General features: G+C 45.9%; 1 protein-coding gene across 1 annotated transcript; it reads right to left on the reverse strand.

Moving 5' to 3' along the window:
* Window positions 1-6238: 6238 nt before the first annotated feature.
* On the reverse strand, window positions 6239-38009 carry LOC140469431 (inactive phospholipid phosphatase 7). Its single transcript, XM_072565946.1, has 2 exons — window positions 37298-38009; window positions 6239-11853 (listed from the first exon to the last, which is right to left on the reverse strand). The coding sequence occupies exons 1-2, from the start codon at window positions 37890-37892 to the stop codon at window positions 11483-11485; spliced, it is 966 nt and encodes a 321-aa protein (XP_072422047.1). The 5' UTR covers window positions 37893-38009; the 3' UTR covers window positions 6239-11482.
* Between the last annotated feature and the right edge of the window lie 28335 nt (window positions 38010-66344).

The raw sequence follows: 66344 nt of genomic DNA on the forward strand, positions 1-66344 counted from the left end.
TGGCCAGAGACCTCTCCTCCTGTTAACGTGAGGGTCAGTGAGGCTGGGCTGCCAACTGTTGTATCAGTCCTGTTTTTACCACAAAGTAAATGCAGAGGGAATATTCCAGTGACAATTCTCATGGGGCACGAAGGAAAAATAACCTCACGGATAAATAATGATGACAGAGACGGAAATAAAATCCTTTGGCTGAACTTACTGTTTCATCATTTCCCCAACTTAAGAGGTGATCAGACTCCCTCTGAGTAACAGCAGCAACAATTCAGCATCTCCCACAGTCCAGGCTGAGGGGGACTCGGACCCCGCCAACTCGGAGCAGGTTCATGGATCATGGCTCCAGTCGTAACAAAAGTGTAACAATACAGGAAAAAATCTCAGCACCCTTTCCAACAATTCCACACACTCTCCCTTCCACACGACCTTTGATCGTCAAGAATGTATCTATCTCAGCCTTTGCTCCATTGCTGTCTGGGGAAGACAGTTCCACAGCCTCATGACCCTCTGCAGGAATAGAATTCTCCCTCATCTCAGTTTTAAACCCCTTATTTTTTAACTGTGTCCCCTCATTCCAGCCATTCCCACAATATCCTTTCAGCATTTTTCCTCATCTCGCCCCGAGACTCCTTAAACGTCTCAGTGAGATCACTTCCCCTCTTCCAAACTGAACAATACAGGCCCCAGTCTAACCTTTCCACACTGGATCAATTCTTGACCCCCAGCGGAATGGGGAGATGGTCAAAGGTTACTGGGAGCATGTGCAGTTTGTTGGAAAGTGGATTTGACACCACTATCAGGTCAGCCATAACCTCACTGAATGGTGCACTAGTCAATGGGCTGAATGGCTTACTCTGTGTTTGTGCCTGGGCTTCTGACATGTTGCGATGACAATAAGTTCCAACCCAAGTGATGGGGTTGCTAGACCTCCAGGAATTAAAGATTGATTTTCTGGGTAATGCTGTGAATCTCGTTAATTGTTTCTGTGAAATGCCTTTGGGCATTTTAGCCTCTGAACAGCGTTTACATCCTTTCTTAAACCAGCCCAGCAAACCTACGTGTGGAGTACTCCAGATGTGGCCACACCAATGTTCCAATCAGCTTTAGCAGCACCTTTGAGATGTGACACATTTTTATGGCTGTGTTAATGTTGCTGCTAACATTTCAAAGTGAAGTTAATCCTTCTTCACATGTCAATCAGTTTCACCTTCTTAAGTGGAATTACCACATGAATGACCACGAGTCAGAACCTGCCAATTTGTTGGGGGCGATTGTCACAGCACAGCGTTCGTTATTTACCAGACTCATTGCTAACTTTGACCTTTTGAGGTCAGTGCTGAACCAGCCTGGGCGATGACATGTACTGACCCTGAAACGGTGATGACAGACATGAGTGTGCTGCTCAGCCCTCTCTCCAAAGCAGGACCACAAAGACCCCTCTGGCCTGGCCTCCTCACACCGCTCTCTCTGGAGGGAGGGAGGGAGCTGGCTCATTGCTCCTGGAGGTCTTCACACAGGGTCTAAAGCGAGACACGGTTTAGCTGTGGAAGCCACGTGGTCACTATGTTCAAGTGACAGCCCAGGCCCGGGTGGATCAAGTAGGCTGATTGAGCTGTCCATTCAAACTAATCAGGAGTTTGTCTCACACTGGTACAACCTGTACCAGGTCTCTCAGCACATTGCTGTAGGGGAGATAGCATGGTGCCCAGTACCCCCAGAACTGGGAAGCACTGAACTCTCTCTGAATTTGATCTCCAATCTCATTCAAGCCCCAGCAGATCCTCACTGCTCTGCTTGTCATTGGCCGGTTCAACAAAGTTTCCATACTTTGACCTCCGGGTGGGGAAAGGGAACATGCCAAAAACCAGGGAGATAGTTTAATAATGAAGAGCTTCCTACTGAAGATGGGCATGAGGAGATTGGCTTCCTCAGACAGCCCCGAGTCTGTGGGACTCTCATCCCCAGGGAGCAGCTGTGGCTGGCTCAAGGAGACAGACTCCTGACCAACAGGGAGGTGAAAGGTTCCTCAGGGGTCGATGGGAATTTGAGGCGCCCCTCCTCCATCTGACCAGCCATGATCTTACAGAATGGTAGTGCAGGCTGGAGGGGCCTATTTGATATTCTTGTGTATGAGACGGAGTATTCATGGGGAGTTTGCAGCCAAGGAGAAAAATCATGGAATGCAACAGAAGGTCACTCAGCCCACTGCCTCCTGTGTCAGCTCTGTGGGACCATCTGCTTCATCTCTATCCCCACCTCCATCCTTGCCCCATATGTCCTGAAAACAATTTCAAGTGTGTACCTGCATTCTCAGGGCGCTTGTGGCACAGTGGCAATATCCCTTCCTCTGGATGAGGAGGCCTGGATTCAACATCCACCTGCACCAGAAGTGTGTAGCAACATCTTTGAACTAGTCAGTTAGAGAGTATCTGTTTCCCAGTGGTCACCTGAACTCACTTTCAGGAATGCCCTTTGCCAGTCAGAAACAGGATGCGGTTTTAATGATTAAAGTGCCTTTTGCCTACAGTTGACTGTAGATGACAGACTGGGAGGAGGATGAGCCAAGCCTAAAGGCAGCTGCTGAGCTCCCTCCACTTCCCCACCCACCCCCGCCCAGCTGGGTGTAGCCTCGCTAACAGGGCCTTGTGGTCAATGTATTGACCCCAGAGTTACTCACAGAACACAGCATACTGTCCAACTTTCAGCCAAATCTCTTCTCAACTCCGAGAGTGACACCCTTACAGCATTTTCACCAGAAGGCGAGATGTTGCTGAGCTCAGGCAGAACAGTTGCCCAGGAGCGAATAGAATTCTGTATAAGCTAAGATCTGGGCAACAGAGTGTGAGATGAGTGACAATTGAGAGAGGGCTGATAGATGCTCAAAAGAAATTTTATAAGACGCCAGCAGGCTGTGTTGAAGAGTCAATCCAGTGTTTGATTAAACAGTTTTTATTTTCTGTCCAGTGCATTCTCATGTAATGAAGGTTGTAATTTAGTGATGGGTAATTAACATCTTTGAAAATAGTTTGTTTTGCGGCACAGTGGTAGTGTCCCTATGTCGGAGCCAGGAGGTACAGGTTCAAGCACCACCTGCTGCGTAGTAACATCTTGGAACAGGTAGCTTGGAAAAATAAGCAAAAACAGTAAGTGCTGGAGAAACTCAGCCGGTCTGTGGACAGCAAAAGAGAGTTTCTGAGGAAGCATTATGGACCCAAAACATTAACTCTGATTTCTCTCCACAGATGCTGCCAGACCAGCTGAGCTTTTCCAGCAACTCCTGTTTGTTTCTGATTTCCAACATCTGCAGTCCTTTCAGTTTTTATTGAGGAACAGTGTCAATGTTGAGTCTGATATGACTCTTCTGTGGGAACTTGTGCTGCGTGCCCTTTAAATCTTTGGTTCTATGAATGATGGACTCACACAGCACAGAAACAGACCCTTCGAACAAACTCATTCACACTGACCAGACATCCCAATCTGATTTAGTCCCTTGATTAGTCAGTACAGTATTTTTATACACCATGACCATGAAGACCCACATTCCAAGATTCAAGAGAAATATTTCTGGAATGGGGTGCTTATTCTTATACATTCTCAGAATGTGGGCATTGTGATGATACTGTGACTTTAGGAGGTGGTTTTTGTCCTAGTTTCTTTTAAAGAGAGACTGGGGAGGTAGGGGAAACAGGTGACGAACAGTCTATGAGAAGATAAACAGCTTTGAGTTAAAATAATAGAAGCAGCCTTAATGGGTGTGGTCCAACTCTCACAGAACAAGGACCTTTAGTTAGCTTTCAGCAATTGCTGTTGTGGGCTTGAAGAAGTGGAAGCTATTTCTCCACTCCCTTAGTAACAGCCAAATGCTAGGGTTCTCTCCCTGGGTTGCTAGGTCCTGCAAAGTGATACAAAATCTCTTTTCTGAATTTGCCTTTTTGCCAATGCTGTTAGTTAGATGGTAGTAGCCAAGAATTGTCTTTCGGTTCTTGCATCTAAGATGTTGCCATAAGAAGACACATTGTAAAAGCTTTTCTCTGCACTCCTACAATGGAGCACACATGACAATAAAAGGATATTGTATACTGTAAAATATATTGGAACAGTTAATAAGTAAATTTCTGTTTGCAATTTTTGAGATTTGTAGTTCATGTTGAGGTTCAGGTTGTAAGTTTGCTCATTGAGCTGGAAGGTTTATTTTCAGACGTTTCATCACCATACTAGGTAACATCATTAGTGAGCCTCTAGTGCAGCACTGGTGTTATGTCCTGCATTCTATTTATGTGTCCAAGTTTCTTAAGGTGGGTGGTAATATTTCCAGTTCTTTTTCTCAGAGATTGGTAAATGAAGTCTAAATCGATGTGTTTATTGATACAGTTCCAGTTTGAATTCCAGACCTCTAGGAATTCCCGTGCAGAATTCCCAAATTCTGTTTAGCCTGTCCTAGGATGAATGTGTTGTCCCAGTCAAAGCAATGTCCTTCCTTGTCTGAATGTAAGGATACTAGTGATGGTGGGTCATGTCTTTTGGTGGCTAGTTGGTGTTCATGTATCCTGGTTACCAAAAAGGACATCTCTGAAATGACCTCCAGACTACTCAGTACTCTTGGCATCATGGTAGCCCACAAAACAACCAACAGCGGCTAATAAACCTAAAGGACCCTACACATACAACCAACAAAATGAATGTAATTTACAAAATACCGTTTAAGGACTGTAACAAACACTACATTGGACAAGCAGGCAGAAAAGTAGTCACCAGGCAACACGAACACCAACTAGCCATCAAAAGACAAGACCCACTCTTACTAGTATCCTTATATGCACACCGAGGCAGGACACCACTTTGACTGGGACAACACATCCATCCTAGGACAAGCTAAACAGACACACGCATGCAAATTCCTTGAGGCCTGGTATTCGAGCCAGAACTCCCAACAATAAAAACATTGATTTGGCCCCCATCTACCATCCTCTGAGAAAAAGAACTGGAAATTATATCACCCACCCTAAGAGACCAAAGCACATAATTAGAATGCGGGACATAACACCAGTGCTGCACTAGAGGCTCACTGATGACGTTACCTAGTATGGTGACGAAACATCTGAAAACAAACCTTCCAGCTCAGCAAACTCACAACCTAAAATAATTACTGTATCTATTAATGTGTAAAGTTTTCCAATTCCAATTAAGAAATTCTAAGTTCTTCTTTCTTTTGTTGCATTTTAACTATGGTGTTTGAATAAGTTATGTTCTCACAGAAATCATAGAACCCCTACAGTGTGGAAACAGGCCATTTGGCCCAACAAGTCCACACTGACCCACCCAAACTCATTCCCCTACAACTCTACATTTACCCAAGTAATGCACCTAACCTACACATCCCTGAACACTATGGGAAATTCAGTATGGCCAATTAACCTAACCTGCACATCTTTGGACTGTGATAGGAAACCAGAGCACCCTGAGGGAACCCACGCAGACATGGGAAGAATGTACAAATCGCACACAGTCACCCGAGGCTGGAATCGAACCTGGGTCCTGGTGCTGTGAAGCAGCAGTGCTAACCACTGAGCCACTCTGTCACCTTTGTTTAGCTTAATGTCAAGTAGTTTGACCAATTGGGATGGTGGTGGTGAGCTGCAGTCTCTGAGTTATAGTTCACCCCCAAGCCGTTAGAGATGATAAAGGAACGAAGATGCGTTTCCAAGTCAGGATGGTATGTGGCTGTAAGGGTAACCTGCAGCTGGTGGTTTATCTGCTGCTCTGTCCTTCTGGCTGTGAGTTTGGAGACTTGGCTACAGATGAGAATCAGTTCCGGCCCAATCCGTCCTGCCAGATAAAAGACCCCAACAGTGTGCTGAATTGAAGAGAGAGGGTTATTCTTCTTGTCCTGAAGATTTATTTATCTCTGAACCATCTCCTTGAAATGGATTATCTTGTTGACATTTATGGCATCCTACCTTATAGCAATGAACGCCCTTCAAAAACAAAAGGGTCTCTACAGCCACAATGGACACACCCCGAGGTTGTGATGGGCGCCATGTAAATGCAAACTTTCTTTCAAGAACGGGGAATTCTGCCAAATTACCCGAATTGTGCCAATGGCCGGTCGACAAGATAACTCTTGTGTCCAACAGTTCTGGAGGGTCACTCAAAGGTGTAATACAAATGCAGGAGTCTTTTCCTGTCTAATTCCCTGCTGCATTCCTTAGCAGCATGGTCATAGAATAAGCTGTGCAATATCATGTTAGAATAGGAAAGGATTTATTAAATGAAAATGTTATAAACAAAGGAAACCCATGCTGATCCGAAGTTCTACACATTTCCAACCTTTCCACAAATGTTCCTTTAGCTCTGTTCCTCACACACTTCCACCGTAAAGGGAACCCTGTGCATTCATACATCCCTTCAGTATCAAGTTTGTTTGCAATTGTCTTTGGGATATGGGTGCCATTGACTGGGTCAGCATTTACTACAGATCCCTAATTGCCCTTTGAGAATGTGGTGGTGAGCTGCCCTCTTGAACCCCTGCTGACCGTGTGCACAAGATACCAAAATGCTGTTAGAGAGTGGGTTCCAGGATTTTGACCCAGTGACAATGAAGGATCAGCAATATATTTCCAAATATAGCGTTTCACAGGAGGCCTCAAAGCACTGAAGATGTCACCCAGACAGGGGATGTAACATCTGCAAATCAACTTCCCAGCTCAGCGAACATACCCACAACCACAACAACCAGCACCCGGGCTACAAATCTTTACACAAACTTTCAATTTATTTCCAAGTCAGAATGGTGAGGGGAACTTGCAGGAGGTGGTGCTCCCTTATATCTCCTGCCTTTGTTTTTCGGGATGGAAATGGGTTTGGAAGGTGCTGCCAGAGGAGCTCTGGTGTGTTGTTACAGTGTGTCTGGTAGATGGTGCACACTGATGTGACTGAGCTGTAATGGTGGAGGGAGTGACTGGGGTGAAGTAGTAGACAGGCTATTGATTAAGCAGGTTGCTTTGTCCTGGATGGTGTCGAGCTTCTTGAGTGTTATTGGAGCTGCATCTATCCAGGCAAGTGGGGAGTATTCCATCACACTCCTGACTTATAAACAAATATGAGCTGTGACGCAATCTGTCCAAGTGATCCCTGTGAGGTTTGGAGTTCAAATCCTGTTGTCAGGCTTGAGAACAACAAGAAATAAAGATTTTTGGAGGTGTTGGTTCAGACTGGACATTACATTGAGGCCCTCATCTGCCTTTGTGAAGAGCCTGTGGTGTTATTCCTGGCAGGGAGTCAGTGGTTAAGTTGGAATGGGCACTGGCTGAGTAATCCAGAGACCCAGACAAAGTCCCTGAGGAGGTGGGTTCGATCCCACGTACCACCTGGTAAAGCATAAACTCAGTTAGAATCAGGAATTGAAAGACTGGTTGGATTTAAAGAAAAAACAAACTGGCTCACGAATCTTTGGTTCTGGATTACTGGCCCAGTGATACCATTGTTGTCTGGTGTCCTGTGTAGGTCAGACTGGGGAAAGACGGTGAAGGCTGTCACCATTCTTACTATCACCCTCACAGCCAGACTGATGAAAACAAGGATAATGTGGTTTCTGCCTCTTGCTGGTTTTTTCCCCCATCTGCCACATGCTTAGTCTGGCAGCTACGTCCTTCAGAACACAACCAACTTGACCAAGAGAGAATCCGTACAGTATGGGAGCAGGCCATTCAGCCCATCGAGCCCACATTGACCCTCAAACAGCATCCCATCCCCTCTATCCTCTTCGTAACCCCGCATTTCCCATGGCTAACCCGGCTCATCCTTGGACACTATGGGACAACTTAGACTGGCTCATCCATGTTACCTCCACATCTTTGGTCTGTGGGAGGAAACCGGAGCACCTGGAGGAAACTCATGCAGACACAGGGAGAATGTGAGGCAATAGTGCTAACCATTAGTGCTGTTCTTGGACGTTAGAGACTCATCCAGAACACATTCTGAGCCTTTGCACCCTCAGGGCGATTTGTAGCTGATGCTCAAACTGGACAGCACTGTTTATCAGCTGCAGTTCAGTGACAACCCCAGTAGGAGGCGCTCATGTCCAGGTTTGTACAAATGCCAATCGCCTTCACTTGGGTCAATATTGAGGACTCCCAGGATAAGTCCCTCTGGTTTATGACTGAATGCCCGATCTCTGCAGAGTCTGTCCTGCTGGTGGGGTTGGACATTTGTACGGTTTGATTCCGTGAGTATGGCTATGCCAGGCTGTCAATTGACTAGTCTGAGAGAGAGACCCGTCTGCCCCCTGCCCCAATTCCCCAGGTTTGGAGCTAGCCTCTAGATGTTAGTAAGAAGGACTAAGCAGGACAGGTTGGGGTGGGGTGGGGGGGGTCCAGTGCCTATGGTCAATCTAGTTTTCATCTTTTGTTTGTAGCATTTTAGACTCATAGTCATAGAGGTTAGATTAGATTACTTACAGTGTGGAAACAGGCCCTTTGGCCCAACAAGTCCACACCGACCCTCCGAAGAGTAACCCACCCAGACCCATTCCCCTTCAGCTAACACTACGGGCAATTTAGCATGGCCAACTCACCTAATCTGCACATTTTTGGAGTGTGGGAGGAAACTGAAGCAGCCGGAGGAAACCCACGCAGACACAGGGAGAACGTGCAAACTCCACACAGTTGCCTGAGGCAGGAATTGAACCTGGGTCTCTGGCACGGCAAGGCAGCAGTGCCGCCCACAGCACGATGTACAGCACAGAAACAGATCATTCAGTCCAACCTGTCCATGCCAAGCAGATATCCTCACCCAATCTAATCTCATTTGCCAGCACCTGGCCCATATCCCTCTAAATCCTTCCTAATCATATACCCATCCATACCTTTTAAAGGCTGTAACTGTACCAGCCTCCACCACTTTCTCTGGCAGCTCATTTCATACATACGCCACCCTCTGTGTGAAAAAGTTGCCCCTTAGATCCCATTTACATCTTTCCCCTCTCACCCTAAATCTACGCTCTCTAGTTCTGGATTCTTCCACTCCAGGGAAAAAGACCTTGTCTATTTATCCTATCCATGCCCCTCGTGATTTTATAAGCTTCTATAAGATCATTCCTCAGCTTCTAACGCTTCACGGAAAACAGCTCCCTATTCAATCTCTCCCTATAGCTCAAATCCTCCAACCCTGGCAACATCCTTGAAAGGATTCAGAAAAGATTTACAAGTTTCACAACACCCTTCTGCTAAGAAGGAGAACCAGAATTGACGCAACATTCCAACAGTGGCCAAACCAAAGTCCTGTACAGCTGCAACATGATCTTCCAACTCCTGTACTCAATGCTGTGACCAATAAAGGAAAGCATACCAAACGCCTTCTTCACTATCCTATCTACCTGCGACTCTACTTTCAAGGAGCTATGAACTTGCACTCCAAGGTGTCTTTGTTCAGCAACACTCCCATTAAGTGTAGAAGTCCTGCTAAGATGTGCTTTCCCAAAATGCATTTATCTAAATTAAACCCCATCTGCCACTCCTCAGCCCACTGGTCCATCTGATCAAGATCCCATTGTACTGAGGTAATCTTTTTCGCTGTCCACTACACCTCCAATTTTGCTGTCAACTGCAAACTTACTAACTATACCTCCTCTGCTCACATCCAAATCATTTATATAAATGACAAAAAGTAGTGAACCCAGAAACGATCCTTTTGGAACTCCACTGGTCACAGGCCTTCAGTCTCCACCATCACCCTTTATCTTCTACCTCAGAGCAAGATTTGTCTCCAAACGGCTACTTCTCCCTTTATTCCATGAGATCTAACTAGTCACCTATGAGGAACCTTGTCAAAAGCCTTACTGAAGTCCATATAGATCACACTTACTGCTCTGCCCTCATCAATCCTCTTTGTTACTTCTTCAAAAAACTCAATCAAGTTAGTAAGACATGATTTCCCACACACAAAGCTATGCTGACTATCCCTACTCAGTTCTTGCCTTTCTAAATACATGTAAGTCGTATCCCTCAGGAGTTCCGCCAACAACTTGCCCACCAGCAGTGTCAGGCTGATCGGTCTATAGTTCCCGGGCTTTTCCTTACCATCTTTTTAAAATAGTGGCACCAGGTTAGCCAACCTTCAGTCTTCCAGCACCTCACCTGTGACTATCGATGAAACAAATATCTCAGCAAGGGACCCAGCAATCATTTCCCTAGCTTTCCACCTGATCAGGTCCTGGGGATTTATCCACTTTTATGTGTTTCAAGACATCCAGCATTTCCTCCTCTATAATTATGGACATTCTTCATGATGTCACCATCTATTGCCCCACATTATGTGTCTTCCATGTCATTCTCTACAGTAAATACTGATGAAAAATACTCATTCAGTATCTCCCCCATCTCCTGCAGCTCCACACATAGGCTGCCTTGCTGATCTTTAAGGGGCCCTGTTCTCTCCCTAATTAGCCTTCTGTCCTTTTGATATCAGTGAGTATCTTGCTTGGCCATTCAGAGAGTAGTTAAGACTCAACCGCATTGTTGGGGTAGGGGTTAGAGTCACATGTGGCCAGATCAGTTAAGTACAATGGACTTCATTCCTTAAAGGCCATTAGCAAACTAGATTTAAAAAAACCTCAAAATCCAGTTGCTCATGATCACCGCAACTAATACAAATTCCAGATTGTATTCAATGGCTTTTCATCTTTAAGCCATCAGTGCCTTATTGTGGTTCATAGGCTAGTCAAACACATCTGTTAAAAGCCTATGAGCTAGGACCAGATCTGTTGGGCTGACCAATGGAATCTTTCCAGATCTGTTGGACAGTCCAGTGGAGTCATTCCAGATCAATGGGCTGACCAATGGACTGATACCAGGTCTAGCCAATGGGTTCTCACAAGACCCTTGGGCTGACCAATGAACTAGCACCAGGTGTACAGCTGGCTTTGCCTCATTGGATCAGATTCTGAGAGCTCGATGGTTTTGATTTCTGTCGATGGGCCTGTGAGAGTTGCAGGGCAGTGACACACCTTGTAGATAGGACAACTTCAAAATAAAGCAAGGAACGGTGAGGATAAAGACATACTGCTACATTCTGGTGGCACTGGAAAACTATCGTATCCCTTTACGATTCCTGCAAGTTGATGTTTCTGTTATAACCATGACCACGAATGAGTTTCCTTTTCGGAAGGTTCTTCACAAATTACTAATGCATCCATGGGCAGACAACACAAAACCCCAACCCCGACCCACCCGCAGCTAACCTTCTCTCCAACAAAATGCAAGCAAATCTTCTGAACTTTCACAATGCCCTGTCAAGAAACACAATTTTCTAAAGTATCCACACAGCAGAGCAGAAATGTCTTTGCCTTTCTCTGAAAAATGGGTTGCCAGCCACAGAAAGTCTGAAGCTTTGAGATCTTCTTACCTTTAACAGGGGTGTCCCAATATTCCCCTGCTCCCCATCCCCCCCACCCAAGCCCCCAGTCAGCTTTCCAGCTTCTCCAGGTGTCCTATCAGATTGAGATGACTGAGATGAGGTGCTGACAGGTACCAGATGGTATCCATAGGAGCTCCACCAAATTGAACTGCAAGTACCCAATGAAAAATCCACAGAAGACGTCCGTCAGGTAATGCCGACCAATCATGACACGGGAGATGCCGATGACTCCAGCCCAGATCACCAAGAGGATCCGCAGGGGCACAGCTAGGACCAGATGGCTGAAGAAGAATCGAGTCACCATGACAGCTCTGCTGGCTTGTCCAGCTGGGAAGGCGAAGACGTCCATGACGACATAATCCAGCAGGCTGGGACTCACCTCCGAAGGAGCCTTCCTCTTCACCATCTTCTGCACTGCTGCCACCACTAGCAGGTCAAGGATCAAGGCTGGAAAGGTGAAAGGTCAGAACGTCAACAAGCATTCGACTCAAACATTTTGGCAGAGCACGGGGAACAATGGCCATGCACCAGCAAGCAATTTAACAAGTTTTAATAAATCTCGAATAAATAGCAGTCAAATTATATCAATTACAAAAATCAAAAACTATCGAGCTCTCAGACTCGGACCTAATGAGGCAAAGCCAGCTTTACACCTGGTCAGCACAAGGCATCTGCTGAGAGCCCATTGGTCAGACCTAGTACCAGCCCATTGGTCAGCCCAAGGAACATGGTAATAGCCTATTTGTCAGCTCAAAACACCTGGTGAAAGCCCATTGGTTAGACCAACACATTTGGTGCCATCCATTGGTCAGCCCAACAGATATTAGTCCAGTGACATCACCATATTGCCACCATGTATAATGATTCTAGAATCCCAGGGTATGGATCATGGATCTTGGGTTCAAATCTCAGCAGAACAGATACTGAAAATGAATTGAATCAAATTCTGGAATGAAAAGCTACCCCATGGCAGCTACTGTTCATTGTTGTTATAAACCCATCTGATTCATTTATGTCCTTTAGGTAAGGAAATCCACTGTCCTTACCTGGTCTGACCTACATGTGACTGCAGATCCATAGCAATGTGGTTGACTTTTAACTGCCCTCTAGGCAACTGGAGATGGGCAATAAATGCTGCCTAGACAGTGATGCCCTCATCCTGAGATCATTTTTTTTTTAAAAAAGCACCTTTAATATACTGGATACCCACAAAGAGGTTGACAGGAACTTTTTAAAACAAAGTACATTCTATTAAGCCTGGTGATAACAAGCCAGACATGTAAAAGCTTGGTCCTAGGGGTGACTTTAAGGTGGACAGGGTGGAGAGAGAGAGAGAAAGAAAGAAAGAGAGAAAGAAAGAAAGAGAGAATGAGAGAGCGCGAGAAAATGAGAGAGCGCGAGAAAATGAGAGAGCGCGAGAGAATGAGAGAGCGCGAGAGAATGAGAGAGCGCGAGAGAATGAGAGAGCGCGAGAGAATGAGAGAGCGCGAGAGAATGAGAGAGCGCGAGAGAATGAGAGAGCGCGAGAGAATGAGAGAGCGCGAGAGAATGAGAGAGCGCGAGAGAATGAGAGAGCGCGAGAGAATGAGAGAGCGCGAGAGAGAATGAGAGAGCGCGAGAGAATGAGAGAGCGCGAGAGAGAATGAGAGAGCGAGAGAGAGAATGAGAGAGAGAGAATGAAAGAGAGAGAGAATGAGAGAGAGAAAGAAAGAGAGAGAGAGAGAGAAAGAGAGAGAGAGAAAGAGAGAGAGAGAAAGAGAGAGAATGAGAGAGAGAATGAGAGAGAGAATGAGAGAGAGAATGAGAGAGAGAGAGAATGAGAAAGAGAATGAGAGAGAGAGAGAGAATGAGAAAGAGAGAATGAGAGAGAGAGAGAATGAGAGAGAGAGAGAATGAGAGAGAGTGTGAGAGTGAGAGAGAGAGTGAGAGAGCGAGCGAGAATGAGAGAGCGAGCGAGAATGAGAGAGCGAGAATGAGAGCGAGAGCGAGAGCGAGAGAATGAGAGAGCGAGAGAGAGCGTGAGAGAGAGCGAGAGAGCGCGAGAGAGAGCGAGAATGTGTGTGTGAGAGAGAGAGAGAGAGAGAGAGAGAGAGAGAGAGAGAATGTGAGAGAGAGCGAGAGCAAGAGCGAGAGAGCGAGAGAGATTTTCAGAGCTTAGGCCCCAGGCACCTCTAAGATGAACAGTCAGAATTGGGAACACACGAGGTAAGAATTGGAGGAGGATCAATATCCCAGAGAGTTGAGTTGTTTGAGGGATTACAGAGATAGGGAGGGTAAAGCCACGTAGGGTTAGGGAATCACAGACAAGAATTCTAAGACCAAGATATTTCTTGATCGGAAATCAATATTGATCAGTGAGCACAGGGGTTAGACCGAAACACATTTATAAGGAATAGAATGTGGATGGTAATAGGATTGCAGGACTGTTGCATGAGGAGAGATTGGTTCGACTGGGCCTATATTCAGGAGATGAGAAGGGGATCGGATTGAAACATAAGACACTAACCAGGCTGGACAGACTGGATTCAGGGAGGCTGATCCTCCTGGTAGGGAGTCCAGATCCAGGATGGAGGGGTAGACCATAGAGGACTGAGATGAGGAGATATGTCTTCACCCTGAGGGTAATGAACCTACAGAATTCTCTGCCACAGAGAAGGTTATAGAGGTAAAGTCCCTCAATATAATCAAGAGCAAGCTAGATGACTTTTTTTTTCATTTTACAGACATTAAGGATCATGGGAGAAAGGGGAACATGGTATTGAGATGGAGAACCAGCCAGAGTCAGACTGAACAGTCCAGCAGGCTCAATGGGCTGAATGGCCTACTCCTGCCCCCAATTTCACAAGAGTCTAGCCACACGTGTGTTTATTGTAACTGATGGGGCAGGAGGTGGTTCTGTCAACAGCTGGGAGGGATGGGGCGTGTCAGGAATGTGGAAACAGACCCCTCAATGGTCTTATTTATCTTATGGTCTTTTATTCTTTCTGTGTAAGTATCTGCGAGAGATGGTGTGAACTTGCCTTCATTGGGGTGTTCTCAAACTGGCAATACTTATGTTCTCTCCTGACACAGGAAACTGGGAGTGGATATTGTGGTATTGAAAAATCCAACTGATAGTGTTTTCAATTATTTATTATCGACAGACATTACATTTCTCAGGTACTTAAGTGTCTGGGCTAAAATGAAGCTATTAGTTTACATCAGAGTGTCATGTTTCAAGTGGTCTGAGCTAGGATGAAGATTGAGACCTTTAGACCTCCAGTGACATGCTATGAATCAATGGTGATATCATCTCTCAAAAACATACAGATCATTAGACAATAAGAGTGTGTGTGTATGTGAGATAGAGCATGGAAGTCAGAGAGAGAGGGTACATTGTGTGAGGAAATAAATTATGTCAATGAGTGTGTGAGAGAGTGAGGATGTCCAGCATTAGCCTTTTCAAAGTCCCAAGCTCCCTGGTTTTATGAAGGAACTAGCGCTGTGACAGCGTTGGTGATTACACAGTCTCCCTCACTGCTATTTTCTCTGTAGCTCAGTAACTGATCCGAAAAATCAGGACTAGCAGCTGACGCTGCTATCAATCAAAAAACTGCACATCACCCAATCTGAATCTGTCCAGCTGACCTACATATATCAGTAACTAAATTCTCTCCCTCATTCCTGGATGGAACGTGGGTAAGTACAGGGGGAAGCAGAAACCTCAAACACTAATCAACGAAATTCTACAGAATTCCTTAATTTCACTTACTACTCTCCAATTCAATCAATATTTCAATGCAGTCAAACATGTGACTAACGAACACTTGGAAACAGTCATGAAATCTTGAAAGGTTGATGAATTCCTGTCTTTGCAGCTAGTGTGTGTGTGCCTGAAGGTACAGAAAGTAATAGATACATTGTAGTAATTCTAGGAATAGGAGGAGTCCATTTGGCTCTTTGAGTCTGATCTATCATGGAGTTAGATCAGTGCTGATCTGTATCCTACCTCCATTTCCTCACCATAGTTAGAGTCATACAGCATGGAAACAGACACTTTGGTCCAATCAGCCCATGCTGAACATTATCCCAAACTAGTCTAATCCACCTGCTCCTGGCCCCTATCCCTCCAAATCTTTTCCTATTTATCCAAACGGTTTTTAAATGTTGCAATTGTATCCACATCCATCACTTCCTCAGGAAGTTCATTCCACACACAAACCACTCTCTATGTAAAATATTTGCCCCTCATGTCTTTTTAAAATCTCTCTCCTCTCACCTTAAAAATGTGCTCCTTCATCTTGAAATCCCCTACCCTAGGGAAAAGACAAATATCATTAACTCTATCTACATCTCTCACTATTTTATAAACGTCCCTACAGTAATCGTTCAGAGTCTTCCCAAACAGGTATATCCAACTCATTTTCAAAACTTATCACCCACATTCTCAACAATGTTTTGTCTCTAGGGGTGGAGGGTGTGGAGCAAGTGTTCCAGATTCATTCTGAGTGAGGAAACATTTCCCAATATCACCCCTGAACAGCCTGACTAAGATTTTAAGAAGTTAACCCTTGGCTTGAGACCCCCCTCCCATGCCATGTCTGAACAGCACTAGGAGAAATGGGTTCCCTCTCGCTCTCCTCTTAAAACATCTACTCTCCAAAAGCACCTCGATTAAAACACGCTGTAAGCTTCATATATTTGACAGAATTTTTAATCTGACTAAGGTCACTCATGAGCTGGGCAGCGAAGATAGAGAGAACTGCTCCCATTTACATAAGGATCAAGAACGAGAAGTTGTGGATTTAAAATTATGAGCAAATTAAGCAAGGGAAATGTGAGGTAACCAAAAGACCTGCTGGGTGCTGGAAATAAGAAACAAAAAACAGAAATTGCTGGAAAAGCTCAGCAAGTCTGGCAGCATCCATGCAGAGAAATCAGAGTTAACTTTTTGGGTCCGGTCACCCTTCCTCAGAATGTTTTGGGTCCAGAGACCCTTCCACAGATGCTGCCAGATCTGCTGAGCTTTTCTACCAATTTCTGTTTTTTATAGGATAGAATATCCTTTATTGTCACTTGTACTCCAGTACAGGAGTACAATGGCTGCCTTTTACTGGTGCCATCTTAGGTGTGAGTATCTAGTTACAAATCTGAGTTTTGTGTTGGAAATGTAAGGAAAAGTCTTTTCAATCAGTGAGAAGTTAGGGTGTGGAATGCACTGCCTGCAGGTTCAACTGAGGCATACAGAGGAAATCAGATGGTTATTAGGATAGAAATGGTATGCGGGGAAATGGAGAAAAGGCAGGAGATTGGCATAACCCAATAGAACTGGTACAGGCTTAATGGTCTGAACTGCCTCCTTCTGCATCATGACAATGCTGTGATTCTGAATACAAGCCTGGTGCATGTGACCTGTTACTATATTGTAACCCTGTTAGTGTCCCACAATGGTCCCAGGATGTCTGGGGGTGGAGATCATTTGACCTGAGGGTGCACAGACACAGGGCACATTTAGCAACCTCCACTAAAATCTTGATTAAATGGTTGTTAAGTCTGTTTCCTTTCAGTCTGAAATAGGTCTTTACTTCACCCAACTCCAAATGTTAAATTAAGCAGGAAAAGACTCAGATTTTACGGAGGGCTTTATTGGAAGTTTAGCACAAAAATCAGTTTCCACCTTTCCCATCTGGATCCCTTCCCTGTCCAGAAACCAGCCCCCATTGGGCAAGAATTCAGCATATGTTTATAAGACTGACTAATACGGGGCATTGTAATTTCAATCAAAATTGCAAAGAAAACTGTGGCAACTAAATATGGAAACTGGTGGGGGATAATAACGTATCCATATGTCCCTGTAGTGCCCACTGTTCATGAAAAGGTGCAAGTGCCAGTGGAGGCTGCATACTCCCTCTTCATGGAGCCCGGGCTCCCAACTTTCCCACAAAGGAGGGCCAGGCAGTTGGGGAATAAATAAAGCAACATCTTAAATAAATAAACACAATCACCCAATATCAAACACTGTCATAGAATCCCTATAGTATGGAGGCACACCGTTTGGCCCATTAAGTCCACACCAGCACTCCGAACAGCATCCCACCCAGACCCATCCCATGAAGTTACATTTTGCATGGCAAATCCACTCTAACCTGCACATCTTTGGGACTGTGGGAGAAAACCCATGCAAACGCAGGGAGAATGTGCAAACTTCACACAGACAGTTGCCCGAGGGTGGAATCGAATCAAGGGTCCCTGGCGCTGTGAGGCAGCAGTGCTAACCACTGAGCCAATAGGGCCAAAGTGGCAAAATCCAAAGGAAACAAAAAAGATCAAACAATTAAAGACAGGAAAGCAAGGGCAGGGGGTTGCTAAATCAGAATGGTGTTTGAATGGGAGATAATGTAATCCAGGCCCCACACTGCCCATCTGTCCCATATAGCTTCAAGGTACCAGTGGACATTATGTGCTCTTTCTCTAAGAAGAGTACATATGGATGTAGCTGTAAAAGTGAGGTGGGGGTTGGGGGGAAAGAGGGTGATAGAGGGGTTAAGATGCTACTTTAGCCAAATCCACATGCCATCGGCACCAGGTGCCCAAAGATCACAGGGGTGAGGCTTTTTCAATAAGTTGAGTTTACAAAATAACTCAATGATATTTTCGAATCAACCAGTTCAGAGATGTTATAACACACCTTTGGAAAAGGTGGGACTTGAACCCAGGCCTCCTGACTCAGAGATAGGGACACTACCACTGCACCACAAAGGTCCCCCTGGAAGCTTGCAGTAAAGTCCAAAGGGAGTATTGCCTGCTCTCAAATAATTTTGGAGTTGTTCCCCTTCAGCTGTAAAGGGACCTGCATTTCTAACACATTGACAGAAAGGCTCAGAGAGAATGCAGATGAGAATAGCTCTAAGGACAAGAGGTTTTAGTGATGTGGATGGATTGGAGAGCAAAGAGGGAGAAACTATTCACATTGGTGGAAAGATCAAGAAATAGATGGCCCAGAGGTAAGATCATTAATGAAGGAAGTGATGACAATACAATGGAAACCTTTCTCGCCCAGCAAGTGGCCAAGGTTCTGGAATGTGCTGTCAGGGTGTGTGACAGAGGCCCATTTAATTGAGTCCTTCAACAGGAAAACTGTCATTATCTACAAAGAAAGGAAAACTGTGCCAGGTTACGGTCAGGGATTGGCTCAAGGTGAAGTGCTCATTTGTTGAGCTGGTGCTAGTACTTAGCAAGGGGCTGAATGGTCTCCTTCTGTAGTGTAACTCCTCCGTGTGTTAATAAGCACTGGTGACGATGAATGTGGTTTGAAATGCACCTGAAAGATGGAAAGGTTTAGTACAGACAGACATAAATATAACAATAGGCTCCAGAATCACTTCACATCAGCCCAATGGTAATAAACTCTTTGATGTATCGATGGTAATTACAAATCTGCTTTTCTGATCAGCTTACTCATTTCCCTTTGCACTGTCTCAAAACAGTGAACATTCGAGACTATCAGAAGATCAAAGCCTAGACACCCACAAAAGGTTACACACACTGCTCCACTTACAGGATGTATAAAGAGGTGGAACATTCCAGACCTTTCTTAACATTCAATGGTATCAAGACAGAACAAGTCTCATAGCCTGAGCCTATTATCTTAATAAACACTTGTTTCAAAAATCAGAACGGCGTTTGAATATTTAAATCCCACATAATTATTATTCTGGCAACCCCGCCGAAACAGAGTGTGAACAGCAATTGTCACAGTTGCTATCGAGATTGGGAGAGCGCGCTCCTGGCCAATATTTATCCTGGGTTGACGTTAATGTGGCAGGTTACCTGCTGGTTATTGCTTTGCCACAAATTGGATGCCACATCCAGTCGACTGCCACACTTCCAAACTACTGCATTAATTGTAAAGCAGTGTGAGTAGTCCCCAGGTGGTGGAAGCAGATATATTAATGCAAGTTGTTAAATGGGTCATCAGATGAGGCATTGGTTTTGATGGTCACACCATCTCACTGTTGTACTGTGTCAGCATCGTACTAACAGCAAGATGCAGGTAGATTGGCAACAACGCCGGCCCAGCCAGCAATGCCCACATCTTGGGAGTATATTTTTTTAAAAACATTTGCCTTTTCAGAATTTTTCTTCTCAGAATTGATAAATTATTGATAAATGATTGACTAGCCGGTGTTTCTGATAATGACTCCCTGTAAGGTCTTTGCACAGTGACAAGAGGTTATTAACCAGCCATCCTGTTTCAGCATTCAAACTTCGAAGCAGCACGTAGAGGCCATTCAGTCCATCAAGGCCATACAATCTGTAAGCTATAGGAACAGCATTAGACCATTCAGCCTAATGGTCTGCTCCATCATTTGAACATTGGTTGATGTTTCTCAACCCCATTCTCCTGCCTTCTCCCTGTAATACTTTGATCCCCATACTAATCCAGGGTTATAAATAAATCTAATGCTAAATTAGTTGCTGATATATGAATCCAGACCCGAATACTTCTTCTACAGAACGCAGCTTGGCCTATACCTGCTCCCAAACTACTAACCCAGCAACAAAGCTGTCCCCCTTTATAAGTGATCTGAATACCATCTAAGTGCGTACTGCTGTACTGCAGCAACTCACTGAGGCCATGTCCCAAGTGCTATAAAATGGGACCGGAGTAGATATGAAGGTGATGATTGGCACAGACACTAGGGGCCAAAGGGCCTCTTTCTATGCTGTAAAATCCAAGACTCTACAGTTCCTTTGACAGCATTTTCCAAACCAAGTCTCATCCACTGACTAGGTACATGTCAAGAATACTCCCCCACTGATCTGGATGGATGCAGCTCCAACAACATTCCAGACAACATCCAGGACAGTCCAGTCCTTTTAATTGGCACCCCATGTACTGCGTTCATCGCTTAATCCCTCCATCACTCAGGCTCTCTAGCAACAGCGTGTACCATCTACATGACACGCTGTGGAAATTCCCCAAACAGGAAGGGCTAGGATGGAAAGGTCAACAGTGAAGACTCAATTAACCAAAATTACATTAGATTCCCTACAGTGTGGAAACCAGGCCCTTCGGCCCAACAAGTCCACACTGACCCTCCGAAGAACAACCCACCCAGACCATTCCCCTACATTTACCCCTGACTAATGCACCTAACACCACGGGCAATTTACCATGGGCAATTCACCTAACCTGCACATCTTTGGACTGTGGGAGGAAATCCACACAGACACAGGGAGGATGTATAAACTCCACACAGACAGTCACCCGAGGCTGGAATCGAACCTGGGACCCTAGTGCTGTAAGGCAGCAGTACTAACCACTGAGCCACCGTGCCGCTCCAAATGTTAGGGAACAGAAACCAGATCATGTGTGGGGGGGGGGGGGGGGGGTAACAAACAGGTTGGCGGTGAGGGCCCTCAGACGATCTGTATTCTGTAACAGACTGTAACAGTGCCACACTCCTAATCTCTCCCCCACTGTCCCTGATTGTCACATTGCCATGACTCATTTTCCACTTGGAGACCCTGCAACCTTCAGGACTCAATATCGAGTTCAATAATTTTAAGGCCTGAGCACAATCTCCCATGTTGTTATCTCAACCCCACATACCAGGCCTTGTCATCACATGGGCTGCTACCACACACAACCCACTGTCATCGCCCCATTAATAGCTACTGATTCCCTCAGGCTAACCTCTACTCATTCCTTTATGTGCCCAACTATTGTTCTCTCTCTGGGCTCCATCACCACCTATATTGGCATCCCCTACACAGAGTCAATGGCCTAGTAGTATTATGACTGGACTGTTGACCCAGATAATGCTCTGGGGACAGGGTTCGAATCCCGTCATGCAGAAGACGGAATCTGAATTCAATAAACATCTGGAAATAAGAATCTAATGATGTCCATGATGGGAAAAGCCCTTCTTGTCCACCGATGCCATTTATGGATGAATCTACCAACTTTACCTGGTCTGGCCCACATGTGACTCAGCAATATAGTTGACTGTTAACTGTCCTCTGGGCAATTAGGAATGGGCAATAGATGTTCTCATCCTGTGAATGAAATAAAAACCTTTCCCATAGCCACGTTCAATCGAGGCTTTCAAAAGGGGAATTGGATTGTTATCTGGAAAGTAAAATTAAAATGTCAGGTAAGGGATATGGTGTGGGAATTGCAGAAAGCCAGCACAGGCATGATGGATTGAATGGTCTCTTTCTGGGCCATAACCATTCTAGCATTGGCTGAACTCAATGCAGCTGCAGCCACCACAGGAAGAGATTGCCATGTCGACTAAGTTGCAGCCCCACAGAATCTTCACAAACAGACCACGATGGAAACTATTAGACAGCTAACTCTGACACATCTGATGCTTTTTGAGGGAAAGTTGAGGGGGCGGCAGATCTTAATGTTCTTCAACTACGATGAATCACAGATATATTGTTTTTCATCTCTCTGCAGCTTGCTCGTGGTTGTATCTTTCCAGTTATTAATCATTTCCTGTTTCCTTTCTGTGTTTGTCAGGCACTCTGCTCTTCCTCAGCTTGTTGGTATCTGTCTTGTTTAAGGGTTTTGCAGGAAGGCGTTCTACAGATACAACAGCCGTGACCCTGTACCCCTATTGAACAGGCTTCTCAATAGGAACCTGATAGCAGGAGTTTGTGGAAAGAGTCAAGTTATCAGCAAGCAAACAGTACGACAAGACGTGGGCAGCAATTCTGTTTTAAAGATGACAGTGTGTAGGTGCTGTTTGCTGTTAATTCGCACAAGCCAGTTAGCAATGTGTAGTAAAGGAGAGGTGGAACTACCACAGGTTGCTGTTCAATTCATATCATTCTACCACCGGCTTCAGTAAAAGGCCAGTGCTCACTTACTGGTCCCATGCATTTTGAGAAGTTGTTGGTTTGTGTCTTTGCTTGCTCAGAGTCTCACTCTGGTGCACATTAATACTGAAGTCAAAAATCACACAACACCAGGTTATAGTCCAACAGCTGCCCCTTCATTAGGTGAAGTCAGGAGAATGTTGCTGCAAAAGCTTGTGATTTCAAACGAACCTGTTGGACTATAACCTGGTGTCATGTGATTTTTGACTTTGTCCACCCTAGTCCAACACCAGCACCTCCACATCTCTAATACTGAAAAGTTAGGGAACCACTTGGTCAATGAAGCAAACAATTTCAAGGCACACCCAACTTTTTCAGCTGAATCGATTGCTCATAAACATCACTGACTCTCAGCACACACACAGTCTGGAGTCTACATGCACGCGTGGTCTATACATACAGGTGTTATCGGAGATCCAAGTATATGTGCTACCAGAAGTCTACACACCACGTATTAGTGGACGTCTGTCTACATGCAGTATCAGAAGTCTACACACGTATGTTCTTGGAAATGTCTTTGAAGAATATCGGGCATCTCTGAGCCCACAATATCAGAAGTGTACACATAGTCAACAAACCTCTATATACACGTGGTATTCAAGTCTGGAAATGCTTATCAGGTCTGGCAGCATCTGTGAAGAGAAATCAGAGTTAACGCTTCGTGTCCGGTGACCCTTCCTCAGAATTCGTAGCTGGGAAAGGCTTGGTATAAATGCTGAAGGTGGGGTGGGGAAAGTGGGGAGGGGTAAATGATAGGTGGTGATAGAGCCCAGAGAAAGTGAAACAGTTGGGCAGACAAAGATGGGTAAAAGGTCATCCTAGGAAAGTGGATCACTGCTAATGGGGGCCATTAGCTGTTTGTGAGAGCAGCCCATGTGATAACAAGGCTTGGTGTGTGGGGTTAGGGTAAGGACATGGTAGAAGATCTCACAAGCCCTAAAATTGTTGAAGTCGATATTGAGTCCAGAGCCAGCAGAGTTCCAAAGCAGAAAATGAGGTGCTGTTTTTCCAGTTTGTGCTGAGCTTCACCAGAGCACTGGAGCAAGCCTGAGACACCGAGATGTTGGCTGGGAACAGGGTGTTGTGTTAAAGTGGCAGGCAACTGGAAGCTCAGTGTCATTTTTATGGGCAGAACGTAGGTGTTCAGTGAAGTAATCACCCAGTCTATGCTTTGTTTCCCCAAAGTAGAGGAGACCACATTGTGGTAAGCAAGTGCAGTAGACTAGATTGTGAGAAGTGCAGGTAAAGTGCTCCTTCACCTGGAAGGTATGTTTGGGTCCTTGGATATTGAGGAGGTAAATGGACAAGTATAATACCTTCAGTGGTTGCAGGAGAAGGTGCGGAAGTGAAGGAAGAATGGACCAGGATGTTTCGGATGGACTAACCCCTGCGGAAGGTGAACAAGGGAGGGGAAGGGAATGTGTATCATCACATGGGCTGCTACCATTAACCAACCCATTGTCAGCTACTAATGATCCCCATTAACAGCAATCCATTCCCTCAGGCTGACCTTTACTCAGGCCTCTGTCTGCCCAAGTGTATTTCTCTCTCTCTCTCTCTGGGCTCTGTCTCCACCTTTCATTTACCCCTCCCCACCTCCCCCATCCCATCTTCATCACATATACCAACCTTTTGTTAGCTACCATCATTTCTAAAAAAGGGTCACTGGACTTCAAAATGTTAACTCTGTTTCTCTCTCTGCAGATGCTGCCAGATCTGCTGAGTTTCTCCAGCAATTTCTCTTTTTATTTCTGATTGCCAGTTACCACAGTTCTTTGTGTTTTTTGTATCAGAAATCTACACACACACAGAGTGTCAGAAGAGTATGCACACACAGTATCCGAGGTCTATGTATGGGCATTGCTGGTGGTTTGCTTCCAGTTGGTAGCGGTGCCTGGTGTCAGCAGATACTGCCTTCAATAACAGACACTGTGGCTCCAGAGAACCTCAGAAACACAGACTCAGCCTCGATGCTCAGGTGAAACAGTGCAGATTTTACAACACACTTTTCCCCGTGTCACCAAATACCACTAGCTGACATCCACTGAGCTCCTATGCCACCTCTGATCCTCTCTTGATGTGAAAACCACCTTGTTTTCAAATCCCTCTATCCTGCCATGTCATTTCCCATTCTGTAATCTCCAGCCCCACAACCCTCTGCCCACCCACATTTCTCCAATTCTAGCCTCTTGAGGAATTTTTGGTTTTCATCAATCCACCATTCATAACTATAATTGGGTGCATTTAGGGACAAGCACTGAATTTTCATCCAGAGATCTGTCTACTTTGCTTTCATCTTTTAAGATAATTGTTAAAACTTCTCTTATGTTTCTAATCCCTCATTTTGGCTCCTGTTTTATTATGTTCCTGTGAAGGGCCTTGGAAAATTTTAGGTTGAGATACCTGCTCAGCAAGGATGAGTTGACTGAAGGGTCTGTTTCCGTGTTGTACCTCTCTATGATTCTAAAGGCACTATATAAATGCAAGCTGTTGTGAATTAATTGGCCATTAAACCCTCCAGAAAAAAAGTTAATTTCCACAGTTAACAACAGAAGTGTCTAACTAATGACACGATATTTGTTAATAAAAGCATTAAAGCCAGAATTTTCCAGCTCCTATTAGTTCCAAAGAAGAGTCACGTAAACTCAAAACGTTAACTCTGTTTCTCTCTCCACGGATGCTAAGTTTCTCCTACAATCGCTGTTTTTATTATTGATAACTGTTAAAGTTCATTGATCAATCTTTCACGCCGAGAAAGTGAATAATTAAACATGTGTGGTTCCATTCCATCTTGTAGCAAATTGTTGCTGGAAATATCAATATTTAAACGTCCTTCTAGATTTTCTTCTATTTATCATTCCCTTCTTTCTTTCCCTCATATTTGTTGTTGTTTCTGTACATGAATTCACTCTAATTCACCCATGTTAATACATATTCCTCCTCAGTTTTTGTCTTGTTTCGTTCTAAATCATTTAATCTCAGTATTTCATGAGATAGTGGAGCCCCTCATTCATTGATACACTCACCCACAGTTCCATCAGCTCACACACCCAACAAAGAAAAGGGTGATCAATGTTTTAAAACCTAACCATTGTGAGCAGGCCGCTTGACATTATAATGAACAAATAAAACAGCAGCAAAAGTAGGCCTGCTTCACCGTTGTTGGAGATGTACCACTCAGACACAGACCCTTTGGTCCAACTCATCCATGCTGACCAGATATCCTAACTTAATCTAGTCCTATTTGCCAGCATTTGGCCCATATCCCTCTTAACCCTTCCCATTCATATACCCATCCAGATGCCTTTTAAGTTTTGTAATTGTACCAGCCTCCATCACTTCCCTGGAAGCTCATTCCATACACATACCTTCCTCTGAGTGAAAAAAAATGCCCCTTAGGTCCCTTTTAAATCTTTCCCTTCTCAGTTTAAATCCATGCCCTTTAGTTCTGGACTTACCCACCCTGGGTCTATTTCCCCTATCCATGCCCCTCATGATTTTATAAACCTCTATAAGGTCACCCCTCAGTCTGGGGACTGGCTCTGAGCTGACTGGTCACAGCCAGCATAAAGGGTGACGTGATGACAGGATACTAGCCTCTGTGCAGTTATTTCACACTGTAATGTTGAATTTCTAACTTTATTTCTTTACTTTTCTGCTGCAATCTAAGAAAGACTTTAATGTTGAACTTTTAACTGTATTTCCTTATTTTTCTCCTTTGTACCTGAGATTTTGTATCTAGGTACCTTTGTACCTAAGATGGCAGCAGGAATGGCGACATTGTACACTTTTCACTGTCCTCCTATATCCCTGTACCTGAGTACTTGTGACAATAAAATCTTAATCTAATTCCAAAATTTAATCCCAAAATCTAATTCGGAGGGGAAACATATTCAGCATACTCGGCTCTGGGCCAAAGTGCTGGAAACTGGGAATAAAATATATAAGCCAGCACAGCCTCAATGGACCAAAGAACTCTGTGCAGACCTCCATGATTCTCTGACCTCATCAAGACCATTCAGGATCTTACACACTTCAATTATCCCTCACTCTCTAAACTCCAGTGGCAATAAACTCAGTATATCCAGCCTTTCCTCAAAACAACCCACTCATTCCAGCTCTCAATGTGTAAACCTCCCTCCGAACCCTCTGAAGAGCTACCCAGCTTCACCCCCCCCCCCCCCCCTTCCCCCCGGATACTATGGGGGAATTTAGCATGATTAGAGACAACAAAACTGCAGATGCTGGAATCCAAGGTAGACAGGCAGGAGGCTGGAAGAACACAGCAAACCAGGGCAGCATCAGTAGGTGGGGAAGTCAAGTTTCGGGTGTATCCCTTCTTCAGGGTTGGAGGGTGGGTGTAAGGGGAGCTGCAAAGATAGGGGGGTTGGGAAATCAGGTGAGGGAGGATGCAGGGTTGAGAGGTAGGAATAGGTGAACACAGATAAATGTGGATTTCAACAGCTTCCTCATTTGCCCTCCCCGCAACATTATCCCAGCCCCAAGCCTCCAACTCGGCACCGCCCTCCGAACCTGTCCATCATTCCCCCCCCGACCCATCACCTTCGCCCTCACCATCATCCACCTATTGCTTTCTTAGCTACCTTTCTCCAAACCCCACCCCCTCCCATTTATCTCTCAACCCTGACCCACAAGCCTCATTCCTGATGAAGGGCTTATGCCCGAAACATCGATTCTCCTGCTCCTCGGATGCTGCCTGACCTGCTGTGTTTTTCCAGCAGTACACTCTCGACTCTGATCTCCAGTCCTCACTTTCCCCTGGGTGAACATAGGTAGAGAATGAATTTAGCATAATTTAGTATGGTCAATCTACCTAATCAATCCAATCTTTGGACTGCGGGAGGAAACCAGAGCACTCGGAGGAAACCCACGCAGACACGAGAATGTGCAAACTCCGTACAGACAGTTGCCAGAGGATGGAATTGAACCTGGTCCCTGGCACTGTGAGGCAGCTGTGCTAACCATTGGGCCACCCTTGTTACATAAGAAACTAGCAGATATTTTGGTTATGAAGATTCCAACAAGCATTTATTCTAGTTAACTATTACATCCAAGCATTAAATTTCTCAGACACATAAATGTTTGGGCTAACATTGAACAATTATATTAATAACATAACAGTGTGCTTCCAGCAGAGTGTCATGCTTCAAGTGATCCTGGGCTAAGATGGAATCGGAGACCTTCGTACCCTCAGGTCACATGCAGCATGACTCTGAAAGGTATACTTCCCACTAACCGTCAGGCATAGCACAGCACTAACTGCAGCTCACCAAACCAAAATCACTGGGTACGACACACAATGAACCATCCATCAAAATGACCAGTAGGGAAGGCCTGCATCTGTTCACCATGTACATAGACTTCATAGAATCACAGAGTGGCACAGCGCAGGAGTCATTCAGCCTATCGTGCCTGCACCAGCTCATCAAATGAGCATCATCACCTAGCACCTTTTCCCCCATATCCCCTGTGCAATTTCAATCCAAATCCAATGCCTCTCTTGAATGTTTCAATTGAACCTGCCTCCATTACAGTCCAAGGCACTGAAGGAAAAATATTTTCTTCACATTACCCTTGTTTTGTTTGCAGATCACTTTCAATTTACATCCTTTTACAAGTGGAAAACATTTCTCCCTATCTCGTCTGTCCAGCCCACTCATGACTCTGAAAACCTCCACCAGATTTCCTGTCTTCCTTCTTCTCTCCAGGGAGAACACTCCCAGCTTTTTCAATCTAACCTAATCTATAGTCTAATCTATCCTTATCATTGAAATTTCTCATCCCCTGGGACCATTCATATAAACTACTTCTGCACTCTTTCCAATGTGTTCACGTCTTTCCTATTAAGTAACGCCCACACCTGGACACAATACTCCAGCTGAGGTCTAACACCTGACTTTGAGCTGAGATATTGACCTTCCTCCAATCATAGTGTATAACTTAGTGTGCTACACACTCACACAACTCAATCTGAAGCTTGAGAGTTCAAATCCCAGACTTGAGCATATCTGGCTTTTTTCACTGGAGTGTAGGGGGTTGAGGATGAGGAAGTTATAAAATCATGAGGGGCATATATAAGGTGAGTAGCAAGGGTCTTTTCCCCAGGCTAGGGGAGTTCAAAACTAAGGGGCATATTTTTAAGGTGAGTGGAGAAAGATTTAAAAGGGACATGAGGGGCAATGTTTTTTTACACAGAGGGTGATTCGTGTGTGGAATGAATTTCCAGAGGCGATGGTAGATGTGGGTACAGTTTCAACATTTAAAAGACATTTGGATAAGTACATGAATAGGAAAGGTTTGGAGGGAAATGGGCCAAATGCAGGCTGGCAGGACTAGTTTAGTTTAGGAACATGGAATAGTTGGACCAAAGGGTCTGTTTCTGTGCTGTATGACTTAATGACTCTAGGACCAGAGATCGTTCAGACCAGCCCCTGCAATGCTGAATTGCAGGAGACACTGTCTTTTTGATGATATTATTTAACCTAAGCTCCTTTGCCTTTCCAAATTTACTGCAGCTTGCCATATTTCTTACACAATCTAACAATGCCACACTCCAAAATCTGCTCAAATGGTTGCTTTTTTTCATTCATTCACAGTATGTGGGTGTTCACTGGCTAGGCCAGAATTTATTGTCCCTCCCTGATTGCTCAGAGTCACCTACATTCCTGTGGGTCTGGGAGTCACATGGAGTTGCGAATGACAGATTTCCCTTCCCTAAAGGACCTTAGTGAAACAGATAGGTTTTTTGCAAAATAACAATTGATAGTGGTTACAGATTTTTATTGATTTCAAATTTTAGAATCTGCTCTGGTCGGATTTGAACCTATGCCCCTGGAACATTAGTCTGGGGTTGTTAGGACCCAGACTAACAACTGGGGTCTGGGTTGTTAGATCCAGTTGTATCACCACTATACAAGGGTCTTCTTTAAAATGTTGCGAGAAAGTGCTACATTGATAAAAGGAAGCTTTGCATCTATGAGTAGAAACAGAAAACAGAAGCAGGAATTGGTCATTCGGCCCTTCAAGCCTGCTCCTCCATTCAATATGATCATGGCTGATGATCCAACTCAAGCCCCCTGTTCCTGCTTTCCCTCCATAATCTTTGATCCCTTTAGCCCTAAGAACTAAATCTAACTCCTTCTTGAAAACATTCAATGTTTCATCCACCACTACTTTCTGTGGCAGAGAATTCCACAGGCTCCCCACTCTTTTGGTGAAGACATTTCTCCTCAAACATTGGATCACTGGACCTGAAACATTAACTCTCTCTCTCTTACTCTCTTTCCATAGATTGCTACCAGACCTGCTTGTTCTTTTCAGATCTCCTGTGTCCACGATTCTCTCTTTTATTTATTGGGTTAATGTCACTGGTTAAATTAAATGTTAACTCATGCTTAATTTAACCAGGTTAATTAAAATATGAATCTGTTAATGTCAACTTTATAAACTTCAGGTTTGATCAGGCTGCTGTGTTTGCTGTGGCTTCAGCCCTGGGGCTACTCCATTCTATCCCTCAGCCTAGTGCAGTGACAGCAGGTTTATTAAAAGACGCTCCCAATCCGTAACCTATCAGTTTACACTGAACCTGTTTACTGCAGAGTCCAGAAGGTACAGCTCTCAGCACTAATTGTTATATGCATTCAGCACACAATGTCGTGGGAGCGTTACGGAGGGCAATTAGGAGGAGGAACATTCCATCAGTAGAGATTACAGTCTATGAGGTTTGACCCCCCACTATGTAGACACAGCATCACTCAGTTGGGAGAGGTAGGACGATAGAACCCAGGTGCTGCAGTAGGCCATTCAGCAGAGTCCTCTCTGCTACTCAATGAGATCATGGGTGATTTGATCATTCTCAACTCCAGGCTCCTGCCTTTTCCCCCATATTCCCTCACTGGTTATACTCAATGCATTAACATTTCAGGTCCATTGATCCAATGTTTGAGAAGCATTGTCTTCCCCCAGAGAGGTGAAAATGTGTTGCTGGAAAAGCGCAGCAGGTCAGGCAGCAACCAAGGAGCAGGAGAATCGATGTTTCGGGCATGAGCCCTTCTTCAGGAATAAGGGCTCATGCCCGAAACGTCGATTCTTCTGCTCCTTGGATGCTGCCTGACCTGCTGCGCTTTTCCAGCAACACATTTTCAGCTCTGATCTCCAGCATCTGCAGTCCTCACTTTCCCCCAGAGAGGGAAGAGTCTGCGGAATTCTTTGCCACAGAAAATGATGGAGGACAAACACTGAATGTTTTCAAGAAGTTAGATAGAGTTCTTAGGGCTAAAGAGATCAAAGGGTATGGGGGGTCCAGGAACAGGGGACTGGATTGGATGATCAGCCATGATCATACTAAATGGCAAAGAATTCCACCTATTCACTCCCCTCGGAGAAGAAATTCCTCCTCACCTCTGTCTTGAAGAGGCGACCCCTTACTCTGAACTGATGCCCCCAGTTGTATTCTCCCACAGGGAAAAGCAACCTCTCTGCATCCACCCTGTCAAATCTTCACTGCATCTGGGATGTTTCAATGACCAGGGGGAAGTTGATAAGCCATGAGACAGTGAGCACAGAACAAATACAGACCATTGCCCCAATTCATCAGCGCTTCCAAAAAACAGAAGTGAACTTAAACATGTGAAATGCAGCACAGGCCATTCATTCCATCAATCCTGTGCTGGCGGTTAGTAAGATCTCCAGTCTGCTGCTCTTTCCCCACATCATGCATGTTTAATTCCAGTCATAGAATCAATTCAATGTGGAAAGAGATCATTGAGTCCATACCAACGCTCCAAACAGCATCCCAACCAGAACTACCTCTCAACATTTCCCCATGACCATGTATTTTCCCATGACTATCCCATCTAGCCTGCACATCCCTGGACACTATGGGGAAATTTAGCATCGTCAATTCACCCTAACCTGCACATCTTTAGACGATGGGAGGAAACTAGAGCATCCAGAAGAAACGCACGCAGACACAGGGAGAATGTGCATACTCCACACAGACGGTTGCCCAAGGCTAGAATCGAACACGGGTCCCAGGTGCAGTGAAGTAGCAGGGCTAATCACTGAGCCACCCTGCTGCTGTGCTATATGCATGATTCCTATTGAATCCTACGTTACCGCTCTTCCAAATAACACATTCCAAATCACAACACATTGTTTCAAAGAGTTTCTCATCTCCTTTTCCTCCAGTTCCTTGTCCAATTATAATTGCACACTGTGGTTCCTGAGCCTCCTGGCTGTGGGGACAGGTCCTCTGCACTGACTCGATTCAATGCTTCAATGGGTTTAACAGTCAGAAATAACATGGGCTGTTTTGTAAATGTTGATGTTAGAAATCTTTGTTCCTCATTCATCGGCAAAAAGGACTCAGATGGAAATTATCAAACCACATGTTGGATTTAGGATCTTATTCCCAACAGACAATGTCTGGCCATGCTTTTTGTCAGCTCCACCAAATAACAGATGGTGTCGAACTGTCTGAAACATTAGCATTATGTTGTTCAAAACCAACTCCCGCCAAATTATACAAAGCAGAATAACTACTGTTTCTACACCAAGTATTCAAGCTCCCTGTGTACTGAGGGAGCGCCTTACTGTCGGAGGGGTAGCGCTGCAGGACTGTGTTGTTTGGACGCCAAAGCCGGTGCTCCTCAGCAGGTATGAAGAGTCTGCGGGCACTATTGTTAAGAACAGTAAGTGAGATCTCCCCAGTGCCCAGGCCAAGTGTCTTCAGTGTTATAATGGGTGGCCGTGTCCAAAGATCTTTACTCTTCATCTTCTGGTCCTTGCTCCTGCAAGTTTTAGAACCAGTTCTCTTCTGTCTCACGTCTGTCAGAATCCTGAACCCTCGATCAAATCGCAACTCCTTCTCCTTTGCTCCAGAGGAGAGCAGTCCCAGCATCTCCACCCAAAGCTTGCAGCTTAAACCCTTCAATCCCAGGACTACCTTGGTCAATCTCAAGGATCTGGTCAGCCATCTGAGACAACGTTGAACATCAATGCAAAGTATTTGCTGAATTGTGCGCTCTGAGCATCAAAAAATGTATCACTGTTATTGTCTCCGAAAGACCTCTGACCACTCACTTACTATTTATAAATCCGGAGAAGATTCTTGGGGTACCTTCTGACATTCATCATCTATTCACACATCCTGCCTTTACCAGTCACTTCCTGGTCACCACCCCTCACAAAGTATAGTGCAGACACTGTCTGATGTAGTGAGAGTAAGGACACTCTCTTTATTTCATTTCAATAGATTCTCCTGGATGGTCACTGTCCACAACCTCATGGTTTGCTGGAACCAGGCTATTGCCAGTTTCCCTAGCTCTTTTCCAGCCAATTTCTGGCCCCATTTTTATCCTGGTTTGGTCCCTCCTCATCCCCCTTGAAACATTAGTACCCTTTGGCTGTCGATTATTCCTTGATCTTCTTCATTTCTGAACCATACTTGTGATGATTGTTCTCAGCCTTGGGTTTCCAATGGTCAAGTACTGGAAAATAGGGTAGAATAGTTAGGTGGCAGTCACAGGCATGATGGACTGAAGGTCCTGTTTTCTGTGCTGTAGATCTCTACGATACATGTTCCACTTGTACTCAGCCCCAGCAATACCTCCATTTGATTGCACTAGGAACTCAGTGACAATGGAGGTCCTGCTGAGGACATCTCAGAAATTCCTCCCCCTCTATTCCCTTGACATCAATATCATCCAAAAATCCCCCCAGTCTCACCAATCTATACTCCTTGGATGTCTCAAAGTTCTCTTTTATTTGCTCATGGGACATGGGTGCCACTGGATGGTCCCAGTATTTATTGCCCGTCCCTAGTTACCCCTTGAGAAAGTGGGGGTGAGCTGCCTTCTTGACCTGCTGCAGTCCACCTGCTGTAGATAGATCCACAATATCCTGAGGGAGGGAATTCTGGGATGTTGACCCAGGAACCCTGGAACCTGATCCCCTCGTTTGTGCTTTTCTATCCTTATCAAATGGACTCTGTCCTTGGCCCCTCAAACCATTAGGTCTTTCCACCTCTACAATCAAAGAATCCCAATACTGCCGAAGCAAGCCATTTGGCTCACTGAGTCCACACTAACCCTCCAACAGGAAACTCCTTCCTCACCTGACCTCTGTAACCCTACATTTACCATCACTAACCCACCTAGCCTACACACTATGGGCAATTGAGCATGGCCAATCCACCCTAACCTGCACATGGAGTCATAGAGATGTACAGCATGGAAACAGACCCTTTGGTCCATGCTGACCAGATATCCCAACGCAATCTAGTCCCACCTGCCAGTACCCGGCCCATATCCCTCCAAAGCCTTCCTATTCATATACCCATCCAAATGCCTCTTAAATGTTGCAATTGTACCAGCCTCCACCACATCCTCTGGCAGCTCATTCCATATACGTACCACCATCTGCATGAAAACTTTGCCCCTTAGGTCTCTTTTATATCTTTCCCCTCTCGCCCTAAACCTATGCCCTCTAGTTTTGGACTCCCCGACCCCAGGGAAAAGACTTTGTCTATTTATCCTATCCATGCCCCTCATAATTTTGTAAACCTCTATAAGGTCACCCCTCAGCCTCCGACGCTCCAAGGAAAACAGCCCCAGCCTGTTCAGCCTCTCCCTGTAGCTCAGATCCTCCAACCCTGGCAACATCCTTGTAAATCTTTTCTGAACCCTTTCAAGTTTCACAACATCTTTCCGATACAAAGGAGACCAGAATTGCACGCAATATTCCAACAGTAGCCTAACCTGTACAGCCACAATATGACCTCCCAACTCCTGTAATCAATACTCTGACCAATAAAGGAAAGCATACCAAACGCCTTCTTCACAATCCTATCTACCTGCGACTCCACTTTCAAGGAGCTATGAACCTGCACTCCAAAGTCTCTTTGTTCAGCAACACTCCCTAGGACCTTACCATTAAGTGTATAAGACCTACTAAGATTTGCTTTCCCAAATTGCAACACCTGGCATTTATCTGAATTAAACTCCATCTGCCACTTCTCAGCTCATTGGCCCATCTGTGGGCTGTGGGAGGTAACACATGCAGACACGGGGAGATGTCTGTGTGGAGTTTGCACAGTCACTAGAAGGTGTAATTGAATCTGGGTCCCTGGCGCCAAGGCAGCAGTGCTAACCACTGAGACACCATGCCACCCAATATCTTCCCAACTCGCACAACAAGCCCACCTGCCTGTTTTCCTTCCTATCTTTGAAGCCTTTATATCCTTAAAAGGTGAAGTGCCCAGATCTCACCAATCTTAAGCCATCTTTGAGATACTCCATCTATTCACCATCATCTTGCTACATGGCTCATTGTGTTCACCAGAATTTGTACATTTATACACCCGCATCAAAACACTACTTTTGTATTTCTCACAGTCCCCCACAGCACACTCCCATCTGCGATATGTAAGATGTACACGGTTATGAGGGTGTTAGACAGTGTGGATATGAAGCAGTTGCTAACAAGGGGCCATCATTTCTAGGTGAAATGTAGGAGGTTGAGAGGGGATTTGAGGAGAACATTTCTCACCCAGAGGATGGCAGAGATCCTCTGCCTAGGAGGGGATTGAGGCGGGAAACCTCCCAACTTCTCAAAGGTAGGTGGATAAGCAACCAGTGTCATAACATCCTAGGCTGTAGGCCTAGTGTTGGAAAGTGGAACCGCTCTAGATTTTTAGAGTTGTTTCTGGCAGTGCAGACCCGATAGGACAAAGGGCCTCATAGAATTAGACAGTACAGAAGGGGCCATTTGGTCCATTGAGTCCCTACCACCAGACAAGTCCCACACTTCTGTCTGGTGTGATCAGACGATTTTTCTTTCCTCTCCCCAGTTTTATTATCTCTTCCAGTGGTCAAGATGTCAACTCTGCTGAGCGAGGTAGTCTTTGTAGAGGATAGACCAAAGGAGAAGAGCTTGAGGGACGTTGTGAAGGATTGCTATGCAAAGTCTGCAGGCCTTTTAAACAAAGATGATACAAAGAAACAACAGGCACTCACATGGAGGTAGTTCCCTATGATAGGTGATAACCTAAGGCCATTATTCCTAGACTATTACCTCAGAGATCTTTGTAATGCCCAGGGGACCCAAGTTTAAACCCTGTCATAGTCACACAGCACAGAACAAACCCTTCAGTCCAACTCATTCACAGTGACCAGACATCTCAGTCTAACCTAGTCATTTTGGTAAGGCAAACCAGGGCAGGACTTGCCCAGTTAATGGGGAGTGTTGCTGAATGGAGACCTAGGGGTGCAAGTAGATAGTTCTTTTAAAGTAGAGTCACAGGTTGACAGGGTGGTGAAGGAGGCATTGGCACGCTTGCCTTTATTGGTCAGAACATAGAGTATAGGAGTTGGGTGGTCATGTTATATTTATATCGGTCATTGGTGAGGCAACATTTAGAACATTACATACAATTCTACAGGAAAGATGCTAAACTTGAGAAGGTGCAGAAAAGATTTACAAGGATGTTGCCAGGGTTGGAGGATTTCAGCTATAGGGAGAGGCTGAATAGGCTGGGGCTGTTTGCCCCACAGCATCAGAGGCTGAGGAGTTACACAGGTTATAAACCTTTTAGAGATTTATAAAATCATGAGGGGCATGGCTAGGTTGAATGGCCAAGGTCTTCTACCTAGGGTGGGAGAGTCCAAAACTAGAGAGAAAAGATTTAAGATTAGAGGGGTAAGATTTAAAAGGGACCTAAGGGATCACACTGTGGGTGGTGTGTGTGTATGGAACCAGCTGCCAAAGGAAGTGGTGGATGCTGGTGCAACTACAACATATAAAAGGCATCTTGATAGGGACATGAATATGAAGGGTTTAAGAGGGACATGAGCCAAATGGGACTAGGTCAGATTAAGATATCTGGTCAGCATGGACAAGTTAGACCAAAGAGTCTGTTTCTGTGCTGTACATCTCTATGACTTTTGCTGACTATCCCTAATTAATGCATATAAATCCTATCCCTCAGAATCCCTTCCAACAACTCCCTATTGTAGAATTTGGATTAATTTTTTTAAAAATATGGATATAAGCATCTAACGATAACCATGAAACTGCTGTTGATTGCCAGACAAACCCACCTGGCTCATGAATGCCCTTTATGGTAACAGTAATGTATAGTGAACCAGATCTACCATCCTGACCCTAAAGGTGACTCCAGGCTGTCAGCAATGTGGCTGACGTGGGAAAAGTTTGGAGGGACAGGGGTCACGAACGGGCTGGCGTGACTACTTTAGTTTGGGATTATGTTCGGCTTGAGCTGAAGGGTCTGTTCCCGTGCTGTATGGCTCTTAACTGTCATAGGGTCTGTTTCCGTGCGGAATGCCTTCGGTCCAACTCGTCCACACCAACCCAATCTAGTTCCACCTGACAGCACCCAGCCCAAATCCCTCTAAACCCTTCCTATTCATATACACACCCAGATGCCTTTTAAAAATGTTGTAATTGTACTAGTCTCCTCCACTTCCTCTGGGAGCTCATTCCATACACGTACCACCCTCTGTGTGAAAAACGTTGCCCCTTAGGTCTCTTTTATATCTTTCCCCTCTCACCCTAAACCTGTGCCCTCTAGTTCTGGACTCCCCGACCCCAGGGTAAGGACATCTATTTAGGCAAAAGTGAGGAATGCAGTTGCTGGAAACCAGAGTTTAGATCAGAGTGGAGCTGGAAAAGCACAGCAGGTCAGGCAGCATCCGAGGTGCAGGAAGATCAACGTTTCGGGCAAAAACCGTTCAACAGGAATGCCCTTGTCTATTTATCCTGTCCAACCCAGCCAACAAATATGAAAAAGATGTTCCTCCTTCACCTGCCCCCCCCCATCACAAGACCCACCCACAACATCTCCAGTGGCTATATGGGGGTCTGCAGTGAGATAGCCAACGATAGTGTCTTTCATTGGTTTATAGGTGGTGACCAGTTGAGTTGTCTTGGCATGAGGAAGCCTTGGGCCTGACCTGAGCCCTCCACCCCCCCTAATCCTCACCGAACAGAAGATTGAAGATGACCTCCTGCCCGGCTGCTGTGCTGCTCTTGGTCAGACAGAAGACGGTGCCCCCGATCCAGGGCACCCCGTGGCCGGTCACCCCGATGAGTTTGACGATGGGCCTGGCGCTGCTCCAGGCGGAGGAGCTGCTGGCGCAGACCCCGATCCTCTTGGACAGGCAGATGTCGATGGCCATCAGCGAGTTGACGGCGATCCCCCGGAGCGACGGGTTGAGCTGCATGCAGTCCTCCTCGGGCAGCGGTGGGTACTCCCTGCCCTCGATTGCCAAGGGGGGCTGCTGCTGCTGCTGCGGCGGCTGCGGCGGCTGCTGCCCGCTGGCCCTCCTCAGCGAAGCCCGCCCCTCCTGAGGGCCCCTCGCGGCCTGGGTCAGGGACATGAACTCGGGCCGGTTGAGGACGTTGTCCCTCTCCCTGGCGCGCGATCGGCCCCGCTGCACGGGCATGGCTGCTCCCTTCTCTCGCTGGCGGGCTGGCGCGCACGCGCTCCGCTTTGCAGAGGCTCCGACAATGGAGGCTGGGCTCGGCGTCGCTGCGGGCGCGCTGCAGCTGCTGGATACATTCAAACGGCCCAGCATCGCGAGCCAAGGAGAGCCCCCCCACCGCGACGACAGCTGCACGTGCTCCAACGGACTCAACGCAGCCGGCAGCCAATCAGCGGCCGCGCCCGTGCACCTGGCTGGGGAGCCAATCCGAGACGGCGACCTCGCGGCAATCTCCCGGGCCCAGCTGCGGTGTTCCCAGGGCATTGTGGGTACTGTAGTTCTACACCGGCTGCAGGGATCCTCTGGGAGCACAACTCAATGCAATGGTGCTGCAGCAAGGTCCAACACACTTCCTCGAAGCGGTGGGCAGGGACCTCTGGGGTGAGTGGGAGAAAGCGCCAAGAGGATGCTCCGCTCCGGGGATCGCAGAAAACACAGATATCGTCAGAACGTACACATGGCTCAGGTCAGGACAACTCGCAAGAAGAGCTGAATAAAGGGACAAACGAGGGAGTGCCGCACCGTCGGAGGGTCAGTGCTGAGGGAGTGCCGCACTGTCGGAGTGTCAGTGCTGAGGGAGTGCCGGACTGTCGGAGGGTCAGTGCTGAGGGAGTGGGCACTGTCAGAGGGTCAGTGCTGAGGGAGTGCCGCGCTGTCGGAGGGTCAGTGCTGAGGGAGTGCCGCGCTGTCGGAGGGTCAGTGCTGAGGGAGTGCCGCGCTGTCGGAGGGTCAGTGCTGAGGGAGTGCCGCGCTGTCGGAGGGTCAGTGCTGAGGGAGTGCCGCACTGTTAGAGGGTCAGTCCTGATAGAGCACCGCACTGTCGGAGAGTCAGTGCTGAGGGAGTGCCGCACTGTCGGAGGGTCAGTGCTGAGGGAGTGCCGCACTGTCGGAGGGTCAGTGCTGAGGGAGTGCCGCACTGTCGGAGGGTCAGTGCTGAGGGAGTGCCGCACTGTCGGAGGGTCAGTGCTGAGGGAGTGCCGCACTGTCGGAGGGTCAGTGCTGAGGGAGTGCCGCACTGTCGGAGGGTCAGTGCTGAGGGAGTGCCGCACTGTCGGAGGGTCAGTGCTGAGGGAGTGCCGCACTGTCGGAGGGTCAGTGCTGAGGGAGTGCCGCACTGTCGGAGGGTCAGTGCTGAGGGAGTGCCGCACTGTCGGAGGGTCAGTGCTGAGGGAGTGCCGCACTGTCGGAGGGTCAGTGCTGAGGGAGTGCCGCACTGTCGGAGGGTCAGTGCTGAGGGAGTGCCGCACTGTCGGAGGGTCAGTGCTGAGGGAGTGCCGCACTGTCGGAGGGTCAGTGCTGAGGGAGTGCCGCACTGTCGGAGGGTCAGTGCTGAGGGAGTGCCGCACTGTCGGAGGGTCAGTGCTGAGGGAGTGCCGCACTGTCGGAGGGTCAGTGCTGAGGGAGTGCCGCACTGTCGGAGGGTCAGTGTTGAAAGAGCCATGCCCTACTGCACATTTTCTATTCTGATGAGACCAAGGTCCTTTCTTTCCACACAAGCTGGTTGAGAACGATCTTGTGGTTAATATTTTCAAAATGGAAATAGTGTTGACTGCTCAATTTTATTTATTATTGTTTTGTATCCAGAGAAGCGATTGCACACCCCTGACTGTTTTCTCCATCACCAAATCAATAAAAAGAATTACAACATTAAAAAGACATTTGGGCAGGTACATGAATAGAGCTTTAAAGGGACTTGGGCCAAATGTAGGCAAATGGGACTAGATTAGTTTGGGAGCATGGTCAGCATATATGAGTTGGGGCAAAGTTTCTGTGCTGTATACTTCTCTGTTTTCACTATTGTCTTTCTAATAGTCCAATGTGATGACATCCCAGTGGTGAGGGAACGGTTTATGATGGAACTGCATGGAGTAAATCTCAATGTGGTTGGCAGGGGTGATAGCACACTGAACCCCTCAAGTGCCCACCTCCCTTGAAATGCATCAGGTACTGGTGGAGCCTGTGTGTTCCCTCTCCAAGACCACTCTGGCAGGAACATAGTCGTGGCAGAGGGGCTACTCAATATTTATTTATTTTTTGTAATCAGCCAGTTTGGAGATGTTACAACACACCTCTGGAGCAGGTGGGACTTAGAGCCAGCCTCCTGACTCAGAGGTAGGGACACTACCACTGCACCACAAGAGTCCTCACTCAGTATGTATTTCTCAACCAACTCCAGCCATCGTGGTCATGATCACATTGCTGTTTTAATGAACTGCCTGTGTGCGAATTGGTTACTGCGTTTCCAAATTGTAACATCAACTACAGTGCAGAAAATACAACACCAGTTCCAAAGCACTTTATAACGACTCATGATAGTGATAGGTGGAACGTAAATGTAAGTTTTTTCTTGATGTTTTGAACTGGTTTGAGAATGCTGTGGATGACACACCCTCACACACACACTAAGGAACCTCACTATGATAAACATGCTGCTGTAAAAATAAATCACTGTCACTGCCTCAATATCCACTTGCCCAATACATAAGCTGAGTCATCTTTGAAACTTGCTTTAAATAGCAAATGCTAACGTTTTGATTTTAAAGAATTTCAGACTGTGCTGTAATTGGATGGAATACTCGCTGTGAAAATGTAGAGGGGTTAGGACATGGATACAGCCTTTTAAAATAGAAAAATACAGTGTGTGTTAGATGTACATATTAGTTAGCAGCTTTTCCCAATGTTCTCCATGCATAGAGGATAAAAGCAGTGGTATATACTGGCCATGGAGGCAGTACAATATAGGTTTGCAAGAATGATACCTGGACTCGAGGAGTTAAGTCATGAGGACAGATTATATAAATTAGGTCTGTCTTCCCTAGACTTTAGAAGGTTAAGGGGTAATCTGATGAACATCTTCAAGATACTAACAGGAAAAAACAGGCTAGATGAAGATCAACTATTTCCTTTGGTTGGGCATTCTAGAACTCGGGGCATGCTCTGAGAATTAGGGCCAGACCATTCAGGAGAGATGTTAGGAAGCACTTCTACAGACAAAGATATTTGGAACTCTCTTCCACAGATGGCAGTGGATGCTGGATTCGTTGCAACATTAAGTCTGACTTAAATTTGTTTTTGTTAAGCAAAGGTATTAAAGGATGTGGGCCAAGGCAGGTATATGGAGTTAAGCTACAGATCAGCCATGATTTCATTGAATGGTGGAACAGGCTTGAAGGGCTCAATGGCCTACTTCTGTTCCTATGTTCCATTGAATTTATCATCAAGTCTCACATTATCCTCAGTTGGAAATACCTCGTCTGACTTAAAACACTGATGCTCTTTCACTGAGAGTATGCTGTCGGAATATCTTCCCAATAAAGGCTGCAGCATTTCATGAAGATAACTCATTACTTCCTTCTCCAGGGGCAACTGGCAATGGACAATAAACATTGACTGCTCACATCTTGGACATATGAACAAAATATTCACCTCCTTCTGACACAACACTCGTCCAAACTGTCACAAGAAGTTGACATTTCTCAATCTGTTTGTCCTATGAATCCGCACAAGCTTCCCTTCAAAATTCCCAGTGTTCACATCTCCTATGTAAAGCCGTCAAACTATCATTTCATCCTCCCACCTGTATTGGCGCTGTAGTGTCTCCAAATTCCATCTGTACAAACCATCACAGAGTCATAGAGATGTACAGCACAGGACCAGATATCCTAACCTAATCTAGTCCCATTTGCCAGCACTTTGCCCATACCCCTCTAAACCCTTCCAATTCGTATACCCATCCAGATGCCTTTTAAATTTTTTTAAATTTCAAAAATATACTTTATTCATAAAATATTTTGATGATCTGTACAATTGGTCATGCCATACATACATAAACATTCAATTTCATGGCATACAGAGACAGAGTAATCATTCATATATACAGGTCTATACGATTACTATCCACATATTTAGCAGGGGGGTCAGCGGAGCACCCTTATTGCGTCAGACCCCTGTGCTTAGGCAGGCAGACGTTACACGGTGGTCTTTCCCCACCGTGCCTTGGCGGCAGATGCCTCGAGCTTCAGCGCATTCCTCAACACGTAGTCCTGGATCTTGGAATGTGCCAGTCTGCAACACTCAGACGGGGTCAACTCCTTCAGCTGGAAGATCAACATGTTTCGGACCGCCCAGAGAGCGTCCTTCACCGAGCTGATGATCCTCCAGGCACAGTTGATGTTCATCTCGGTGTGCGTCCCTGGGAACAGACCGTAGAGCACGGAGTCCCACATCACGGAGCTGCTCGGGATGAACCTCGACAAACACCACTGCATTCCTCTCCAGACTTCTTCTGCATAGGCACATTCCAGAAGGAGGTGTGTGACAGTCTCGTTCCCCCCCGCAGCCGCTTCGAGGGCAGCGTGCGGTGCGTCTGAGAGTCCGGGCGTGCATAAAGGATCTCACAGGCACAGCCCTTCTCACCACCAGCCAAGCCATGTCTTGGTGCTTGTTGGAAAGTTCTGGCGATGAGGCATTCTGCCAAATGACTTTGGCAGTCTGCTCAGGGAACCGCTCGACAGGATCCACCCTCTCCTTTTCCCAAAGGGTCTCAAGCTCACTACGTGCTGACCACTTCCTGATGGACTTGTGGTCAAAGGTGTTTTTCTTCACAAACTTCTCTACAAAGGACAGGTGATACGGAACAGTCCAACTACTCGGAGCATTCCACAGCAGCAAGGCCAGGCCCATCCTTCGCAACACCGGGGACAGGTAGAACCTTAGTACGTAGTGACACTTGGTGTTTGTGTACCGGGGATCCACGCACAGCTTGATGCAGCCACACACAAAGGTGGCCATCAGGATAAGGGTGGCATTGGGTGTATTTTTCCCCCATCGCCCAGATCTTTATACATCGAGTCTCTCCGGACCCGGTCCACCTTTCATCTCCATATAAATTGGAAGATGGCCCGGGTGACTGCAGCGGCACAGATTCTGGGAATAGGCCAGACCTGTGCCACGTATAACAGCAATGACAGTGCCTCACACCTGATGACCAGGTTTTTTTCCCGCAATGGAGAGTGACTGTAGCTTCCATCTGCCCAGTTTCTGCCTCACTTTGCTATACGCTCCTCCCAAGACTTGGCGCACGCCCCAGCCCCCCCAAACCAAATACCCAGCACCTTCAGTTGGTCAGTCCTGATGGTGAAGGGGATCGAGGCTTGGTCGGCCGAGTTCCCGAAAAGCATAGCCTCGTTCTTGCCTCGGTTTACCTTGGCCCCCGAGGCCCATTCAAACTGGTCACATGTGCACATCAGTCTGTACACGGACAGTGGATCCGAGCAGAAAACGGCGACGTCATCCATGTACAGGGTGGCCTTAACCTGCAGGCCCCCACTGCCAGGAATAGTCACCCCTCTCAGGCTCGCATCCTTCCTGATAGACTTGGCAAATGGCTCTATGCAGCACACAAACAAGGCAGGAGAGAGAGGGCAGCCCTGCCTGACTCCAGATCTGACTGGGAAGCTATCTGATTCCCACCCATTGATTTGAGACTGCACTGACAATGTTGGTGTAGAACCAATTGCAGATTCCTTCCCCAAAGCCCATTTTAGAGACAACATCTCTCATATATGTGTGTGATATCCTGTCAAAGGCTTTCTCCTGGTCCAGGTTGGTCAGGCAGGTGTCCAGTCCCCTGTCCTGCACATGGGCGATCGTATCCCTGAGGAGTGCAAGACTGTCAGCGATCTTCCTGCCTGGTGCAGCACAGGTTTGGTCGGGGTGAATCACCGACCCTAGAGCAGACCTGACCCGGTTGGCGATTACCTTTGACAGAATTTTGTAATCCGCATTCAATAGTGAGATTGGTCTCCAATTTCTGAGTTCCTCCCTCTCCACCTTCCGCATGTAGATGAGGGTGATGATGCCTTTTCTTATGGATTCACTCATGGTACCTGCCAGAAGCATACTGACATACACCTCCAGCAGGTCCTGGCCACTCAAGTCCCATAGAGCAGAATAGAGTTCGACTGGTAAGTAGTCGCTTCTGGGAGTTTTACTCTTTTCGAAGGACTCGAGGGCCTTGCTCAGCTTGTCCAGAGATAGCAGCTGGTCCAGCCTCTCCCGTGTTCTGTCGTCTAAGATCTCCGTGATAGAGGACAGGAACGACTGGGAGGCCACACTGTTGGTCAGTTTCGCGTCATATAGACTGGTATAGAAGGATTTGCTGATCCTCATGACATCAGCCTGTGATGACATAATCGAGCCATTTTCTTCCTTCAGGCTGTTGAGCACAGAGCTCTCTTTGTGCACCTTCTGGAAGAAGAAACGTGAGCATGTCTCGTCCTGATCCACCGAGTGAACCCTGGACCGGAAGATTATCTTGGAGGCCTCCGAGGCAAAGAGCGAGGCTTGCTGGCCCTTTACCTCCTTGAGGTCCTCCGTGACATTGACCCGCATCATCTGCAGCAGGAGCAGGTTCTGCATACTTTCCTGGAGCTGGGACAGTTTTCCCCGCCTCTCTCTCGTCTCCTGGACACCTTTGAGGATGAAGAACCTCTTGATGTTCCCTTTTACTGTTTCCCACCAGTCCGCTGGGGACTCAAAGAGGGGCTTCGCAGTTCTCCAACCTGCGTAATCCTCTTGAGATCCTCAATGTTTCTCGGGGTCAACAGCTTTGTGTTCAGCTTCCACGTTCCCCTACCAGCCAGCTGCTCATCCTGTAGATGACAGTCAGCCATCAGGAGGCAGTGGTCAGAGAAGAACACCAGCTTGATGTCGGTGGATCTGACTGAGAGCGTTCGGGACACAAACAGGTCATCTATCCTTGAGCAGATAGACCCGTCTGCCCGTGGCCAGGTCTATCTACACTGCGCTCCATCTGCAGGGGTGCTGAAGACGTTGTGCAGCTTGGCATCTTTTACTGTGTCCATCAGGGCTCTGGACATGGCGTCCAGTTTACTGTCCCCACCGCCAGATCGTCCATCTGCATCAATGATACAGTTGAAGTCTCCGGCCAGAATGAACGGTCTGGACGTAGCCAGCAACAGTGGAAGCTGCTGCAGGACGGCCAACCGTTCACTCTTACCCACTGGGGCGTACACATTAATCAGTCTCAGGGGAGCATTCCTGTACATGACGTCGGTGACAAGGAGGTGCCCGCCCACCACCTCCTTAACCTCGGAGATGGTGAAGTTGCCTCCTCTCAACAGGACACCCAGGCCGGAGGCGCGGCTATCATTGCTGCCCGACCAAACTGACGGCCCATGGGCCCACCAGCTTGACCATCTCCTGTAGCTGCTGAGGTGGGGTATCCCACACTCCTGCAGAAACAGGACGTCGGCTTTAACGTTGGCCAGGAAGGCCATCGTAGAAACACATCGCGTAGCCGATTTGATGCTACGCACATTGATGCTGGCAATTCTTATCCCCATTTTAACAGTTTGAGGTTAACACTGTCCATTTGCTGATGGTCTTGCCTCTCTGGGGTAGCTGTGTGCATCCCCGTGATGACGGCAAACTGCTGGACCCTCCCAGGGCTGAGGTGGTTGTCTGGCTCCACGCTGGGAGCATTTCCCCACTCTGGTGTCTTCGGGTCGGTCCCAGGGTCCGCACAGACCAGTTCTCTGTCTGACAGCGGGGCTGTCATAGGACTTTTAAATGATATACTTGAACCAGCCTCCACCATTTCCTCTAGCAGCTCATTCCACACATGCACCACCCTCTGTGTGAAAAGGTTGGCCCTTAGGTCCCTTCAATGGTGCTAAGAAGCAACTTCTGTGCTAGGGGGTATTCTTCCCAAATTGCTGAAAATTAACTGAATGCTGAAATTCATTGACTGTCACCATCTGAAACAAACAGAACTCTTTAGATACCTTTGAAATTGATGTTATCACAAATTTAGCATGCTGGCCTCATTGGTCAAGGCATTAAGTATAGGAGTTGGGACGTTATGTTACACTGTATAAGTCATTGGTAAGGCCACACTTGGAGTATTGTGTATTGTTTTGGTCATCCTGTTATTGGAAGGACATAGTTAAACTGGAAAGAATGCAAACAAGGTTAATGAGGATGTTGCCAGGACTACTAGGCCTGAGTTATGGGGAGAGGTTGGCCAGGATAGGACTTTATTCTTGGAACTTAGGAGAACAAGGGGTGACCTTATTGAGGTGTATAAAATCATGAGGGGCATAAATAGGTTGAATGCATATAGTCTTTTTCCCAGGGATGGGGAATTGTAAACAAGAGGTTAAAGGTGAGAGGAGAAAGATTTAAGAAGGACCTGAAGGGCAACTTCTTCATGCAGAGAATGGTGTGTATATGGAATGAGCGGCCAGAGAAAGTAGCTGAGGCAGGTACAATCGCAACGTTTAAAAACATTTGGATAGGTACGTGGATGTGAAGGGTTTAGAGAGATATGGACCAAATGTGGGCAATGGAAGATAACTGTATGGGCACCATGGTCAGCATGGACCAGTTTGGGCTGAAAGGCCTATTTCCATGCTGTATTACTCTATGAGTTTAAATGGAAAGCAACACTATTAGACTGCTTAAAACTGGATAAAGGCGATTTCTGATGACAAATTAATGGACTCTAATAGTTAACTCTATTTTTTTGTCCACAGATGCTACCAGGCCTGCTGAGTTTCTCCAGCACTTTCTGTTTTTGGTGGTGGATAAAGAGGAAGTGGAGGTGTATATTTAACAATTGATATCTGCATGTGGAAGCAAGACTTTCAGACATTTACAAGGGGGCTTTATTGTATACCTACAGTTTAGCACCAACACCAGTTTCTACCTTTCCCTTTGTCCATCCGGAAGTTAACCCCCCCCCCCGGCCCCCTCCAACCCCGCCCACCCACAAACCATTGGGGAAGAACTCAATCTTTTTCTTCGCTTTTGAAAACTCCAAGGTGGGACAAGAACCAAGCCTTTTTCTTTTTTAATCTGACCTGTTGAGGAAGCAGCTGGGATTTGAACCCAGGAAGATGACCATGGTACCAAAAGAGCCCACAACATTCCAACTCTTTGTTTAGTACACATTCTGGCAAGTTAACAAATGATAATAAGTAAAGAGTAAACTACAACAAAGGTGAAGTGGGGGGGGGGGGGGGTAGGCGAAGGGAGAAGAGCAAATTCAAATTCACCTCTCTCTGAAGGCTTCAAAAGTATTGGTGAGGGGCCAACTCTTAAGTACAAAGTACAATAAAATCTCATGCTCTCATTTCACTCTGGGGCTCGTCTGTTTCACTCATAAGAGCTCTTACATTTCTAACTTTGACAATGGGGTGTATTTGGATTTCCAGAAGGCATTGGATAAGGTGCCACATCAAAAGTTACTTCATAAAATAAGAGTTCATGGTCTAGGAGGTACAAAATTACCAAGGATAGAGGATTGGCTAGCTAACAGAAAACAGAGAGTAGGTGTAAAAATGGGTCATCCTTTGGTTGGCAACTAGTGGAGCAACACGGGATCAGTGCTGGGACGATTCACAAACTGTATCGATGACATGGATGAAGCGGCCGAATGTGTGGTAAATGAATTTACTGATGATAAATAGGGAAGTAAGTTATAAAAAGGAAATAAGAAATCTCTTGAGAGCCCAGACATTTCGGCCTCACCCGCAATGTATTTGGTTTTTTTTTCAGAATTTCTTTCAATCAATCTTTCAAAAGAACAAACATGTTTCACCCTGAATGCAGCAGGTTTTCATTTCAGAAATGATGGAAGTTAGACAAGAAAACAGACCCAGCAGGGTCTACAATGAAGCAAGCAGATGTCACCAGACGTGTGATTTACAGTAAACCTTGTTTAAATTTGAACTCCAATGTAGAATAATCACTTCTTTGCTATTGAAAGTTACAGTTGTAGAAATCTTGGTTTATCTCTGTGTGACCAGAAAAAAAGGTGTTCAGTCAGCAACCAGCAGAATGTGCTCAGACCATCTGCTAACAATGATCCTCTTGAGCTTTTGCTGCTGGTCACAAAAGCTTGCTGAGTTGAGTCTGCTTGGCTATACACCAAAACAAATAAGCTCAATGTACAGACCATCATCAAACTCAAGTTGGATATATTTGTTCTTAACAGGATTTAGAAATCTGCTAGGAGCAGAGATGTCACCTGTTGTAATTTGTAATATTTCTCAAAATTGTGCCCTTAGATTTTCACAAGTTGTTGTTGTAAATATGGCAGTACATGTTTGAGAGGTTTTCAACAGTGCTCTTCCAATGGTTTATGATGAATATCAATAATGAAATGCAAATAATTAATGTAGAATCAATATGACTTTTCTCCAAGTATATCTCACATAAGATGGAAAAATGATAATCTGTGCACTTGTACGAATGTCAAGCTTGGCACTTAGCATATAAAAACATTTGGAGGTCTGATAAAATGTGTAATAAAACAAAGAACTGTGAATGATGGAGATCTGAACCAAACATAAACAGAAATTGATAGAGGAACTCAGCAGGTCTGGCAACTCTATGGAGTAATTTTAACTTTCCAAACATAGACTGGGACTGCCATAGTGTTAAGAGTTTAGATGGAGAGGAATTTCTTAAGTGTGTACAAGAAAATTTTCTGATTCAGTATGTGGACGTACCCACTAGAGAAGGTGCAAAACTTGACCTACTCTTGGGAAATAAGGCAGGACAGGTGATTGAGGTGTCGGTGGGGGAGCACTTTGGGGCCAGCAACTATAATTCTATTAGATTTAAAAAAGTGATGGAAAAGGATAGAACAGATCTAAAAGTTGAAGTTCTAAATTGGAGAAATTTTGACGGTTTTAGGCAAAAACTGACTGGTAGCAGATGTTCGCAGGTAAAGGGACGGCTGGAAAATTGGAAGCCTTCAGAAATGAGATAATGAGAATCCAGAGAAAGTATATTCCTGTCAGCGTGAAAGGGAAAGCTGATAGGTATATGGCATGCTGGATGACTAAAGAAATTGAGGGTTTGGCCAAGAAAAAGAAGGAAGCATATGTCAGGTATAGACAGGATAGATCGAGTGAATCCTTAGAAGAGTACAAAGGAAGTAGGAGTATACTTGAGAGGGAAATCAGGAGGGCAAAAAGGGGACATGAGATAGCTTTGGCAAATAGAATTAAGGAGAATCCAAAGAGTTTTTACAAATAATTAAGGATAAAGGATAACTAGGGAGAGAATAGGGCCCCTCAAAGATCAGCAAAGGCGGCCTTTGTGTGTAGCTGCAGAAAGTGGGGGGACATACTAAACGAGTATTTTGCATCAGTATTTACTGTGGAAAAGGATATGGAAGATATAGAATGTAGGGAAACAGATGGTGATACCTTGAAAAATGCCCATATTACAGAGGAGGAAGTGCTGGATGTTTTGAAATGCACAAAGGTGGATGAATCCCCAGGACCTGATTGGGTGTACCCTAGAACTCTGTGGGAAGCTAGGGAAGTGATTGCTGGGCCTCTTGCTGAGATATTTGTGTCATCGATAGTCACAGGTGAGGTGCTGGAAGACTGAAGGTTGGCTAATATGGTGCCACTTCTTAAGAAGGGTGGTAAGGACAAGCCAGAGAACTATAGACCAGGGAGCCTGACGCCGGTGGTGGGCAAGTTGTTGGAGAGAATTCTGAGGGGCAGGATGTACATGTATTTGGAAAGGCAAGGACTGATTAGGGATAGACAACATGGCTTTGTGCATGGGAAATCATGTCTCACAAACTTGATTGAGTTTCTTGAAGAAGTAACAAAGAGGATTGATGAGGGCTGAGCGGTAGATGTGATCTATATGGACTTCAGTAACTTCATGGACAAGGTTCTCCATGGGAGACTGATTAGCAAGGTTAGATCTTGTGGAATACAGGGAGAACTAGCCATTTGGATACAGAACTGGCTTAAAGGTAGATGACAGAGGGTGGTGGTGGAGGGTTGTTTTTCAGACTGGAGGTCTTGATCAGTGGAGTGCCACTAGGATCAGTGCTGGGTCCTCTACTTTTTGTCATTTATTTAAATGATTTAGATGCGATCACAAATGACATTAAAATTGGAGGTGTGGTCAGCAAAGAAGGTTACTTCAGATTACAACAGGATCTTGATCAGATGGGCCAGTGGGCTGAGACGTGGCAGATGGAGTTTAATTCAGATAAATGCGAGGTGCTGCGTTTTGGGAAAGCAAATCTTAGCAGGACCTATACGCTTAATTAGATTAGATTACTTACAGTGTGGAAACAGGCCCTTCGGCCCAACAAGTCCACACCGCCCCGCCAAAGCACAACCCACCCATACCCCTACATCTACCCCTTACCTAACACTACAGGCAATTTAGCATGGCCAATTCACCTGGTCTGCACATCTTTGGACTGTGGGAGGAAACCGAAGCACCCAGAGGAAACCCACGCAGACACGGGGAGAATGTGCAAACTCCACACAGTCAGTCACCCGAGGCGGAAAGTGAACCTGGGTCTCTGGTGCTGTGAGGCAGCAGTGCTAACCACTGTGCCACCGTGCCGCCCACTTAATGTTAACGTCCAAGGGAGTGTTGCTGAACAAAGAGACCTTGGAGTGCAGGTTCACAGCTTCTTGAAAGTAGAGTCACAGGTAGATAGGATAGTGAAGGAGGAATTTGGTATGCTTTTCTTTATTGGTCAGAGTACTGAGTACAGGAGTTGGGAGGTCATGTTGCAGCTGTAAAGGACATTGGTTAGGCCACTGTTGGAATATTGCATGCAATTCTGGTCTCCTTCCTATCAGAAAGCTGTTGTGAAACTTGAATGGGTTCAGAAAAGATTTACAAGGATGTTACCAGGGTTGGAGGATTTGAGCTACAGGGAGAGGCTGGACAGGCTGGTGCTGTTTTCCCTGGAGCGTCGGAGGCTGAGGGGTGACCTTATAGAGGTTTACAAAATTATGAGGGGCATGGATAGGATAAATAGGCAAAGTCTTTTCCCTGGGGTCGGGGAGTCCAGACCTAGAGGGCATAGATTTACGGTGAGAGGGGAAAGATATAAAAGAGACCTAAGGGGCAACTTTTCACGCAGAGGGTAGTATGTGTATGGAATGAGCTGTCACAGGATGTGGTGGAGGCTGGTCCAATTGCAACATTTAAAAGGCATTTGGATGGGTATATGGATAGGAAGGGTTTGGAGGGATATCGGCCGGGTGCTGGCAGATGGGACTAGGTTGGGTTGGAATATCTGGTTGGCTGGGACGGGTTGGACCGAAGGGTCTGTTTCAATGCTGTACATCTCTATGACTCTACACGGGTAGATTATCTGAGTTGGCAATGTTTGGGCAGGTATTATTATAGAAATTATTTTTGTATTATAGAACATTACAGCACAGTACAGGCCTTTCAGACCTCGTTGTTGCACCGACCTGTGGAACCAATCAGAAGCTCATCTAATGTATACTATTCCATTTTCATCCATATATTCATCTAATGACCCTTAAAGTTGGCAAGTCTACTACTGTTGCAGGCAGGACATTCCAAGCACCTACTACTCAGTAAAGAAACTACCTTTGACATCTGTTCTATATCTATCAACTCTCACTTTAAAGCTGTGTCTCCTCGTGCTCATCATCTGAGGAAAAAGGCTCTAACTGTCCACCCTATCTAATCCTCTGATTATCTTATATGTCTCAATTAAGTCACTTCTCAATCTTCTTCTGATTAAAACATCCTCAAGTCCCTCAGTCTTTCCTCATAAGACCTTCCCTCCATACCAGGCAACATTCCAGGAAATCTCCTCTGAACTCTTTCAACGCTTCCACATCCTTCCTATAATGCGGTAACCAGAACTGTACGCAATACTCCAAATGTGGCCACATCAGAGTTTTGTACAGCTGCAAATTGACCTCATGGCTCCAAAACTCAATCCCTCTACCAATAAAAGCTAACACACCGAATGGCTTCTTAGCAACCTTATCAATTCGTGGTAACTTTCAGGTGTCCATTGACACTTAGATCCCTCTGCTCATCCACACTGCCAACAATATAACCATTAACCCAGCACTTTTTATTCCTGTTTTTCCTTCCAAAGTAAATCACCTCACACTTTCTCACATTAAACTCCATTTGCCACTTCTCAGCCCAGTTCTACAGCTTATGTATGTCCCTCTGTAACCTGCAACATCCTTCGGCACTATCCACAACTCCACTGACCTTTGTGTCATCCACAAATTTACTAACCCATCCCTCTATGACCTCATCCAGGTCAATTATGAAAATGACAAACAGCAATGGCCCCAAAACAGATCCTTGCGGTACACCACTAGTAACTGAACTCCAGGATGAACATTTCCCATCAACCACCACCTTTCAGCTAACTAATTTCTGATCCAAACTGCTAAATCACCCTCAATCCCATGCCTCCATATTTCGTGCAATAGCCTACCGTGGGGAACCTTTTTGAGTGTCTTACTGAAATACATATACACCATATCAGCCACTTTACCCTCATCCACCTGTTTGGTCACTTTTTCAAAGAACTCAGTAAGATTTGTGAGGCACGATCTACTCTTCATAAAACTGTGTTGACTATCCCTAAACAACCTATTCCTTTCTAGATTATTATAAATCCTATCTTTTATAACCTTTTCCAACACTTTACCCACTTTATTCTGTTCCTATAATAAAGTCCACATACTTTTTCAAAAATGTGAATTTCTCCACATTGGCAGGAAGAACAGAAAATAGCACCTTATTTAAATTAAAAGAGTTTGTAGAACTCTGAGTTACAGGGGGATCTGGGGCTCCTGGCACATAAATCACAACAAGTTAGTAGGCATACGCAGCAAGTTGAAGGTTAATAGAAAGTTGCTGCTTACTGCTGGGGGAATAGAATTGAAATGTCGGGAAGGTGTGCTGATGTGTAGAGAGGGTTGCTGAGACAACATGTAGAGGGCTGTGGACAGTTCCAGTCTCCTTATTTAAGCAAGATCCTAACTGCATTTGACGTAGTTCAGAGGTGCACTAAACACATTTCTGGGAAGAGGGGTTTACCTTCCGAGGAAAGGTTAAAGATTGTATCCATTTGACTTTAGGAAAGAGACATGTAAGGTCCTGAGGAGACTTGACAAAATAAAGTGAGGACTGCAGATGGTGGATAGTCAGAGTCAAAGAGTGTGGCACTGGAAAAGCACAGCAAGTCAGGCAGCATCAGAGGGGCAAGAGAGTCAACATTTCAGGCATAATCCCTTCATAAGACTTGACAGAAGAGATGCTGCACGTATGTTCCTCCGTTGTGTGAGAGATTGGGAGGAGAGCACAGAGTTTCAAAATACGGACAGAGCTGAAGAGAAATATCTTGACTCAGAAGATCATGTCTGTTTGGAAACTTTTCTCTCAGGGAATAGTGGAGGCAGAATCATTCATTCATTTTTAGGTGGAGGTAGATGGATTTTTGACTGACAGGCGAGTCAAAGGTTATCGGGAGGCGGTGGCAAAGTGCAGTTGAGGCCAAGATGAGTTCAATCCTGATCATATTGAATAGTAGAGCAGTCTTGAGGGGCTGAATGCCCTCCCCTTGTTCCTAATTCAAATGTTAGGATGTATTTTTTTGTGTGTGTGTGGTTAGTGGTTGGTGAATTCTAACTAATAGGAGTGATTGAGCTTTTTAACCATGGCTATTATAGATGGTGGGAGCTGGATATGTACAGGATAGACAGGTGTTTCTGCAGGAATATTTGAATTCCCAGGATAGCCCAGCGGTTGCATTGCTGGCTCTGAGCCAGCAGTTCTGTGGCCAAGGAAGGTCCATTTGTAATGTGGTCAGAGGTGGGTCGCCAGTCTGTAATTCATTCAGTCACGGCTCTGACAAGCAGCAAGAGCAGGTCTTTGCAGAACAACATCTGCTAACGTGGCCAGTTGCCTCCTCATTCTGATGGACTACAAGAAGAAGGTAAAGATCACATGGTTCTGTCTTGAAGCTGAACAGGGGGTCTCCGTCAGTGTCCTGGACAATGTTTGTTTCACAATCAACACTGTCACATTGCTGTTTGTGGGAGCTTGCTGTATGCACTGTGTTTCCAACATTCCAACAAGGACTACCTTTCAAGAAGGAGTTCATTGGCTAGAAAGGACTTTGGGTTCATCCTGAGGTTGTGAAATACAAGTATGTCTTTCTCCTTTATGTGTGAGACTTTGTGTATATGAGTGAGTGTGAGAGCATGAACAAGTGTGAGTGAGTGAGATTGTGAATTTGTGAATATGTGTGAGTGTGTGTGTCAGAGTATGGGGTTAGAATGTATGCATGTATATGTATGTGAGTGAGTGTGACCGAGTGTGAATGAGTGGGTGAGTGTCTATATGGGTTTCAGAGTTTGTGTATGTACGTGAGTGAGTGGGAGAGTACGAATGAGTGTGATTGTAAATTTGTGAATGTGTGTATAACAGTGAGAACATGTGAGTGTGAGAGAGTACGTATAAAATAGAGATCATTCCAGAAACCTATTTTAATGACTAGCTCTTGGATGATGAAGGGTAAAGCAACAGAAGACTAATCCCAGAGAGAATGACCAGGATGGTCTCTCTGAAGAGAATTTCCTGACGGGGCTGGGATGGAATGTTTTCTGAGCAGCTGCCAAGCCCCTTAGAAAGGGCCTGGCTTTGATTAAACTTCCTCCGGAGCAGGGATCCCCATCCACGGCCTGCACATTGCCTCTAGTCAGGGCTGACTGATCCAGTTCCAACAGTTCCTCTGGCCTCAAAGTAAAAAGATCAAAGTGAGTCAAGGTGAGTATTTTGGGCTCTGTGCCTCACAGCAGCCCCCAGCACAGACTTAATGTGCTGAAGGGCCCTGTTTTTGTGATGTAGACTCCCTGTGAGTCTTTGGTGACTCCACTCATTTGTACAGCAGTGTCAGGGAATGCAAAAGCAACATTTCCATCAGCAACTGAGCCACCCTGGAGCTCCCAAGCTGGAGAATTGAGGATGAGACGATATCTCAGTGTCTTATTTGGTCATTAGCCTAATCCCTGGTTTGAGTGGATTGCTTTTTGAAGGAAGGCTGGACAGGCCAGGTTTGGATCCTCTGGAGTTTAGAAGAGTCAGAGGTGATCTTATTGAAACAGATAGGATCCTGACTGGGTGGATGTAAGAGGTTGCTTCCTCCTGTGGAATGATCTAGAACAAAGGGTCCATTGTCTAAAGATAAGTTGGCACCCATTTAAAACAGAGATGAGGAACACTTTTCCTCTCAGAGGGTGGTGAGATTTTGGAATTCCCTTCCTCAAAAGGAAGTGGATGCAGAATCTTTAAATACTTTTAAGGCAGAGGTAGATAGACTCTTGATGACCAAGGGGAATGGAAAATTGTCAGGAATGTGCAGGAATGTAGAGTTGAGGGTAGCAATCAGATCAGCCACGAATGAGCGAGCAGGCTCGAAGGGCCAAATGGCCTCATTTTGTTCTTTGTTCATATGTTTGTGTTTAAAATCTTGTGTTCAGATCTCTCCCTGACCATATCACTCCCTGTCTCTGTGAGGTTAGAGCTCCTCTAGATCATTCATATACTGAGGATTTTATACCACACAATGGGAAGTGATGGCCTAGTGCTACTATCTGTTAGCCCAGAGACCCAGGTAATGTCCTTGTAAGGTAAAAACAATGACTGCAGATGCTGGAAACCAGATTTTGGATTAGTGGTGCTGGAAGAGCACAGCAGTTCAGGCAGCATCCGAGGAGCAGCAAAATCGATGTTTCGGGCAAAAGCCCGATTTTGCTGCTCCTCGGATGCTGCCTGAACTGCTGTAATCTTCCAGCACCACTAATCCAAAATAATGTCCTTGTGACCTGGGTTCAAATCCTACCATGGTTGGAATTTAAATTCAATAAGGATCTCGAATTAGGAGTCAAATGGTGATCGTAAATCCATTACTGGAAATTCCTATTTGGTTCACTAAATGTCCTGTTGTCCTTACCTGGTCTGGCTTATATGTGACTCCAGACCCACAGCAATGTGGTTGACTCTTAACTGCCCTCTGAAGAGTTATGGATGGCAATAAATGGTGGCCTAGCCAGGGACGCCCACAGCCTGTGAATGAATCACTGTCACTGATGATTGTGCCTAGAGCTGCCAGGGTCCAAACCTCTGGCCTTCCCTCCCTGATTCTCTCCCTCGAACCCACTGCACATGAACATGGTGGAAGTGGAGATATCAAAAGATGTCGGGAAATAAACTTGCTGAGGTACAGGGGAAGGGGACTGAATGGATTGCTGTCCAGAGAGCTAGCATAGACCGGATGGGCCAACCAGCTTCCTTCTGTGCCGGAATGATGTTTATGGCTCCAAACAGATGATCCATTCATCATCACATTGCCATTTGTGGAAACTAACTGCACATAAATTAGTTGCTGCTTTATATCTGCGACTAGACTTCAAACAGAACTGTTGATTACAAGGCTGTGTTGAGATGCCCTGAGGTTATGAAAATGTAACAGACTGCCTTTCTTTTCCAGGTTTCAGGGTTAAAACTACAGACAATTGAGAATCTAATCTGTCTGTGCATCACATATCAAAGAAGACAGCGTTCAGAGTGCAGCCTGTGTGTTTAAATAATTAAACAGGGATGAAAAAGAATTCTTCCCTTGTACAATGTGCAGAGTAAGTTTGGTATACTGTTCCCCTTTACAAATGGGGCTAATCTTGATCCAATATCCTGCTTCAAGGATGTTTACACACGTGACATGAACTTCAATTGACACACCCCTGGAGACATGAACATCACCTGAATGTCACCATGGTGACTAGTGGCTATTAACAGGCACTCATTCCTAACAATTACCTGACACTCTCTTCAGATGGTAGTGATGGTGGCTCAGTGAGAATGTTACCAGGTTGGTGAGGATAAGACTAGTTCTCTGAGTTACACAGGTTCAAATCCTGTGGTAGTTACTGGTGAAATTTAATTCTGAATTAGTAAAATCTTACTACTCCTCAGATGCTGCCTGAACTGCTGTGCTCTTCCACCACCACTAATCCAGAATCTGGTTTCCAGCATCTGCAGTCATTGTTTTTATCTACTGGTGAAATTTAAACCAATCTGGAATTGAAAATTATTCTCAACGAAAGTGCCATTAACTGTTGTAAAACCTCATTTGGTTCATTAAGCATTGGCTTTAGGGAAGGAAATCTGCTGTTTTTACCCTGTCTGACACCAGATCCATTTTTGTATAGATTAGATTACTTACAGTGTGGAAACAGGCCCTTCGGCCCAACAAGTCCACACCGACCCGCAACCCACCCATTCCCCAACATTTATCCCTTTACCTAACACTATGGGCAATTTAGCATGACCAATTCACCTAACCTGCACATCTTTGGACTGTGGGAGGAAACCAGAGCACCCGGAGGAAACCCACACAGACACAGGGAGAATATGCAAACTCCACACAGTCAGTCGCCTGAGTTGGGAATTGAACCCAGGTCTCTGGCGCTGTGAGGCAGCAGTGCTAACCACTGTGCCACCGTGCCCCACAACAATGACCATGAATCAATTGTTGGAAAAGCCTTGTAAGGTTTGGATTTAAGGTTAGTCTGCTTAATAATGAGCTCTGAGGAAGGGTCAACAGACCCGAAATGTTAACTTTGATTTCTCACCACAGATGCTGCCAGACCTGCTGAGCTTCTCCAGCAACAATTTACAGCATCCATAGTTCTTTCGATTTTTATTCTGCTTAGTAATCTGTTGGATCTAGCTTGAAAAGAGGCTGAAACGCTAATTATTTTGAATATTACTGAACAAAGACACTGAAGTTTTTTTTGTCTTGGATTTGTCAGGACGTTAGATATATTTGAAAAAGAACCTTTATGTGAGAGAAAAACACAACGGCTCTTTTCAGAGCCACTAAACCATCCAGAGAGAGCAGGAAGCGATCGCAGTCATTGGAACATGGCTTTGAATAATATTAAATGTACTTTGCATGAGAGCAGAATGCTGATTGGTTGAGGTGTTGGCATGGAGGATGCACCAGTCAGACTGACAGTCAACTGCCAAGCTTTTGTAGAGGGTCCTCCAGCAGCAGGTGTTGGGGGGGGAAGACATCTGTTCCTCAGAACTCCGATGTGCAGGAAGCTGTGTCTTTGGCAAATGAGGGTAGATAGAGGCCATGGGCATGGGAAAACTAGAGGATAACTTTTTAATCATCTTCTGAAATGAATTTTTTAAAAACCAATTGTCACTGGCCAGGCATTATTTATTGATATCCTTCATTGCTCAAAGGGCAGTTTTCAGCCAATCACATTGCTGTGGGTCAGAAGTCATATATATAGACCAGACGAGAAGATTTCTTTCCCTAAAGCATAATTATGAACCAACTGAGTTTTATGACAATTGATCATCATTAGACTCCTAACTCCAGACTTTTATTGAATTCAAATTCCACCATTGCCCATGATCAGTATTGAACCCAGGTCCCCAGAACTTGGCCACTCCTTTGGAGTTGAGGAGGTATCACGAGACCATGGCCTACTGTCAGCAAGCCAATCAGTTCTTGGGCAATATAGGTTGGGCAATGAATGTTGTCCACATCTCACAAAAGAATAAATACATTATTTGTGGGACTTTGACAGAGCTGGTCTCTCTCAGTGCTCTTTAACAGGTTGGCAAAGACAGCAACTATGTGAAGTTGCCTGGTTCCTTACGGATTTGATCTGCTCCATGTTCACCATCAAATGAAAAGTTCATAACTACATTCCTTGTCAGCCAGCACTTGGTCTCTGCAGGGACATTATACTGGTGACAACAGGATGTTCGTGCTAAGTCAGGTTTCACAATAACAACTATGACCCAGTGGCATCTTTAACTTCATGAAGCCCTTCACTGCTAGGGAAGGGGAAACAGGATCTGTCAAACCTAAAGGTTGTTTTGCAAACATGAATAGTAAGATGGATAAAGGGGAACAGTTTGGATTTTCCAACAAGTGTTCATTGAGGTGCTGCACAAAGAGGTAACTACACACAATTAGGACCAGAGACTGTGGGTTAACATATTAACATGGATCAAGGTTTGGTTCATGGACAGAAAGCAGAGAGTTAGGAATAAGTGGGCTCCCTTCAGGTTGGCAGACTGTAACTAGCTGGGTACCACAGCCCGCTGTTTTTGTAATGTCCATTAATGACTCAAATGAGTGTCAATTTGCTGAATGTACGAGGTTACGTGAGAAGTGAGGCAATGAGGAAGGAATAATGGAATACAGCAAGGTCAGGTGAGCGGCCAGATAGGGATATTGACTGTGTCACCCTACTCTGTCCTGAGCCTTTCGGTATCACTCTGGTTGTCTCTCTGAGCTTTCTCTCTCTCTCTCTCTCTCTTTACTCTACTGGGTCAAGAGAGTGACTCCCTTACACACAGGGCAGCAGTGGATACTGAGCTTTCTCTATGCCGCCCCACTATAGGAACACAAGGATACAGGAACAGGAGTAGGCCATTCAGCCCCTTGAGCCTGTTCCATCATTCAATGGCTGATCTGTGGCCTTACGCCATACACCTGCCTTTGGCCCATACCCCTTAATAGATTGATTTAACAAAAATGTAACTATCTCAGATTTAAAACTAATAAATGATCCAGCATCCATTGTCCTCTGTGGGAGAGAGTTCCAAATCTCTCCCACCCTTTGTGTGTAGAAGTACTTCCTAACATCTCTCTTGAATGGTCTGGCCCTAATTCTCAGACTATGCCCCTAGTTCTAGAATGCCCAACCAATGAAAATAGTTTATCTATCCTGTCTTTTCCTGTTAATATCTTGAAGACGCCAATCAGATCACCTCTTAACCTGCTAAATTCTAGAGAAAACAGGCCTAATTTGTTTAATCTCTCCTCATAATTTAGCCCTAAATCCAGGTACCATTCTTGTAAGCCTACACTGTATTCCCTCCGAAGCCAATCTATCCTTCCTAAGGTGTAGTGCCCAGATCTGCACGCAGTTCTCCCAGTGAGGTCTAACCAGGGGTTTGTATAGTTGCAGCATAATTCCTGCATCCTTCTACTCCAGTCCTCTAGATACAAAGGCCAGCATTCCATTAGTTTTCATGATTATTTTCTCCACTTGTCACTGAGACATCTGCAGGTGTGGTGCCCAGATCTTATTGAAGTTTAGAAAATCATGAGCGTGGATAGAGTGAACAGTCAAGGTCTTTTCCTCAGGGTGGGGGGAGTTGAAAACTAAAGGGCATAGGTTGAAGGTGAGAGGGGAAAGATTGAAAAGGAACCTGAGAGGCAACTTTTCACGCAGAAGGTGGTGCATGTATGGAATGAGCTGCCAAAGGAAGTGATGGAGGCTGGTACAATTACAACATTTAAAAGGCATCTGAATGAGTATATGAATGGGAAGGGCTTAGAGGGATATGGGCCAAATGCTGGCAAATGGGACTGGATTAATTTAGGATATCTGGTCGGCGTGGGCGAGTTGGACTGAAGATTCTGCTTCCATGTTGTACATCCCTATTACTCTATGAATACTCTCTTCATGGGTGATTTCTCTGGCACAGACAAACATTCTTGTATTCCAAAGCTCCTGTTCCTCTTTGAGCTGACTGAGGATTGCACATTCACAGTGTTTCTGCTTATCCTAACCGGATTCCTCTTCACTTCTTTCCTTCACCATTATCTCTGCATTTCTTTGCTGCCCCATTCAAATGGTTCTCCAACTTTTCCCAACACTCTGCCCCACCTTTCTGCTGCCCCAGTTTCCCTGATTAACCTGTTCACTTCAGTAATGAGGATAGACTGAAGAAGTTGGTTCTGTTCTCCTTGGAGAGAAGAAGGCTGAGAGGAAATCTGATGGAGTTTTTCAAAGTCATGAGTGGACTGAACAGAGGGGATAGCGAGAAACTGTTCCTACTCATGGGGACAACAAAGTTAAAAATCACACAACACCAGGTTATAGTCCAACAGGTTTCTTGGGAAGTACTAGCTTTTGAAGCGCTGCTTCTTCATCAGGTGGTTCATCATCATCATCAATCACCTGATGAAGGAGCAGCGTGTAAAAAGCTAGTGCTTCCAAATAAACCTGCTGGAAACCTGGTGTTGTGTGATTTTTAACTTTACTCATAAAAAGAACAAGAATGAGAGAGGGCATAGATTTAAATGATCTGTCAAGGGTAAAGATAGGACAAACATTCTCACTCATCATGTAGTTGGGATCCGCACTATTTGGAAATGCGGGGGAAGCAGGTTCAATTGAGGCATTCAAGAGAGACATTGGATGGTTATTTGGATAGAAAAGGGAGATGGGGGATAAGGCAGGAGTTTGGCACTAGGAGATAGAACTGGTACAGGCACAATGGGCTGAATGGCTTCCTTCTGCACCATAACAATTCTATAATTCCCCATCTCCTTCTGTCTTAATGATTGTATTGAATGGTGGGGCAAATGCGAAGTGCTGAATGACCTTCTCATGTCTCTATTCTCTATGTGTCTATCCTTCTCAATAATTAACAGGTTTGTTACTTAAGAATGAATCTTTGTCATTTTAATAAATCTCTGTTTCTTTAAAGGTGAGAACTAGGAATAAAAATAAACTTGGCGAGTCTTTTTCATGCCGAGTGCAATAGGTTTCCAGCTTATTGTCTCTGGGATCCAGGTTTATACATTTTATATCTAGCTCTTGTCCCAGGGAATTCAAACTAATTTAAGAATCTTTCATTTGGTTCAAATATAATTGGAACAGGGAGCTGAATTGTAACAGTAAGTCTGGAAAACTCTTCTTGTCCCTCGAGGGATTTCCTCGTGATTCGGGCAAGGCCCTGGCAGCTCTCACTAAGTAAGTTTGGGAGGTCTTCAGCTGCTCATGTTAGTTTGGAGTCAGTTCACCTGCTTGCAAGGTCCCAGCTGCCACAGCACAGCTCCTAGAGAAACCAGGCTTTCCATACTTTATCGCTTCCTTTATCCAGCGGATAAAGGGGGTGCAGTGGTAGTTTGGCGTACTGCCCTCTACACAGTTGAAGCCAGCCACCAACTCGAAGACGCCTCCTCCTACCACCCCCTCGACTAAAACCTCCCCCCCCCCCCCCATCACCAAACTCTCTCATCATCTCAGGAGATCTCCCACCCACAGCTTCCAACCTCAGTTCGGAAACCCCGCACTACCCAATTCTACCTCCTTCCCAAGATCCACAAGCCTGACCATTCCAGCCGACCCATTGTCTCAGCCTGCTTCTGCCCCACTGAACTCATGTCCACCTACCTTGATACTGTCCTATCCCCCTTCGTCCAGGAATTCCCCACATACATTCAGGACACCCACACTCTCCACCTCCTCCAAATGTTCCATTTCCCTGGCCCCCAATGCCTCGTCTTCACCATGGGCATTGTCCCTCTACACCTCCACCCGCCATGACCAGAGCCTCTAAGCCCTCTTTCTTCATCTCCCGACATCCCCACCAGTACTCTTCCACTGACATTCTCATTCGTTTGGCTGAACTGGTCCTCCTTCGAATCCTCCCACTTCCTCCAGACAAGAGTAGCCATGGCCACCGGTTTGGGCCCCAGCCAAGCCTGTCTCTTTGTTGGCCACGTAGAACAGTCCATCTTCCGTAGTTATACTAGCACCACTCCCCACCTCTTCCTCAGCTACATTGATGACTGCATTGGCGCCACCTCATGCTTCCACAAGGAGGTTAAGCAGGTCATCAACTTCACCAACACATTCCACCCTGACCTTAAATTCGCATGGACCATCTCTGACACCTTCCTCCCCTTCCTGAACCTCTCCATCTCCACCAATGATGACCACTCAACACTGACATTTTTTACAAAGCCACCGACTCCCACAGCTATCTGGATTAGACCTTGCCCCACTCTACCTCCTGCAAAAATGCCATCCCATTTTCTTAATTCCTCCGCCTCTGCTGTATCTGTTTCCAGGTGGACCAGTTCCACCACAGAACACACCAGATGGCCTCCTTCTTTCAAGACCATAACTTCCCTCCCATGTGGTTGAAGTTGCCCTCCAACACATCTCATCCACGTCCCACACCTCTGCCCTTAAACCCTATCCCTCCAACTGCAACAGGGACTGAAACCCCTGGTCCTCACCTTTCACCCCACCAACCTTCGCATAAACTGCATCATCCGTCGACATTTCCACCACCTACAAACGGACCCCACCACCAGGGATATATTTCCCTCCCCACCCCTGTCCACTTTCCACAAAGACCGTTCCAAACGTGACTACCCGGTCAAGTCGACACTCCCCCCCCCCCCCCCCCCCCGCCCCAACAACCCACCCTCCCTTCCTGGCACCCTCCACTGCCACCGTAGGAATTGCAAAACCTGCGCCCACACCTCCCCACTCACCTCCATCCAAGGCCCCAAAGGAGCCTTCCACATCCATCAAAATTTCACCTGCACTTCCATTAATGTCATTTATTGTATCTGTTGCTCCTGATGGTCTCTTCTACATTGGGGAGACTGGATGCCTTCTCGCAGAGCGCTTTAGGGAACATCTCCGGGACATCTGTACCAATCAAACCCACCACCCCGTGGCCCAACATTTCAACTCCCCCTCCAACTCTGCCGAGGATATGCAGGTCCTGCGCCTCCTCCATTGCCACTTTCTCACCACCTGATGCCTGGAGGAAGAATGCCTCATCTTCCGCCTCGGAACACTTTAACCCCAGGGCATCAATGTGGACTTCACCAGTTTCCTATTTCCCCTCCCCCACCTTATCCCAGTTCCAACCTGGCAGCTCAGCACTGTCCCCATGACCTGTCTTACCTGCCTATCTTCCTTCCCACCTATCCTCTCCACCCTCCTCTCTGACCTATCACCTTTATCCCCACCTCCATCCACCTATTGCATGTTAGCTACCTTCTCCCTAGCTCCACACCCCTCCCATTTATCTCTCCACCCCCAAGGCTCCCAACCTCATTACTGATGAAGGGCTCCTGCCTGAAACATCGATTTTCCTGCTCCTTGGATGCTGTCTGACTTGCTGTGCTTTTTCATCACCACTCTAATTTTGACTCTGATCTCCAGCATCTGCAGTCCTCACTTTCACCTAGGCTTTCCATACTGTTCATCAAGGTACCTTCAGCATCTTCCATCTCAAACATCCTGGTCTGTCAAAACCTGAACTGAAGTAGACAAGCAGGAGGTTGGAAGAACACAGCAAGCCAGGCATCATCAGGATGGGGAGAAGTCAATGTTTCAGGTGTGACCCTTCTTCAGGACTGGGGTTGTAAAGGGAGCTGCAGATAAAGGGGGTGGTGGGGTCAGGGTAGTGTGGTGTGGAGAGGGGTGGAGTGGTGAGGTAGGGATAGGTAAACACAGGCAGAGAGTACGACCTGGTTGGTTGATTAGAGGAATGAATCAGAGTGGTGGCTGGAAGGAAGGGCTAGTCAGAGGGATAGAAGAGAGGGGGAGGGGCTGGGAAGGAAATCGGGGATGGGGAGGGAGGTTATTTGAAACTGGAGATCTCAATGTTGAGTCCTCCGGGCTGTAGGCTGCCCAGGTGGAAGATGAGGTGTTGTTCTTCCAATTTGAGGTCTGGTTCGTTGTGGCGATGGTGGAGGCCAAGATGGTCATGTCGGAAAGGGAGTGGGAAAGGGAATTAAAATAGACAGTGACTGGGAAGTCAGGCCAGCCCCTGCGAGCCTGGCTGAGATGCTCGGTGAACCGTTCCCTTAGTTTACATTTGGTCTTCCCGATGTAGAGAAAACCTAAACTGAACCAACAAAAAGAAAACGTGCATTTACGTAGTGCTGGTAACATAGTGAATTGTCCCAAGGTGCTTCACACAATAGTTAGCAAATATAATTCAACATGTACGGAGATATTCTGAAGATGTGTTTCCATGTCTTTGCTTTCCCATCCAAATGCCTCCCCATCTTTCCCCTAACACTGTCTCTACCCCTCCCCTCCCCTCCCCCCATAACTTTCCTGTTTCCCTGATCCAACCATTCACTTCATGGTGTGAAGAATGGTGATCTTCAAAAGTAACTCTCTAACTCTGTTTTTCTCTCTCTCTCTCTCTCTCTCTCCACAGACACTGCCAGACCTGCTGAGCTTCTCCTGCTCTTTCTGCTTTTTATTTCAGATTTCCAGCATCTGCAGGATTTTGCTTTCTTTAGGGAAATATTGGCACAGGTGGCCAAATGCATGGTCAAAGAGATGGTTTTCAAAGAGGACAGAGAGTCAGAGGAATTTAGGGAAGGAAATTCCAGAGATTAAGATCCAGGCAGCTGATAGAGTAATGGAAACTCTGGATGTGCAAGCAATCCACTATCTATCATCTCTAACTACACACCCCACCTTCTCCTATCCCCCTCCTGCCTCCTCCCATTGGCAAAGGAACCAGATAAAGGGATGCCAACAATCTTAATGCTACGGACCAATTCTACATCCTGGAATCTCCTGGGCGGAAATGGAGCTCAAAAAGATTAACTTATCAGCCATTTAAGGACCAGCAGAACCCCTGACCAGTGGAATTTCTGAGGTGGACAATGAGAGTGATTACTGCTCACAGCTTGAGCCATGGTTCAGTAGGTAATATTCTGAATCAGGACACTGTTGGTTCAAATCCTGCTCCAGAGACAAGGGAACACAATCCAGACTGACACCCAGGAGTGCTGCACTGTCAGAATTGCGATCTTTCAGATCAGACCTTGTACTGAGTCCCTTATGGGGGAGGGATGGGGCAGGGAGGGGCATGAAGAAAGATTCCATGACTCCATTCTGAAGAGTAGTTGAGGAGTTTACTGAACTCAAATTCATCACTCTGCAAACACCACTGAAACAGTCAGGGGAAATGCTGGTGTAGTGGTACTGTCACTACTGAGTAATTCAGAGGCTCAGGCTGATACTCCAGTAACAGAAGTTCAAATTTTGCCACAGCAGGTGTTGGAGTTTAGATTCAATGAATGCATTTGGAAGTGAAAGCTAGTCCCAGTGATGGTAGGTGTGGTGTGACCGTATTGTTCATTAATGCCCCTGGGGGATGGTATCTCCTATCCTGACCTGGGCTGGCCTATGTGTGATTCCAATGCCTCAGCAATGGGATTACCTCTTAGCTGCACTCTGAAATGGTTTTTCACTTCAAGGGCCAATTAGGGATGGGTAACAAGTGCTGGCTTTGCCAGTGACCCCATGTTATCATAAGATACTATACCTGGGTTTTTTCTTGAAATGTATTCATGGGATGCTGGACCAGCATTTATGACCCATCCCCAATTGCCCAGGGGACAGTCAAGGATCAACCCCATTGTTGTGGATCTGGAGTCATGTGTAGGCCAGACCAGGTAAGGATGGCAGTTTCCTTCCCTAAAGGATATTAATGAACCAGATGGGGGTTTTTCCCCTGACAAGTGGCAACAGATTCATGATCATCACTAGACTCTTAATTCCACATTTCGTTCCCAAATTGAATTAAAATTGCACAATCTGCTATACATTTACGACTCTACCAAGGCAGGATTTGAACCTTGGTCCCCACTGGCGTCTCTGGATGAATAGTCTAGTGATAACACTAGGCCACTGCTTCCCCTTAATTTGGAAGAGAACTGCCTTGATATAAAAATGCAATGATGTACAGAAAGATCATGGTAGTACATTTCTGCCATTGGTTGAACTCTTGAGGAGATGGGTCTCATCTTGGAAATCAATGACTTGGCTAGTTGCTTGCAAATCTGAAAGGGAT

Source organism: Chiloscyllium punctatum, chromosome 49 (assembly GCF_047496795.1).
Source record: "Chiloscyllium punctatum isolate Juve2018m chromosome 49, sChiPun1.3, whole genome shotgun sequence".
NCBI lineage: Eukaryota > Metazoa > Chordata > Chondrichthyes > Orectolobiformes > Hemiscylliidae > Chiloscyllium > Chiloscyllium punctatum.

Coding starts and splice junctions, on each gene's coding strand:
- LOC140469431 (XM_072565946.1), bottom strand. CDS start 37,892: ATGCTGGGCCGTTTGAATGTATCCAGCAGCTGCAGCGCGCCCGCAGCG. Junction 11,854..37,297: donor CATCTTCAATCTTCTGTTCG/GTGAGGATTAGG, acceptor TCACCTTTCCAG/CCTTGATCCTTGACCTGCTA.